The sequence below is a fragment of the Primulina eburnea genome, chromosome 2 (assembly GCF_022965805.1).
Source record: "Primulina eburnea isolate SZY01 chromosome 2, ASM2296580v1, whole genome shotgun sequence".
Classification (NCBI taxonomy): Eukaryota; Viridiplantae; Streptophyta; class Magnoliopsida; order Lamiales; family Gesneriaceae; genus Primulina; species Primulina eburnea.
The window spans coordinates 15,435,973-15,508,061 of record NC_133102.1 but is presented as its reverse complement, the minus strand read 5'-3'; the positions used below and the strand labels follow the sequence as shown (position 1 = coordinate 15,508,061).

General features: G+C 39.8%; 2 protein-coding genes across 2 annotated transcripts; both read right to left on the bottom strand.

The window, feature by feature from the left end:
* Positions 1 to 13,673: 13,673 nt before the first annotated feature.
* Positions 13,674 to 59,876, bottom strand: LOC140824146 (uncharacterized). The gene is given in 10 exon segments (XM_073185745.1): positions 13,674 to 13,711; positions 25,909 to 26,807; positions 33,576 to 34,271; positions 42,906 to 42,912; positions 56,051 to 56,801; positions 56,936 to 56,994; positions 56,997 to 57,872; positions 57,875 to 58,353; positions 58,447 to 58,892; positions 59,232 to 59,876. Coding segments are annotated over 10 exon segments (4,896 nt in total).
* On the bottom strand, positions 52,989 to 53,534 carry LOC140822985 (uncharacterized). Its single transcript, XM_073184033.1, has one exon. The coding sequence runs from the start codon at positions 53,532 to 53,534 to the stop codon at positions 52,989 to 52,991; it is 546 nt and encodes a 181-aa protein (XP_073040134.1).
* Positions 59,877 to 72,089: the final 12,213 nt, after the last annotated feature.

Below are 72,089 nucleotides of genomic sequence, written 5' to 3'. Positions count from 1 at the left end.
GGTCCCCGCCCTTGGTCCCGACATCATCAGTACCTACAACAATCAAGTCTAGTGAGTCTAAAGACTCAACATGCATATATCGTAAATAACAAGTAAATATGTTAGACATGAATTTTGTTGTGGCGATGATAACTAAGACCAGTAGACCAGCAGACCAGAACAATAGTATAACTTATCAGTAGCTGCTGATCTACTATAACTAAACCAGTAGAAAGGGATAACAATACAAAACCAGTAGAGAACGTTTTCTAACGTTGCTATCTTAATTGTTACCGTTAAAGAGTTCCTAGTGCTAGTATTAATTGCAGCATTAAATACTATACGGAGTCATTTAATGCACTTTACCCAATTAAGTATAAACCAAGACTGATTGTTTTATAGCTTTTCTGCAGGAACTTCTTTCGGTAATAAAGCTGATTGTATCAGTTATCTGAAGACATACTCTGATTGTGAACGTTGAACTCAGTCGATTATATATACTTGGATCAAATCCTTGTTCGACACGACACTTCGCTTATTATCATTCTTCAAGGAACAAAGCTTTTCTCTTATCAGACGAATATCAAAATTCCTTGAACATTTAAAGTTCAACACAAAGAAAAGTAGCATACGCTTCATAGCTTATATCTGATCTTTTGAAGATCATCTTGTGCTACTGATTCTTACACTCTTCACGATCTTTACATCATTTATACTTTGTCAGAAGAGTCTGTAATCTGAAAAGAGTCTTTTCAGAACTTTGTGTTTCGCATTTTTGTGAGTTGAGAAACTAAGAGTTTCAGTAGGCTGAGGTGTAAGTCCTTCTGAAGTGGGTGTGTACAAGAGTTGTACTGTAATATCCAAAGTCTTTTAGTTATACCTTCTGGAAACAGAAGAAGGGGAGACGTAGAAGAGTTTATCTTCGAACTTCCATAAACAACTGCTGCCTACTGTTTTACTGTTTTTCAACTACTTCATCAGATTGTTTCCGCACGTTTTATTGTAATCAGGTGAAAGTATTCGCACAAGATCAACTACTATCCTTAACAGGATTTTAGTACCTCATCAGAACGAAAAACGAGTAGAGTTTATTCACCCCCCTCGAAACTCAACTTCGATCCTCAACAATTGGTATCAGAGCAGGTTATTCTTGTTTGTGAAAAACTACAACAAATAGCACACTTCAGCAAGATCCCTATGTTCTCTAAAGAAGATTTTGACGACTGGAAGATAAGGATGCAATCTCATCTTGCGGCACAAGATGATGACATGTGGTATGTCATCACAGATGGTCCACTGAAAATCTTAAAGCCTAACACAGCTGTTGCTGTTACTGACGGTGCACCACAGATGGTCGAAAAATCAAGAAGTGAATGGACCAGTGAAGATAAGAAAAAGGCCAATCTTGACAATGTGGCGAAGGATATATTGTATAAAACTCTCGACAAGAACACTTTCAGCAAGATTAAAATGTGTTCTACTGCAAAGGATATTTGGGAAAAGCTCATCCAGATATGTGAAGGAAATGAGCAAACGAAAGAAAACAAACTGTCTGTAGCAATGCAGAAGTTTGAAAATCTGAAAATGAGAGCTGGTGAAACTCTAAATGAGTTTGATGAAAGATTCAGTAGCCTGGTCAATGAGCTAGCTGCTCTGGGTAAAGAGCATAGCAACAGAGAAATAGCCCTCAAGGTGATGCGAGCCTTACCCAGAGAATGGGATGTTAAAACAATGGCTATGAGAGTATCCAAAGACTTGAACAAATTGGAATTGCACGACTTATTTGCAGATCTGAAAGCCTACGAGTTCGAATTGGAAGTGAGAAGTGGAGAAGAGCCTTCAAGCCTACCCACCAAGGCTCTTGCTGCTACTGCTACTGCTACTGCTTTTACTGCTACTGCCTCTACCTCTTCTACTGCTGCTGCAGTTGTACTTCAGGCATTACCTGCTGTGATCATTGACAATACAATGGAAAAAACTGCTGAACAAATCAGTAGTGATGCTATGTCTTTATTTGTAAAGAAATTCTCCAGGTTCATGAAGAAGAACCATCGAACCTATCAGGGTCCCAATCGCAACTTCAAGAAAGATTCACCATCTGGTGATATGGGATGCTTTAACTGTGGAAAGATAGGTCACTTAATTGTTGATTGTCCTAAACCAAAGAAGGATGACCAAAAGAGAAAGGATCACAAGAGGAATGACAAAAAGTCCAGAAGAGATCGAAAAGCGATGATTGCCGAAGAAAGCAAATCTAAGTGGGAGGACTCTAGTTCTGAGTCATCTGACTCAGAAAGTCATTCCAGTGATACTGATGCAGAAGAAGTCAAATGTCTACTGGCGGACAATGACTCAACCTCGACATCTGGAGAGGTATTTGATTTTGACTCTAATGAATTTACACGAACTGATTTGATTGATGCACTACATGAAATGGTAAAAGAGTATTCCAGACTTTCTCAATCATTTGAAGAAGTTAAGATTGAAAATCAGAACTTAAAGAATCAGAACAGTAAGTTAACTTGCTTGCAAGTAGAAAGCTGCAATGATTTACAAGTTAAGATGAGTAAATTAATAACTGAGAATGAAAGAGCCAAAGCAGATTACCAGAAGGTGCTTTCTGAAAACCAGAAGTTGTCGCTACTGGTGAATGCTTGGAACAAGTCTTCTGTTTCATTGGAAAAGATGCAAGAATTACAAAAATAGTCAGGAGATAGGAGTGGTCTCGGTTTTTGTAATAATGAAGGCACTTCTGAAACGAATATTAAGCCAACACTGGAAACATGCAAAGGAAAATACATTCACTTTGTGAAATCCAGCGTGGTACAGGAACCAGAAGTACCTACTGCTTCAGTTGAAAGGAATGTAAATCTGACGAACAGAAGAATGCACTATGGTCTGGGTTACGTTAAACCTAAGGAAAAAGTTTACCAGTGTTCTAGATTCAGAAAAGAATTCAACTCTGGAAGACAACATCCTATGAAGGTTAAAAACTACCAGTACTACAACTCTAAACCTGTTCAGAAGAGATACAGACTGGAAAACAGAAACAGAAGGGAAGAACAACATTTTGGTATGCATACTGTTAGAAATAACAGACCTTCTGTTGCACACACATCTTTGGATACCCGAAGTACAAAGTCACCAAGAATTGTACAAATGTGGGTTCCCAAAAGACTGTTAAGGCTTGGACCCAAATAGATTTGGGTACTAGATACTGAAATTTGTGTTTGCAGGAACAGCAGAAGGAAGCAGAAATCAGTAACTCTACATGGTTTCTGGACAGTAGATGTTCCAGACACATGACTGGACAGAGAAACCTACTTTCTGAGATAGTGAGTTGTACTGGACCAAAGATAAGTTTTGGAGACAACTCAAAAGGTAGAACCATGGGTAAGGGTAAGATTATCCTTGGTAACATCACTATTAATGACGTATTACTAGTTGACAATCTTTGTTACAATTTAATCAGCATCAGTTAACTATGTGATAATGGTTATTCTGTAGCTTTTCAAAAGCATTCATGTATAGTTAAAGATTCTGCTGAAACTACTGTGTTAACCGGAAAGAGAGAAGGCAATACTTACAGAGTCTCTTGGAACTCAAATCATGTCAATACTCCTACATGCTTAGTTGCTTCTCTTAGCAATAAACACTGGCTATGGCACAAGAAATTGAATCATCTGAATTTCAAGTCAATCAATTATCTCAAGAAGCAGAATATAGTTGAAGGATTACCAGATATTAATTTTGTTAAAAATCATGTTTGTTCTGCTTGTCAGCTTGGGAAACAGATAAGATCCAGTTTCAAGACCAAAGATAGCAAATCAACTACAAGATGTCTGGAACTACTGCATATGGATCTATTTGGTCCTATCCCCATCATGAGCTTAGGGGGAATGAAATATACTCTTGTTGTTATTAATGATTTCTCTAGATTCACTTGGGTAATATTTCTCGTAGGAAAAGATCAAACCAGTAGCCTTTTGATCAAGCTTCTGAAAAAGATTCAAAATGAAAAATCTACTACCATCATCAAAATCAGAAGTGATCGGGGTACTGAGTTCACTAACAAGTATCTTGAGTTATATTTGAATGAGCAGGGGATTCATCATGAATATTCAGCTGCCAGAACACCTTAACAAAACGGAGTAGCTGAGAGGAGAAATAGAACTCTAAAAGAAGTAGCTAGAACAATGCTAGCAGATGCAGACATTTCTCAGCGCTTCTGGGCTGAAGCAATCAATACTGCTTGTTACACGCAAAACAGATCTATGGTCAACAAAAGACACAACCAGACTCCTTATGAAATATGGAAAGGGAAGAAGCCCAATGTATCTTATTTTCATGTGTTTGGTTGCAAATGTTTTGTACTAAATAATGGCAAAAATCATTTGACTGCATTTGATTCTAAATCAGATGCTGGAATATTTCTTGGTTACTCTGCTGTAAGTAGAGCTTTTAGAATCTTCAACAATAGAACTCTTAATGTTGAAGAATCGATTCATGTTGTCTTTGATGAAGACATCAGTGCTGAAATTTCTAACATATCTGATTTAAGTAACATGTTAGACAGGATTCACTTGGAAATTGACAGTGAAGATGATGTAGAAGCAAATACCAAGGATCTTCAAAATCCAGAACCAGACACACCAATAGTGGAACCAGAAGTACAGAACCTAGATCTACCAATACCAGCAGAAGATGTTCAAGAACCTACTACTGGTTCTGTAGAAGACAATCTTAACATATCAAATCAGGAAGATGTCCATTCAAATCCGTTTATCTGGAGAAAATCTCATCCTCCATCATTGGTTATTGGTAATCGAACAGCGCCGTTGAGAACCAAAAGGCAAATGCTTAATGAATACATGCATGTTGCTTTTATATCTCAGGATAAACCAAAGAAAATTGAAGAAGCTCTTCTGGATCCTAGTTGGATTGAAGCCATGCAAGAAGAGCTGAATCAATTCAAACGTAATGAAGTTTGGTTTCTAGTACCTAGACCATCTCACCAAGCTGTCATTGGAACTCGGTGGGTATTCAGAAACAAACTCAATGAAGAAGGCACAGTGGTGAGAATTAAAGCTAGATTGGTAGCTCAAGGCTTCAGACAAGAAGAAGGCATAGACTTTGATGAGACTTATGCACCAGTAGCAAGGCTAGAAGCAATCAGAATATTCTTAGCCTTTGCTGCTTTCAAGAATTTCAAAGTATATCAAATGGATGTGAAAAGTGCTTTTCTAAATGGTCTCTTACAAGAAGAAGTTTACGTTGAACAACCTCCAGGTTTTATCGATCATTTCTCTCCGCATCATGTATTTAAATTACACAAAGCATTATATGGTCTAAAACAGGCACCTAGAGCTTGGTATGACACTCTATCACAATTTCTTATTGATCATGATTTTACCATTGGAGCAGTAGATAAAACTTTATTTACTTTAGTCGAGAATAAGCACATTCTTTTAGTACAGATCTATGTTGATGATATTATTTTTGGGTCAACTAACCCCAAATTATGTGCAAAGTTTGGAAAATTGATGCAGGATAAATTTGAAATGAGTATGATGGGAGAATTAACATTCTTCCTAGGATTACAGATTAAGCAATCAGAGACTGGAATCTTTATAAATCAAGCCAAGTACACCAAGGAGCTTCTGAAAAAGTTTGGAATGGAAGCATGCTCTGCTGCTTCTACTCCAATGAGCTCATCTATTAAGCTTGATAAAGATGAAAGTGGTATTCCAGTAGAGGTAACTCAGTATCGAGGTCTTATTGGTTCATTATTATATTTAACTGCCAGTAGACCAGATATCATGTTTGTTGTTTGCATTTGTGCTAGATTTCAATCTAACCCCAAACAATCTCATTATATTGCTGCTAAACGTATTTTGAAGTACTTGAAAGGAACTCAAAATGTCGGCTTATGGTATCCCAATGATTCATTGTTAAATCTTATTGGATATTCAGATGCTGATTATGCAGGTTGCAAACTAGACCGAAAAAGCACAAGTGGGTTTTGTCAATTTCTTGGTGATAGGCTGATATCCTGGTTTAGCAAGAAACAGACTTCCATAGCCACATCTACTGCAGAAGCAGAATATCTGGCTGCTGGAAGCTGCTGCTCTCAGATACTGTGGATTCAACAACAGTTAAGAGACTATGGGATTCAAGCCTCCGAATCACCTATACTCTGTGACAATACCAGGGCAATTGTGAAACATCTCACTCGTTTTTAAAAAATGCGAAATATTTTTTTTAAATCATACGTAAACATAAACGAGTATAAATCTTAAAATAATCGACGTATGAAAATATTATCTCCTCTCAATTTCATAAATTGTAATGCGGAAAACATGTGGTCCTCGGGTAATGTCACCGCACCAGGTCTGCCTACCAGAGTTCGGCACCTCCAGTCTCCTCATCATTAAGCTCACCTGCATTACACACGCCTAGTGAGTATAAAGACTCAACACACATGCACCGTTAATAACAAGTACATATACATAGCACACAGCAGTGAAAAATATCATACTCAATATATCTTTCATGAACTTAAAAGCATTCGTGTCTGCAGTAAAAATCATATATGTAAACGTGTCCTTTAAAAACATGGTAATAATCATAGCATGTCATCTCATGTCATCATATACGTATACGTGTCGTGTAAAATCATATCGTCTCAAAACATGTCATCTCATGTCATCATATACGTATACATGTCGTGTAAAATCACATCGTGTCAAAACATATCATCTCATGTCATCATATACGTATACGTGTTCTTTTTAATTGAATTCAGTTCATTAGTTGTGACTTTCGTATCAGCTCTATCGATGGATCCATCTATAAAAACCGCGGTATCCGGCGGCGGGGACATCAGCGACAGCATTACCTGTCCACTGAGCCTTGGCCTCAGCTCATCATATCTCATATCATCGTATACATATACATCGTCAGTCACAACCAAATCACATCCTTCAAAAATAGCATCATAATCATCACTTAATAAAAATATGCATATACGTAACTTTTTCCTTTAAACCAAGCATGCACCGTATTTATCATAATTGCGTAAAAATCATAAACGTCATGCATTAACATTTAAATCATGATAAAATGTGCTCAGGGCGCTGCCAGGTCCAAAATCTCACCGCGAGTGCAAAATGACCATTTTGCCCCTGGAAACCCAAATATTATCGTTTCACCCCTAGACGTTAAATTCCACGTTTGTGACCTTTTCTTAATTCCAATGACTCTAGCGTATCCCAAATAATTATTTAAGCCTACAAGAATTTTCCCATATTTTTATTTGGCTTAAATCGATAACCTTTAAATTAATCCTTAATTATAACATAATAATGCGCTTTAATCCCGAATTAAATCCAACCTTAACATAAAATTCCCAAATTAAAAACTTAGACTTCTAATAATTATTTGAGCTTAAATATACTTTTCTATAATTTTATTAAGCTTAAATCTAGGCGTTTCAATTAATTATTTAATTGACGTTTCGTGCGGCGACGAAATCCCGGATAAATCCAAAACTCATTATTTTGATCCAAATCTTACCAAACTCATAAAAATATCCCAAAACATATTTATAAGCATTCCTAGACGTAAACTCGAGCTTATTTTACAACTTAACCGATTCGTTTTAAAACTTGGACCGGGGTCCCGGTTTTAAGCCGAATCAACTCAAAACTTAACCGAATTTTTCCCAACTTTTTGTCATATCTTAAAAACATCTAAAAGGTCCTCAAAACCTCAAAACCAGACCTTTAGACACTCGAATAATAGGCCAGCAAGCTGCTGGAATTTTCAGCATGTGCTAACCCGAAAGCCTTAGCCACCATCTTTCCTTAATTCAACTCTCATGCTTAAACCGACTCGAACCGGACCCGAACCAGGCCCTAGACCCAACCCTTAGGCATAACTTAAGACCATGATACACCCCTTTCAAACTCAGAACTAATGCTTGAGCCCCAAAGCAAACAAGAGCCGTGACTAGCTTAACCCGTCTCCCATTGGTGCAGCTGGTTGCTTGCTGGTCCAGCCACCTTCCCTTTCCAACCTAGCCCTGAACCAACACCACCAGGCCCTCCCTAGGACCATAAGGAACGACCCAAGACACTGCCCCATGCCTTGGCCCCGTCCAGCAGCCACCCCAAACCCCACAGCCGTGACTTGCTCCACGTGAACCCAAATTGCACAGCCGCAGCTTTCTTTGTTCAGCCTCTTGGCTGCCGCTCCAGGCCATGAACCACCATAACGAGACTCATCCTAGGACCCTTAGACACGCACCAGATCATAGCCTCAGGCCCTCAGCCGATCCATACACCAGACCGAGTCCCACAACCAACACAGTGCCTCAAACCTCAACTCTCGGCCTACAACCAGCTCTCAATGTCTCGACTCCAGCTTATAGCCATCTCGATACTCAACATTTTCAGCACCTTAGGACCTTAATTCGACAGCCCCTTGCACCGTAGTAACAAAAACGTGAGATGTATGCAACAAAATACGGTTTTCGTGCCAAACCAAGAGCATAAAAGCTTTGCCGTGCCAATACCGAAAAATGCATAAACATAACACACATGACAACACATATATGACGTGAATGATGCAGAAATAATGATACAATGCGTGCCTTTGATGTATTTGCGTGCGAGGATCGAAGATCGAACTTCGGGAGATCGTCGGTAAATTTTTTTTGCAAGAAGTGGAGATGGCCGAACTTTGCTTGAGTTGCTGCAGGAAAAATCGAGAGAATGGAGAGGGAGGGGAGGTTTGTGAGTGGAGGAAAGTGGAAGATACAAACGTGTCTTGATGATGTTTTATGCGAGAAGATAGAAGAAAGGGAAAATGGAGAAGAGCCGGATGAATTTAATTCTAATGGAGACAAGCAACAACCGAGACTTACAGGTGGGGAAGTTTGGAAAACTGAAATAATTGAGTTGTTGGAGAGGGTTTCGGTTGATTTAATAGGTATGGTAGCTTTAGGTTTAGTTTAATTGTAGTTTAGGTTAATTAAAATGTGTATTAATGAGCCTCAATTAAAATAAAAAAGGTTTCAAGTCCAATAAGCTTAAAAATAGGCCCATTAAATCCAAACACAATCTCGAAAAATATTTCGTGTTGAAAAGTTTTTGAAAATATTAGCCGAACCCTCAAAAAGTCACCCGATTCGATAAATTTTGCGCACCGTTAAAAAAATAAAATCTTGCGGGTAAAAATACCCAATAAATCCCAATTCTTGAAAAATACCTTTAAAACATCTTATATTAATTAATAAAAATTAACCGTGTAATAAAATAATTTTTCCTGAAAATTCTCCGGTCTCCGATCCTCGTTTGAGCGCGAAATGAAATTTAAAAATCTATAATGCATGAACCTTTAAAATTTCATGAAATAAATCCTATTATGCAATAATAATGTATAAAAATAATTTGACACAATTTAATAAAATAAACATGCATTTTATGCTTTAAAATAATTTAATAAATACCAAATAAATTTAATAATTTGCATGCATTTGGTTCACGTGGACTTTTAAATTTTCGGGACGTTACAAATTGCAATCACACAAAATCCAGTACTTCATTCCAGAACGAAGCACATAGACATCAGACTTCACTTTATTAGAGATCATGTGCAGAAGAAGAACATTCGTCTGGAATATGTTTCTACTGATCAACAAACAGCAGATATCTTCACGACATCCTTACCAGAAAATAAGTTTTCTTACTTTCGTAATTCTCTTGGTTTGATAGATTTAACTTGATTATTCTCTGTTAACTTAGTTAACTTTTATTCTTACTCGCTTATTTATCGTATTGAACTAACATTAATATATTTGCAGAAAAGCAGAAGGAAAGTCAGATACTTAAACTGGAACTTTATTAGAAACCATTTCAGTGCATTACACGATGTAAAAACAGTAGATCTTCTATGCTATTTAACCAGTAGCGTTACATTTAGCGTTTGTCTTCAGTAATAGGAGCTCTCTGTTATTTGCTTGCAAATTACTTCAACAGGAACAAGAGAAAGGCCTAGAAAGAATCTAGCAAGCTTAGGTCTTGTCAGCACTAATGTAATTTTTAGATGCCTTACAGGGCATCATAGAGGATTTCAGCATCATCAATCCACCAGCACTCTCTTATTGCATTAGCATGCTTCTGAAAGAAATCGATGCTACATTTCAAACGATGCAACAGATCTGCTTGACTGTGGAAACTACAACTCCATGAGTGTATTTCAAGGATCATTACGAAAATAATGATATTCTCAAACTTCTCTCCGAACAGTTTTGCTTCGACTCCTGAATCAAACTCTAACTCTCTTTTTACTTGAGTTTTCATTTTTGAAGTTCATCTGTTTAACTTCGTTCAAGATATGCAGGCATTTATAAAGGGAACAAAGACTCTTGTGAATCGCAAGATTGCGACTGTTCATTTTCAACGGCTCAAATTGAGAGATGGCCAAGAGTCACTTGTCGCAATTATGACCACTTATTAATTGCATTTACCGAGGGGGAACAGTATTTTAGTCAGACTAAGAGTTTGACACCTTTTCAGAAAACAGAGAGAATGTTTGTCTTTTCGATAAAACTTCAAGTCTACTGGTTTTTGTCAAAGTGTTTAAATATTTCAGCACCCTGAAACTTCTAGCAGACGTTATCATAAAATGACAAATCCTCTTCTGATTTTTTTTTAGTAACCGTCTGGACAGCCCGCTCTTTTTCAAAATTTTCAAATCATTCGTATTTCTGACAGTTTCTGCAAAACTTTTCAAACACTCAACCTAGAACATACTGACACGTGTCTTTATGTTTATTTGACGGCTGTATATCTATTTCAAATTTCACCTTTTCACCTTTACTATTTCATATCTATCGCTATTCAGCTACTGCTTTCTCTCATATCATCTCTAACTACTGCAAAGTTTATCCAATTTTATCTACAAACAGAAATGGCTGGAGCATACACTCTTAACGCTTATCAAGTTAACTTTGCTTCGGTTCTCAATATCAAGGATGAGAATCTCATGAAAATGTTTCAGGATATTGAAAAATCGGGACTCAGGAAATTTCTGGAAGCACCAGCAGTTATTTACAAAAATGCTTTTCTGGAATTTTACGCTAAAACAACATTGCATGAAGGAAGGATTGTTCATACTCAAGGAGATGCATCTATCTCTATTGATGCCGCACACTTAGGAGTAACCTTCCTCCTTCCACTTTCAGGTACGTCTGAACTCTCTGATATTTCCAAGACAGATATGTCTGTTGCACTCAGCTCTTTCTCAGCATCTGGAGAAGAAGTGTCTCCTTCTTGTTACAAGAAATTGCTCAAAATAGAATATCAGATTCTGGCCGATATTGTGGCTAAAGCTATTTTGATCAAAGCTGGCACCTTCGACAAGTTGACGAAGGAGAAGGTTCAAGTAATGACTGCAATCACTAAGGGGATTAAGGTGGACTGGAGTCATTTTATTTTTAGAATTATGAAGGATATGGTTGTCAGGAGGAGTTCTGGTTTTGCTGTTCAGATCAGCGCTTTGCTCAAGGATGTTGGTTTTGCCTCTACCAGTGATCTAGATGCTATTTCAGTCACCATGATTGATGCTGCAAATGTACTGGCTTTAAGGCCTAAGCCAACCGTGACGGAGTTTGTTGCGTTGAAGAAGGAAATTGGGGAAACTGCTTCTGAGGCTTCAAAACCTCAAAAGAAAATTTCAAAGAAATGAGTGGTTATTTCGACGGATTCAGACAAAACAGTATCAGAAGAGTCTGCTGCTGCTGTTCAACCAGTAGTGCCAACCCCAGCCAAGAAGAAACCGCGCACCATTCTTAAGATTAAGAAGACAGCAGCACTGTCTGAAATTGAGAAAGTACCTATTCGACAGGTCTTTCCAGAAGCGGTTCCTTCTGCTCGATCAACTGCTTCTTCGACTGCACACGCTACTGCGTCTGTTTCAGCACCTTCTACTGCTACTGTTTTTCAACCAACATCTGGAATAGTTATTCGAGAACCAGCAAGCGGGTCTTCTGCTTTTCGACCCATCGTGCCTATTTCATCTTCTGTCAAAGGCAAAGGGAAAATGGTTGAAGAACCACCTATTTTTTGTCACAAGACCACTGTCACCACCGGCGTTGATCTTCATCTAGCCGAGATTGAGACCTTTGCAAACGATGACATGCGTTTCTTTGATGAATGGCATACTGTCCGACTATTCCACTCTTTTGCTTACTTCAAAACAAAAGGGAATTATGGCAAGATGATGAATGCAGAAAAGAAGATTTTTCTGCTGGCAAAAACAGAAAATGTCATCGAGGCCTTGCGAAGAAGGAATTTTATCCTCGATCAGCTGAAATGTCAGAAATTAGAATCGGTTCTGAAAGTTCTTCAATCAAATTTTGATCCTGCTGTTCCTACTGCTGTTCAGGATCAAAATGTTATTATGATTATTTCTGATAGATCAAAGCAGATGAGTGAGCAACTTCTTGCTCAAGAACAAGGCTTTGGAGAGCCTATTGTCTATCATGTTGGCCTTGTCCCAATCTTTCAACAGAATCAGACAGTTGAGGAAAGGCCTACAGCCTCCCCAAAGGCTGCTGCTCTTAGTACTCCTGCATCTCCGACTAGGCCCATTCCGTCATCATCACTATTGTCTGTGCATGAACTGGCTTCAGTTGAGGAAGTCATTGAATCAAGTATCCCTTCAGTATTCACTACTCTGGAAGCAGCACCGGCTATTTTATTGCCCCCTTCTGGTTCTCCTAACCCAGGGCAACAAATAGCAGAACCAGATGCTACTTCTTTACTGCCAAATTTAGAGATGTTTTTTGCTGCTCATCAAGCAGAAATGAACATTCTTCTGGAACAGCCTTCTGCACCTTCTACTGAAGCACCTTCAGATTCACAGGCTGTTATTGCACCCATGGAAGAAGCTTTGGCCTCTGACTTGGCCGTTCCTACTGAAGAAATTGCTCTTCCCATGATTGCTGATGAACCTACTGTTTCTGCAATTCCAACAGAAAGCACAGCAGACCCTGCTCCTTCTACTGCCTTGATGGATGCTAATCTTGTTTCTACTTCGTTGACTGTCTCTCTTCCTATTTTGACTGAGATGAACTCTCGTCTTTCTGAGATTAAACAACGCATTCTTGCGTGAACTCCTTCCCCGGAATCAGATGCATTTAACCTGGAACATCAGATTGAGTCTCTACAAACCGAACTCAACAAAATCTCTGCTTTAGTGAAACGTATATCTTGTGAAAACATTTCGGAATTCAGTGGTGCTCAATCTTTCAGAGAACGAATGGGCAAACACATCTATAACACTAAGGAGACCATGGACAAGATGTATGCTGAAACCGTCGTTTTCAGACAAGCTATCTCGAGAACTCACGGCACCATCATGCTTGCTCAAAATGATATACTCACTCGAATCACTGAGCATGATGATCTCTTTCGATCACTCTCTACTTCTGTGGAACTTTTGGATGCCAAGATTGACTCTCAAAATCAATCTATCACTGCATTGGATAATCACATCTCTTCTCAGAACCCGTATCTGGAGATGCTAACCGATGGCATTCAAAATATTTCCGGCAGACTGAACGACCTCTTTACCCATGTGGTTGCCGCTGATGCCAAAAAGGGGGAAGATAGAGGAGATAGAGGAGATCAAGCAGGAGCTAGGCCAACAGAAGATGAGGCTGAACCTTCTAACAGAAGAGATCAAGAACCTCAGAATGAAGAAATCATTTACAGGGATATTGGAACCGATTGATTTTTTTTTATTATTACTTTATTGACATTATCTTTTTGTTGAAATGATTATCTGTTTTACTTAAAGACTTTCTACTGTTTAGGTTTTGGCATCACCACAAAGGGGGAAATTGTTAGACATGAATTTTATTGTGGCGATGATAACTAAGACCAGCAGACCAGAACAATAGTATAACTTATCAGTAGCTGCTGATCTACTATAACTAAACCAGTAGAAAGGGATAACAATACAAAACCAGTAGAGAACGTTTTCTAACGTTGCTATCTTAATTGTTACCGTTAAAGAGTTCCTTGTACTAGTATTAATTGCAGCATTAAATAGTATACGGAGTCATTTAATGCACTTTACCCAATTAAGTATAAAACAAGACTGATTGTTTTATAGCTTTTCTGCAGGAACTTCTTTCGGTAATAAAGCTGATTGTATCAGTTATCTTAAGACATACTATGATTGTGAACGTTGAACTCAGTCGATTATATATACTTGGATCAAATCCTTGTTCGACACGACACTTCGCTTATTATCATTCTTCAAGGAACAAAGCTTTTCTCTTATCAGACGAATATCAAAATTCCTTGAACATTTAAAGTTCAACACAATGAAAAGTAGCACACGCTTCATAGCTTATATCTGATCTTTTGAAGATCATCTTGTGCTACTGATTCTTACACTCTTCACGATCTTTACATCATTTATACTTTGTCAGAAGAGTCTGTAATCTGAAAAGAGTATTTTCAGAACTTTGTGTTTCGTATTTTTGTGAGTTGAGAAACTAAGAGTTTCAGTAGGCTGAGGTGTAAGTCCTTCTGAAGTGGGTGTGTACAAGAGTTGTACTGTAATATCCAAAGTCTTTTAGTTATACCTTCTGGAAACAGAAGAAGGGGAGACGTAGAAGAGTTTATCTTCGAACTTCCATAAACAACTGCTGCCTACTGTTTTACTGTTTTTCAACTACGTCATCAGATTGTTTCCGCACGTTTTATTGTAATCAGGTGAAAGTATTCACACAAGATCAACTACTATCCTTAACAAGAATTTAGTACCTCATCAGAACGAAAAACGAGTAGAGTTTATTCACCCCCCCTCTAAACTCAACTTCGATCCTCAACAAAATAGTATAGTAAAATTTGCATGGGAGTAAAATTATCATGTCATGAGGCATAATCGTGAAAATAATTTATTATGAGCAATTATAATACGTTCATAACTGAATTGAAAATCATAGTAAAAATGTTTGCTCCTTGGAGCCCTGTACTGAAATAGCTTGCAATAAATTTTCTGGTGAGATTATGGTCTACGCAAGTGGTCCCTGAACTGAACTGAGCTGACCGATACTGGGGACCGGACCGATACTGGGGATCGGATTTACGTCTGATCAGACTACTGCCACAGTAATGGGTGAAACAACTGAACTAATCGGTAACTGGTGACCGGACCGATACTGGGGACCGGATTTAATACTGATAGTAAAGTGACCACAAGCAATATCGCATAAATCTCAAAATGAATATTTTGCACGTAATATAATTAACAAACATAATTAAATATGAACAATTTCGATCTTCTTGCATTAAAATCGTATACTTGCGATATTTAAAAATACCTATATGACTTGATTGAAAGAAGATATAAACATGCCTTGGTTTGTTTTGACAGAAAACAAACGAAATAACGACGTGGCGCGGCAGAGACGGAGTGCTCTTCTCTTTCTCACTTTTTCTCTCTTAATTCCTTTAAACCAAGCATGCACCATAATTATTATAATAGCGTAAAAATCATAAACGTGATGCATGAACATTTAAAAATATCATGATTTGTGCTCAAGGCGCTGCTAGGACCTAAATCTCACCCCGGGTGCAAAATGACCATTTTGTCCCTATAAACCAAAAAATTGTCTTTTCATCCCTGGACCTCTAAAATTGACCCGAAGCTTACCAAACTTCTTAAAATGTTCCAAAAAAAAAGTAATGATTAGCATTCTTAGACGTAAACTCGATCCCATAACACAACTTATCTAATTCGTTTTAAAACTTCAACCGGGTCCCGATTTTAATCCGAATCGACCCAAAATATAATCAAATCTTTCCCAACTTTTTTACCCTATCTTTAAAAAAATTAAAATGATCCTAAAATAATCTTGCCCAACCCAAAACTCTCGGCTAAAAGTATATCTCCACCTTACCAACTCTCGGCCCTACCCTCATTTAACACCACATGCATGGTTTCCTCCCAAAACCCACACCTCACGCTACACCGTCACACCAGCCATGTGGCAGCCTAACAAAGATCTAGATCATACCCCAAGCCACATATCAGCTCCATCTCACCGCCCCCATGCAAGCCACAACCTACGAAGAACCGAGAGAATCACACGAGCCTCAGTTGCGGATCCCCTTCTCGCGCTAGGACCCGATCGAACTGCTATGGGGATAACTCCAGCAACTATCAAGCCTCACTAAGCCGTGTCTCCAGCCCACCAGTACCTAGTACGTGGCTCGGTTTAACCCTCGCGCCACTGGTTCCATCACTCTCCCGATCACCAGCCCGTTACGAGACAACCCTGCACTACTACACTCACGGCCCTCTCCCAAATCTGTCCAACCTTACACCAGCTCCGAGACTACACAAACCTGCTATGGACAGTCCCTTAGCACAAAAATATAAAGGATATGAGTTGGGAAAACATATGCAAAGATTTGAACAAAACCCAATGCTTCACCATGCCATATTTTTGGATCGAGATTTCTATGCAACAAAACACACATATCAGTGAGTATTTAGCGTGTATGATGCAAAATGAAAGTTTGAGGCATGCCTTGATGATTGATGAACCACACACGAGGAGGGAGACACCGGGAGAGCTCCTAATGCAAAGAATGGAGGTAGCCGATAATTTCCTTGAGGTTGCTGTTGGGAACTAGAGGAAGTGGTGTCTGAAAGATGGGTGTCGGCTGGTGGGGGGAATTAGTTTAGGTTAAAAGTGGTTTAGGTTAGATTATATAATATAAAAATGGTCAACCAATCACTAATGGGCCCTAAATGTTATTTTAAAGATTTAAAAGATATTTAAGCCCAATAAGCTTAAAAAATAGGCCCATTAAATCCAAACGCATTCCCTAAAAATATTTCGAGTTGAAAAGATTTTGAAAATATTAGCCGAACCCTTTACAAAATCCTCTGATTTGATAAAATTTGCGTACCGTTAAAAATAAAGTCCCGCAGGTAAAAATACCTCAAAAATTCCTATTTTTGTAAAATACACTTAAAAATGCTTTAACTTAATTTATAAAAATAAATCATGTAATAAAATAATTTTTCTGAAAATTCTCCGGTCTCCATTCCTCGCTCGAACGTGAAATGCAACTTAAAAATCTTAATGCACGAACTTTTAAAATTTCATGAAATAAATTCTATCATGCAATAATTATGCCTAAAATGCATAAAAATAATTAAACATAATTTAATGAAATGAACATGCTAAATTACCACTTCTTAAATGAGTCTTTATTAGCTTGTCTCAATACTCCATCTCCAGTCCGGCCACACTTATTTAATTGAAAAGGTAACAATTAAAATACTGCGTAAAATAAATAAATTTAAAGAAAAGAATTTAAATACTCATAAAATAAAAAAAAATCATTTTAATTTTAAATACTAGAATTATGCATGGCTTATACGCAGTCTGATTTAACGGGTTCTACAATCCTTCCCCTCTTAAAAGAAATTTCGTCCTCGAAATTCGCTTATCTTCGATAACAAAAGTTTAGACTCTTAATTCTAGTATCCCAATAATCCACGCTTCTTTTGCTCTACTCTGATAAAATAAGTGTCAACTCGTCCTTACGTCTCCCTAATCCAAATTAAATTTGCCTACCAAAATTCTCGTTTGTGGATCGCGACTTAAAACGATCCATGGTGACCTAGTTCTATTTTTTAATAACCTCGAATTTTGACTGATCTCACCATTCCTCCTTCTAGAAATAGATGTCCAAACTTATCGCACCTTACTTTTCTTATACTATACTCGTAATATTCATCGACCTATTATAATAGCATTTATGCAGTTCGTGTAATAGCCGAGCCCGGTGTACGGTACGGTTTAAGCTTTACTTGTTATTGGGTTTTATGATTTAGATGTTTAGAGTTGTGTTTTGGGCCATAGTATTATTGGTTATTGTTGTCTTGAGGTATTAGATGTTGTTGGTTGTTCGTTTCAGTGTTTCGGTTCGATTTTAGTTGGTTGAGTACTGTTCATTGCCGAAGCTAGAGTGCACCCGCGCTCTTAGAGGAGTGCCCCCGCGGTGTACTGTTCATCATTTTGGATTTGGAAGGCCGTGGCATCACCGCACCCGCGGCAGTGTAAGCACCGCACCCACGGTGAGACCGCACCCGCGGTAATTGCAGCACCGCACCCGCGGTCATCGTGCATGGGATTTATTTTGTTGTACTGTGAGCTTAGCGCACCCGCGGTGCTTGTGTGACCGCACCCGCGGTGTAAGTATGGGCGAGATATTTAGTTGCTTTTTGGGAGTTGTTGGCCATACCATACCTTATCTCCTTCTTCATTTCCGATTTTTTCTCTCCATTGCAATGGTTTTCATCCATTTCTTTTGTTCCCTATCTTCAATCCAAGCTTCTTTTCGACGATTCGACTTGAGATCGATGTTCTCCGTGGTATAAGGAAGCTTAGGTAAGTTTTTGGTGCGATTCTATCATGGTTTTTGGAGATGTGATGCTATAGGTTGATGTATTGGTTGGTTCTATGGATTATTTAACTTGTATTTTTGGATATAGAGATGATATTGGTGTTGTTTATGGATTATTGTTGTAGGTGGTGTGCCAAGAGTTAGTTTGGAGGTGTTCTATTGGTTTGTAAGTGGAATTTCATCCCTTTGCTCACATGATATTATATGTATTGTGTTTTAAAGGTTTCAAAGTGTTATTCCCTTCCATTGATCCATTGTTATGTATTGATTTCATTGATTATCTATTGGAGGCATTGATGTCTCACTATTGTTAAAAGGGAATACAAGAGATAATATGAGATTGCGAAACGACGGCTTTAAATGATATTCAGAGTTCAAATGTTTTATTGGATTGATTAATCATAGTCAGAGCATTGCATGCAATTAGATGATCATCGACCATAGGCTTATATCACTCAGAGTTATCGGTTTATATCGATAGGGATACGAGCACCCCAGAGCAGAGATACTATTGATATCAATCCAACCAGAGAAAAGAGAATACCATCTTATTGCTATGCTATTGCTACAGTTATTGCTACAGTTATTGCTACGTTATTCATGTTTCAGAGTTGATGGTATTTATGATTTCAAAGCCATGTTTTACAGAGTATACTATGTATCATTGCTATGTTAGAGTTCCACTTGCTGAGATTTATTCTCATTTCAGTTTATTCTTGTGATGCAGATCAGAGTGGAGGCCCTGGACGTTGACTGTGGATAGGGGTCATATGCATACACCGTTGGAAGGAAGATTTTGGCATGATCATAGGAATGATATTTTGTATTTTGTTATGTCATTTAAATGATCATGTATTGCTATTTTGTAAACATTTTTATAAAATGTATTTTGAAACTCCTTCCATTTGAAAGAAAATTTTAACTTCCGCTGTATTTTTAATTGTAACGGGTCAGGGTGTCACAGTTCGACTTAAGAAACCTGTGGGGACCCGGACGCTAATCATGTTCTTAATCATTATTGGGACTAAATCAATTATAATAATCAGGGTCTAAATTTTTTTTTTTAAATGCGGAAGGTAATGGAATCAAACTCCTATACATATCAGTATAAAAGTATAAGGCTCAAACATAATACAATAATTTACAACTCAGGTTTAACACCTAACTATCAAGTGTTTAAACCCTATCTCTAGTCTAAGTCCGGAATCACCACTCTAATCTCGATCTGTCTTCATCTCTGTGACCCTGTACCTGTCCCACCTGTTGCCATGCACACATACAGACAAGACAACAGCCGGATAACTCCGGTGAGATATAAATATCGCAGTATAAACAATGTATTACATGCAATCATATAAAACCTATATAAAAGCATAAACAAACATCAAAACATGTATCCAATCTGACTACATGAATCAATGACTCGTGATCTAATCTTATCTTATCTCAAATCTAGGGATCCCAATCTAATTTAGACTTTGGTATGCTGTATCGAGTGTGTCTGAGATAGACGTCGATCTACATCTGAAGCTCGTCGATACACCGTAAGTCTAGAGTCTTATCGGTTCTGAGAAAGACTCGGCGGTTCTCCCCTAGCTAGGCTGTCTGCCCTAGACTCGGACTCTGACTCTGTTCTAAGTCAATACAATAACATATCAATCTGATAATCTGCAAATATCAATGCAATAAAATAAAGTATGTGATTTAGGGAAACTCAAGTCAACCTAACTCGAGTTGTGCAATCCCGAATCAACATTTATTTATACCTTTCTTGTTGTCGATCTGATACAATCAAAGTCTTGATTCAAAGTCTTGTCACTGTTCAATCTGGCAATGACAATACCAATATTCTGTATCAATATTCTAATCAAATCACAACATCTCTGTTTTATCAAATTCTGACAGTACAACAGTACAATCTGGCGATACTGATAATACCATATTAGTCTATATCAATTCCAAACATTTACAATCAACCACTCTACCAATCTGATATCAATTCTAGTCAATTTCATTCTGAAATTCATAACAATTCCATATTCAGTCCGTTTCTTAATCTGACTTCGATTCTACACTGTCTAACATGTCAAGAATAACATATATGACGTGTATTCAATTCTAACAACATCATAATTTCAAAACATGTCAAAACGTAATAAAACTTACATCCAGTTGTAGCCTGCGTTGATAGGAACCCAGTACCGAAGTCGGATTTAAAATCTAACGGACGGATTTCTCACAAATCATGTCAATCTCGCGCATATGCGCGACATTTCTGGCGCATATGCGCGAGACCTACTGGTCTCGATCTTGGCAGCTCGCGCATATGCGTGAGGCCTACTGGTACTCAACTGCATAAACTTGCGCATATGCGCGACATCTTTCGCGCATATGCGCGAGGTCTTTGGCCTTTTTGGCGCATGTGCGCGCATCCGTTCGCGCATGTGCGCCGATGCTACTGTCCTCGCACATCAATTTTCACACGCGATCTAATTTTGTGTCTCGGTTAGCCCTTTCATAATCGTCTCGATTAAAAATCTATAATCGTCATTTAACACGATATAAAATCTTGGGCATTACATTTCTCCCCCCCTAAGATACGATTTCGTCCTCGAAATCATAGGCATTCAATCATATCATCAAGGAGTATATACAAAACTGTATATAAAAACATGTACATCATCGAAATAACTCTGGGAATTCTTGTCTCATATCTGATTCTGTTTCCCAGGTTGCTTCTTCAGTACCATGACGAGTCCATTGCACTTTCACCAACGGAATCATCTTCGTTCTGAGTTGCTTTTCTTTACGATCGATAATCTGGATCGGCTTTTCAACATAACTCAGAGATTCATCAAGTTCGGCCTCGTCTGGCTGTATAGCATGTGAAGCATCAGGAAGATACTTCCTCAATAGTGATACATGAAAAACATCATGTATTCTGGATAATGAAGGCGGTAAGGCAAGTCGATAGGCATCTCCTATCTTTTCGAGTATCTCATAAGGCCCAATGTATCGTGGAGATAATTTCCCATTCTTGCCAAATCTGACAACTCCTCTGAAAGGTGAAATCTTTAGGAACACTCTGTCCCCGATCTCGAATACCAATGGTCGTCGTCTGACATTGGCATATTTGGCCTGTCTATCTTGTGCTGCCTTCATTTTCTTCCGAATTAGCTTCACTTTTTCTGTCATATCTCTGATCATGTCTGGTCCAATTTCAGAAACTTCAGAGATATCATCCCAATTGAGAGGGGATCGACATTTCTTACCGTACAACGCTTCAAAAGGTGCCATCTCAATACTCGTCTGATAACTGTTGTTGTACAAAAACTCACAAAGTGGCAATGCATCTTGCCAATTAGTGCCAAAATCTAGCACTACTGCTCTCAGCATATCTTCCAGTGTCTGGATAGTCCGCTCTGACTGTCCGTCGGTCTGTGGATGATATGCGGTACTCAGATGTAACTTCGTACCGAGAGCCTGCTGCAAACTCTGCCAGAAGTGCGAAGTAAATCGAGGATCACGATCTGATACAATCGACTTCGGCACTCCGTGCAATCTGACCACTTCTCTGACATAGATCTCTGCCATCTGGTCGAATCTGTACGTCATCTTGTACGGTATAAAACATGCAGATTTAGTCAATCTGTCAATCACGACCCAAATCGCATCACAACCTTTGGAGGAACGCGGCAATTGCGTCACAAAGTCCATGGAAATGTGATCCCATTTCCACTCAGGAATGGACAAACTCTGTAATAAACCTCCTGGTTTCTTTCTTTCTGCTTTCACCTGCTGGCAGTTCAGACATTTGGAGACAAACTCGGCAATGTCAGTCTTCATTTGTTTCCACCAGAACTGTCTTTTCAAATCATTGTACATCTTTCTGCCACCAGGATGAATACTGAATCGACTGTTGTGCGCTTCTGACAACATCTGTCGTCTCAAATCTGAAACATTCGGCACAACTAGACGATTATTCACATACAAGACGTTGTCACGTACCTGATATTCTGATCGATGTCCTGCTCTAACCATCGATACTGATTTCTGTATATTCTGATCACCTTGCTGAGCTGCCTTAATTCTCATAATCAGCTCTGGTTCTACTTGCACCGTATAAAGTCTCAACGGTCTATAATCTGTTTCAAATTCTAATCCAGATAAACAGCAGTCTTCTATCAAATTTGAAACACCGATCGTCGACAAGGATAAAGAGCATACCTTTCGACTTAGTGCATCAGCTGCTGCATTAGACTTTCCTGGATAGTATTTGATTTCACAATCAAAATCTTTAAGCAAATCAAGCCATCTTCGTTGCCTCATATTCAATTCAGATTGTGAAAACAGATATTTCAAACTCTTATGATCAGAATATATCTCAAACTTCTCCCCGTATAGGTAATGTCGCCATATCTTTAATGCAAAGACAATGTAGTGACCCGTTCCAGAATCACCTACTAATCAGAACTTAAGCATGCAAAATTAACATTTAAAACTGAATCAGGTAAACAGCGGAAAAATAGTAATACAACCCAATCGAATCTGTAAGTACAAAATACTTAAACAACCAGATCGAACTAAATACCAAGAACAAATACCAACAACTACAGGTCAACCTCTGCCAGCTCCCTGTCCACTCCCTCCTGGACCGTCCAACCTGAGACCTGCCCCATCGAATAGGGTGTCCAAAACAGAGATAAACCGAGGACGTGAGCATAAAACACTCAGCACCGAAAGCATGAGTATACAAGACTATGACATGCATGTATGCAAAATGTACTGGATACCAGGATCTGGGTATATCGAAATACTGCTCAGGTAAATGACGTCAAGGTATGTAGCACTCTGCGCCGTCGCACCAGGAGGTGGCTCCCATACCAAAATAAACCTGTGGATATACCGGTGACCTGACCACCGTCGGCCAACGGGGTCCAACCATCCACAACAAACGAGGGCTGAGCACCCTCTCAACAGGCTATCTCAAAAATAGTCAGGCTCAACATGATTATGCAAATGCCGCATAATAAACCATGCATCATATGACAGATAATAATGCAACATATAAACATGCAACACATAGTAAAGCATACTCAATCCTGCTATCTCGGATAGTACTTTCGTACCTCAAACCAGTAGATCCTAGCAATCAGTCCTAGAATCAAGTCTGCGTCCGTAGTCAGCCCACTGATGCCGCTAGCTCCCAACTAGAGCACAGCTCCGCTACAAAACCAGTAGCTCCCCGCTAGTGCCTAAACCTCGGGAAAAGACTAGAAACCCATCAGAAACGACTAAAACGCTCTGGAACACTCGGAATTGGCGAGTAACAAATGAAGCCTCGCGCCTCTATTTATAGACAACGATCGGACGATCCGATCCACTTCGGACGATCCGATCCACTGTACACTTCGGACCTTCCGAACCCTTATCGGACGATCCGAACCCTGCATGTCTTCCACGTGTCCAGACACCTGTCTTCGGACGATCCGAACCCTGATCGGACGATCCGAACTCTGCATGTCTTCCGCGTGTCCAGCCACCTGTCTTCGGACGATTCGAACCCTCTTCGGACGATCCGAACCCGCTTCGGACGATCCGAACTCTGTTCGGTCCTTCCGATCCACCGAAATATAATTAATCCAGTAATGAACTCAAATTAGGCATCGGGATACTACATTCTCCCCCCCAAAAAAAGAATTTCGTCCGCGAAATCGAGTCTGAAGAATGACAATTCTGAACAACAATACATTCAACTTAAGAATGAATTACAACTGAAATTACAATCATTACTGAAAATACTACAACTAGAACAACTCTGGATGCTCTGACCGCATGCGACTCTCTAGTTCCCAAGTAGCTTCTTCAGTACCTCGGCGTTGCCACTGCACTAAGACAAGAGGAATAGTCTTATTCCGCAGTACCTTATCCTTCCGGTCTAAGATCGAAACCGGTCTTTCCACAAAAGACAAATCCGGATTCAGCTGAACTTCTGTCGGATGCAAAACATGAGACTCATCCGCTACGTATCGTCTCAACAAGGACACATGAAACACATTGTGAGCACTAGACAGATACGGTGGCAAAGCTAATCTGTAGGCCAAATCTCCCACACATTCTAAGATCTCAAAAGGACCAATGAATCTCGGAGATAGCTTACCCTTGAGTCCAAATCTCAGAATCCTCCGAAAAGGTGATACCTTGAGAAACACTTTCTCGCCTGCATCAAAATGAAGAGGTCTGCGCTTGGAGTTCGCATAACTCGCTTGTCGATCCTGAGCAGTCTTAATCCGCTGTTTGATCACAAGAACTTTGTCCATGGCCTGCTGAATCAATTCTGGACCCTCGACCTGTCGTTCTCCGACTTCTTCCCAGAACAGAGGAGTACGACAACGTCGACCATACAATGCTTCAAACGGAGACATACCAATACTCCTATGAAAACTGTTGTTGTATGCAAACTCTATCAGCGGCAGATGATCCTGCCAAGCTGGCCCGAAATCCATCACACAAGATCTCAACATATCCTCAAGAGTACGAATAGTCCTCTCTGACTGACCGTCAGTCTCTGGGTGATATGCAGTACTCAAACTCAAGGTAGTGCCCAAAGCTTGCTGAAAGCTGCCCCAAAATCTAGATGTAAATCGAGGATCTCTGTCACTAACGATACTCACGGGCACACCATGAAACCGTACAATCTCCTGAATGTACAACCGCGCCATCCGATCGAAAGTGAAATCTCTGTTATACGGAAGAAAATGGGCAGACTTAGTAAGCCGATCCACTACCACCCAGATAGCATCTCTATTCCCCACAGACATAGGCAAGTGAGTCACGAAGTCCATCGTGATATGCTCCCACTTCCACTCCGGAATAGGAAGATTCTGCAACAAACCTCCAGGTCGTCGATACTCAGCCTTCACCTGCTGACAGACAAGGCACTTGGAGACATACTGATAAACATTACGTTTCATACCTTTCCACCAAAATCGAGTCCTCAAATCCTTATACATCTTGTTGCTCCCTGGATGAACACTCAACTTGCTACGATGAGCCTGGGACAAAATCTCTTCCCTCAAAGTGTCATCTTCCGGTACAACAACACGACCAGATAAGCACAAAAGACCCTCGGACTGATAGTGGAAACCAGAAGTATTATCTCCATCAGCCAACTGAGCTAATTTCTGAATCTTAGAATCAGACATCTGAGCATCTCTAATCCGAGAATACAAAACTGGCTCGGACAAAATAGTAGCTATACGGATACTCTCTGTTCCCTTCCGATGCTTACAATTGAATCCCATCGAACAGAAATCCTGAATAATCCCAGATACAGCACAAGTCTGAAGAGCAGATAACCTCACCTTGCGACTAAGAGCATCGGCCGTGAGATTCGCAGATCCTGGATGATACTTGATCTCACAATCGTAATCTTTGAGTAGATCCATCCAACGACGCTGACGCATGTTCAACTCAGCCTGAGTGAACAGATACTTCAAACTCTTATGATCGGTGAAAATCTCAAATCGCTCACCATACAGATAATGGCGCCAGATTTTCAAAGCAAAAACGATCGCTGCTAATTCCAGATCATGAACAGGATAGTTTTCCTCATGAGACTTTAACTGTCTCGACGCATAAGCAATCACATGCTCATTCTGCATCAGAACACACCCTAGTCCCTGTAAAGAGGCATCGGTGTAAACACTGAAACCACCAGATCCAGACGGTAAAGCCAAAACTGGCGCAGATGTCAAACGTCTGCGAAGTTCCAAGAAACTCTCTTCGCACTCTGATGTCCATTCAAATGAAACATCTTTCCGAGTGAGCTGAGTGAGTGGCTTAGCAATCTGAGAAAAGTTGACAATGAAACGGCGATAATACCCAGCCAATCCCAGAAAACTGCGGATCTCGGCTACTGTCGTCGGACGCGACCAGTCCAATACCGCTTCCACCTTACTTGGGTCAACTGAAACTCCCTTGCTAGAAATGACATGACCAAGGAAAACAACCCTGTCACTCCAAAACTCACATTTACTCAACTTCGCATAAAGCTGATTCTCGCGAAGTGTCTGTAAAATAATCCTTAAGTGTTGTGCGTGTTCTTGCTGATCATGCGAATAGATTAAGATATCATCTATAAACACCACAACAAACTTATCCAAGAATTCCCGAAAAACCCGATTCATCAGATCCATAAAAACTGCTGGTGCATTCGTCACCCCAAAAGGCATAACCAGAAACTCATAATGCCCATACCGGGTCCTGAATGCAGTCTTCGATATATCTCCCTGATGAATCCGAAGCTGATGATAACCAGACCTTAAATCAATCTTGGAATACACAGAGGTACCTTGCAGTTGATCAAATAAATCATCAATCCGTGGCAACGGATACTTATTCTTTATCGTCGCACGATTCAACTGCCGATAATCTATGCAGAGCCGCATAGAACCATCCTTCTTTTTGACAAAAAGAACTGGTGCTCCCCACGGGGACACACTGGGTCGAATATACCCCTTGTCAAGAAGATCCTGCAACTGCTGTTTCAATTCTTGCATCTCCGATGGAGCTAAACGATAAGGAGCTCTAGAGATTGGTGCCGTGCCTGGCACTAAATCAATGCCGAAATCCACATCCCGAACGGGAGGAAAACCAGGAATCTCCTCGGGAAAAACATCCGGAAAATCGCAAACCACTGGAATGTCACTGATACCGACACTATCTGCGGACGAATCAATAGCATAGATAAGGTAGCCTTCCCCGCCCGACTCTAAAGCACGACAGGCTTTCAGAGCAGAAACCACAGGCATCGGGGGTCGCGCTCCCTCTCCATAGAAAAACCAACTGTCGCCCTCCACTGGACGAAACTGCACAAACTTCTGATAACAGTCCACAGTAGCTCTAAACATAGTCAGCACATCTATTCCCAGGATGCAATCAAAATCCTCCATCACAAGAATCATCAAATTAGCAGTTAAAACATTACCCTCAAACTCTAGAGGACAACCCAAAACTAGACGTTTAGCTAGCACCGAATGACCCATCGGTGTGGAAACAGATACCACAACGTCCAAAGAAGTGAAAGGTAATGCATGACGCTTAGCAAATCTCGCAGATATGAATGAATGAGATGCACCAGTGTCAATGAGAACGTAAGCAGGTAATCCACATAATAAAAATAAACCTGCGATAACTCTCTCGTTCTCCTCAGCAGCCTGATCCTGGTTAAGAGCAAAGACCTGCCCTTGAGTACGCGGTCGGAGGTTAGAACCCTGAGTAGACTGTCCCTGCTGTGGCCTCTGATGAACTGAAGCCTGAGAACCAGATCCTGATCCTCCGCCCGTCTGTGGACAATCTCTCTTCATGTGGCCCATCTCACCGCACTTGTAACAAGCACCCGCAACCTTGCGACAACGCTCCGTCGGATGATCCTTCCCGCAGTGCTGACACGGGCCCCTCTTCTTCCCAAAATGGTGAACTCCTCCAGATCCAGAGGAAGAAGAAGTAGATCCAGCCTTCTTAAATGCTTGGACGCGGGGACCCAAAGAACTAGTAGGACGAGCAGACTGCATGGCTCGACCTCTCAACAAACTGCCCTCAGCCTGGCGACAACGATTTACAAGGCCCTCATACGATGTCGGATCATCGCAGACAACAACCCGATCATAAATCTCCTGATTGAGGCCCTGAAGAAAATGGTTATACTTGGCCATAGCATTGTCACTGACATGCGGAACATATGGAAGCAACTCAAAGAAATTCTGCTGATACTCATCAACAGACAAACTTCCCTGCTTCAGATTGATCAACTCAATCGCCTTGGTCTGCAGAAGAGCTGGCGGAAAGTAAAGCAGCATGAAAGCGGCTCGGAAATCGGCCCAAAGAACTCGACCCTGTCGCTGAACTATCGGTGCAGAGGTAGACCTCCACCACTTGCGCGCACCACCCTCCAGCAAGAAATCAAGGGTATCAATCTGCTGCTCCGCCGAGCACTGAAAAGTCTTGAAGCAGCTCTCCATCCTCTCAAGCCAGTTCTCCGCAACATCCGGGGTCTCACCGCCTGAAAGAGGTTTCGGCCCCATCTGCAAGAACCGATGCATACTAAAACTCCGAGGCTCATCACGACGGTGCTGACGACGTTCTCGATGCTCTCGTTGACGCTCCCGATCGTCGCGGTCTCCCCAGCGTCCAACGCTGCCATGACTACTAGCATCGTCGTCAAAACCAGACATCTCTTAGCTACAAAAGTTACCAGAGATTAAACCCAAAAGAACAATTCTAAATCCCAAAATCTTAATGCATGCTCTGATACCATAAATGTAGTGACCCGTTCCAGAATCACCTACTAATCAGAACTTAAGCATGCAAAATTAACATTTAAAACTGAATCAGGTAAACAGCGGAAAAATAGTAATACAACCCAATCGAATCTGTAAGTACAAAATACTTAAACAACCAGATCGAACTAAATACCAAGAACAAATACCAACAACTACAGGTCAACCTCTGCCAGCTCCCTGTCCACTCCCTCCTGGACCGTCCAACCTGAGACCTGCCCCATCGAATAGGGTGTCCAAAACAGAGATAAACCGAGGACGTGAGCATAAAACGCTCAGCACCGAAAGCATGAGTATACAAGACTATGACATGCATGTATGCAAAATGTACTGGATACCAGGATCTGGGTATATCGAAATACTGCTCAGGTAAATGACGTCAAGGTATGTAGCACTCTGCGCCGTCGCACCAGGAGGTGGCTCCCATACCAAAATAAACCTGTGGATATACCGGTGACCTGACCACCGTCGGCCAACGGGGTCCAACCATCCACAACAAACGAGGGCTGAGCACCCTCTCAACAGGCTATCTCAAAAATAGTCAGGCTCAACATGATTATGCAAATGCCGCATAATAAACCATGCATCATATGACAGATAATAATGCAACATATAAACATGCAACACATAGTAAAGCATACTCAATCCTGCTATCTCGGATAGTACTTTCGTACCTCAAACCAGTAGATCCTAGCAATCAGTCCTAGAATCAAGTCTGCGTCCGTAGTCAGCCCACTGATGCCGCTAGCTCCCAACTAGAGCACAGCTCCGCTACAAAACCAGTAGCTCCCCGCTAATGCCTAAACCTCAGGAAAAGACTAGAAACCCATCAGAAACGACTAAAACGCTCTGGAACACTCGGAATTGGCGAGTAACAAATGAAGCCTCGCGCCTCTATTTATAGACAACGATCGGACGATCCGATCCACTTCGGACGATCCGATCCACTGTACACTTCGGACCTTCCGAACCCTTATCGGACGATCCGAACCCTGCATGTCTTCCACGTGTCCAGACACCTGTCTTCGGACGATCCGAACCCTGATCGGACGATCCGAACTCTGCATGTCTTCCGCGTGTCCAGCCACCTGTCTTCGGACGATTCGAACCCTCTTCGGACGATCCGAACCCGCTTCGGACGATCCGAACTCTGTTCGGTCCTTCCGATCCACCGAAATATAATTAATCCAGTAATGAACTCAAATTAGGCATCGGGATACTACAGACAATGGCTGCCAATTCAAGGTCATGAATTGGATAACGGGTCTCATGTGGTTTAAGCTGTCTTGAGGCATAAGCAATAACATGCCCTCGTTGCATCAGTACACATTCCAACCCTCTGTGAGAAGCGTCGCAATAAACAACAAAACCACCAGTACCGGATGGAATAGTCAACACCGGTCCACTGGTCAACCTCTTCTTCAACTCCAGAAAACTGGTCTCACATTCTTCAGACCAAATAAATGGAGCATTCTTCTGAGTTAGCTGAGTAATTGGTTTAGCTATGCTCGAGAAATCTTTAATGAAACGACGGTAATATCCCGCTAATGTAGTGACCCGTTCCAGAATCACCTACTAATCAGAACTTAAGCATGCAAAATTAACATTTAAGACTGAATCAGGTAAACAGCGGAAAAACAGTAATACAACCCAATCGAATCTGTAAGTACAAAATACTTAAACAACCAGATCGAACTAAAAACCAAGAACAAATACCAACATCTACAGGTCAACCTCTGCCAGCTCCCTGTCCACTCCCTCCTGGACCGTCCAACCTGAGACCTGCCCCATCGAATAGGGTGTCCAAAACAGAGATAAACCGAGGACGTGAGCATAAAACGCTCAGCACCGAAAGTATGAGTATACAAGACTATGATATGCATGTATGCAAAATGTACTGGATACCAGGATCTGGGTATATCGAAATACTGCTCAGGTAAATGACGTCAAGGTATGTAGCACTCTGCGCCGTCGCACCAGGAGGTGGCTCCCATACCAAAATAAACCTGTGGATATACCGGTGACCTGACCACCGTCGGCCAACGGGGTCCAACCATCCACAACAAACGAGGGCTGAGCACCCTCTCAACAGGCTATCTCAAAAATAGTCAGGCTCAACATGATTATGCAAATGCCGCATAATAAACCATGCATCATATGACAGATAACAATGCAACATATAAACATGCAACACATAGTAAAGCATACTCAATCCTGCTATCTCGGATAGTACTTTCGTACCTCAAACCAGTAGATCCTAGCAATCAGTCCTAGAATCAAGTCTGCGTCCGTAGTCAGCCCACTGATGCCGCTAGCTCCCAACTAGAGCACAGCTCCGCTACAAAACCAGTAGCTCCCCGCTAGTGCCTAAACCTCGGGAAAAGACTAGAAACCCATCAGAAACGACTAAAACGCTCTGGAACACTCGGAATTGGCGAGTAACAAATGAAGCCTCGCGCCTCTATTTATAGACAACGATCGGACGATCCGATCCACTTCGGACGATCCGATCCACTGTACACTTCGGACCTTCCGAACCTTTATCGGACGATCCGAACCCTGCATGTCTTCCACGTGTCCAGACACCTGTCTTCGGACGATCCGAACCCTGATCGGACGATCCGAACTTTGCATGTCTTCCACGTGTCCAGCCACCTGTCTTCGGACGATTCGAACCCTCTTCGGACGATCCGAACCCGTTTCGGACGATCCGAACTCTGTTCGGTCCTTCCGATCCCACCGAAATATAATTAATCCGATAATTAACTCAAATTAGGCATCGGGATACTACATTCTCCCCCCCTAAAAAGGATTTCGTCCGCGAAATCGAGTCTGAAGAATGACAATTCTGAACAACAATACATTCAACTTAAGAATGAATTACAACTGAAAGTACAACTGAAATTACAATCATTACTGAAATTACTACAACTAGAACAACTCTGGATGCTCTGACCGCATGCAACTCTCTAGTTCCCAAGTTGCTTCTTCAGTACCTCGGCGCTGCCACTGCACTAAGACAAGAGGAATAGTCTTATTCCGCAGTACCTTATCCTTCCGGTCTAAGATCGAAACCGGTCTTTCCACAAAAGACAAATCCGGATTCAGCTGAACTTCTGTCGGATGCAAAACATGAGAATCATCCGCTACGTATCGTCTCAACAAGGACACATGAAACACATTGTGAACACTAGACAGATACGGTGGCAAAGCTAATCTGTAGGCCAAATCTCCCACACATTCTAAGATCTCAAAAGGACCAATGAATCTCGGAGATAGCTTACCCTTGAGTCCAAATCTCAGAATCCTCCGAAAAGGTGATACCTTGAGAAACACTTTCTCGCCTGCATCAAAATGAAGAGGTCTGCGCTTGGAGTTCGCATAACTCGCTTGTCGATCCTGAGCAGTCTTAATCCGCTGTTTGATCACAAGAACTTTGTCCATGGCCTGCTGAATCAATTCTGGGCCCTCGACCTGTCGTTCTCCGACTTCTTCCCAGAACAGAGGAGTACGACAACGTCGACCATACAATGCTTCAAACGGAGACATACCAATACTCCTATGAAAACTGTTGTTGTATGCAAACTCTATCAGCGGCAGATGATCCTGCCAAGCTGGCCCGAAATCCATCACACAAGATCTCAACATATCCTCAAGAGTACGAATAGTCCTCTCTGACTGACCGTCAGTCTTTGGGTGATATGCAGTACTCAAACTCAAGGTAGTGCCCAAAGCTTGCTGAAAACTGCCCCAAAATCTAGATGTAAATCGAGGATCTCTGTCACTAACGATACTCACGGGCACACCATGAAACCGTACAATCTCCTGAATGTACAACCGTGCCATCCGATCGAAAGTGAAATCTCTGTTATACGGAAGAAAATGGGCAGACTTAGTAAGCCGATCCACTACCACCCAGATAGCATCTCTATTCCCCACAGACATAGGCAAGTGAGTCACGAAGTCCATCGTGATATGCTCCCACTTCCACTCCAGAATAGGTAGATTCTGTAACAAACCTCCGGGTCGTCGATACTCAGCCTTCACCTGCTGACAGACTAGGCACTTGGAGACATACTGATAAACATTACGTTTCATACCCTTCCACCAAAATCGAGTCCTCAAATCTTTATACATCTTGTTGCTCCCCGGATGAACACTCAACTTGCTACGATGAGCCTGGGACAAAATCTCCTCCCTCAAAGTGTCATCTTCCGGTACAACAACACGACCAGATAAGCACAAAAGACCCTCGGACTGATAGTGGAATCCAGAAGTATTATCTCTATCAGCCAACCGAGCTAATTTCTGAATCTTAGAATCAGACATCTGAGCATCTCTAATCCGAGAATACAAAACTGGCTCGGACAAAATGGTAGCTATACGGATACTCTCTGTTCCCTTCCGATGCTTACAATTGAATCCCATCGAACAGAAATCCTGAATAATCCCAGATACAGCACAAGTCTGAAGAGCAGATAACCTCACCTTGCGACTAAGAGCATCGGCCGTGAGATTCGCAGATCCTGGATGATACTTGATCTCACAATCGTAATCTTTGAGTAGATCCATCCAACGACGCTGACGCATGTTCAACTCAGCCTGAGTGAACAGATACTTCAAACTCTTATGATCAGTGAAAATCTCAAATCGCTCACCATACAGATAATGGCGCCAGATTTTCAAAGCAAAAACGATCGCTGCTAATTCCAGATCATGGACAGGATAGTTTTCCTCATGAGGCTTCAACTGTCTCGATGCATAAGCAATCACATGCTCATTCTGCATCAGAACACACCCTAGTCCCTGCAAGGAGGCATCAGTGTAAACACTGAAACCACCAGATCCAGACGGTAAAGCCAAAACAGGCGCAGATGTCAAACGTCTGCGAAGTTCCAAGAAACTCTCTTCGCACTCTGATGTCCACTCAAATGAAACATCTTTCCGAGTGAGCTGAGTGAGTGGCTTAGCAATCTGAGAGAAGTTGACAATGAAACGGCGATAATACCCAGCCAATCCCAGAAAACTGCGGATCTCGGCTACTGTCGTCGGACGCGACCAGTTCAATACCGCTTCCACCTTGCTTGGGTCAACTGAAACTCCCTCGCTAGAAATGACATGACCAAGGAATACAACCCTGTCAATCCAAAAATCACATTTACTCAACTTCGCATAAAGCTGATTCTCGCGAAGTGTCTGTAAAATAATCCTTAAGTGTTGTGCGTGTTCTTGCTGATCATGCGAATAGATTAAGATATCATCTATAAACACCACAACAAACTTATCCAAGAATTCCCGAAAAACCCGATTCATCAGATCCATAAAAACTGCTGGTGCATTCGTCACCCCAAAAGGCATAACCAGAAACTCATAATGCCCATACCGGGTCCTGAATGCAGTCTTCGATATATCTCCCTGATGAACCCGAAGCTGATGATAACCAGACCTTAAATCAATCTTGGAATACACAGAGGTACCTTGCAGTTGATCAAATAAATCATCAATCCGTGGCAACGGATACTTATTCTTTATCGTCGCACGATTCAACTGCCGATAATCTATGCAGAGCCGCATAGAACCATCCTTCTTTTTGACAAAAAGAACTGGTGCTCCCCACGGGGACACACTGGGTCGAATATACCCCTTGTCAAGAAGATCCTGCAACTGCTGTTTCAATTCTTGCATCTCCGATGGAGCTAAACGATAAGGAGCTCTAGAGATTGGTGCCGTGCCTGGCACTAAATCAATGCCGAAATCCACTTCCCGAACGGGAGGAAAACCAGGAATCTCCTCGGGAAAAACATCCGGAAAATCGCAAACCACTGGAATGTCACTGATACCGACACTATCTGCGGACGAATCAATAGCATAGATAAGGTAGCCTTCCCCGCCCGACTCTAAAGCACGACAGGCTTTCAGAGCAGAAACCACAGGCATCAGGGGTCGCGCTCCCTCTCCATAGAAAAACCAACTGTCGCCCTCAACTGGACGAAACTGCACAAACTTCTGATAACAGTCCACAGTAGCTCTAAACACAGTCAGCACATCTATTCCCAGAATGCAATCAAAATCCTCCATCACAAGAATCATCAAATTAGCAGTTAAAACATTACCCTCAAACTCTAGAGGACAACCCAAAACTAGACGTTTAGCTAGCACCGAATGACCCATCGGCGTGGAAACAGATACCATAACGTCCAAAAAAGTGAAAGGTAACTTATGACGCTTAGCAAATCTCGCAGATATGAATGAATGAGATGCACCAGTGTCAATGAGAACGTAAGCAGGTAATCCACATAATAAAAACACACCTGCGATAACTCTCTCATTCTCCTCAGCCGCCTGATCCTGATTAAGAGCAAAGACCTGCCCTTGAGTACGCGGTCGGAGGTTAGAACCCTGAGTAGACTGTCCCTGCTGTGGCCTCTGATGAACTGAAGCCTGAGAACCAGATCCTGATCCTCTGCCCGTCTGTAGACAATCTCTCTTCATGTGGCCCATCTCACCGCACTTGTAACAAGCACCCGCAACCTTGCGACAACGCTCCGTCGGATGATCCTTCCCGCAATGCTGACACGGGCCCTTCTTCTTCCCAAAATGGTAAATTCCTCCAGATCCAGAGGAAGAAGAAGTAGATCCAGCTGTAGTATCCCGATGCCTAATTTGAGTTAAATATTGGATTAATTTTGTGTCGGTGAGATCGGAAAGACCGAACTGGGTTCGGAACGTCCGAAGTGGGTTCGGATGGACCGATCAGGGTTCGGATCGTCCGAAGACAGGTGTCTGGACACGTGGAAGACATGCAGAGTCCGGATCGTCCGATCAGGGTTCGGATCGTCCGAAGACAGGTGTCTGGACACGTGGAAGACATGCAGAGTTCGGATCGTCCGATCAGGGTTCGGATCGTCCGAAGACAGGTGTCTGGACACGTGGAAGACATGCAGAGTTCGGATCGTCCGATCAGGGTTCGGATCGTCCGAAGACAGGTGTCTGGACACGTGGAAGACATGCAGAGTTCGGATCGTCCGGTAGGGTTCGGAAGGTCCGAAGTAGCCAGGGTTCGGAAGGTCCGAAGTGGTTCGGATCGTCCGATCATTGTCTATAAATAGAGGCGCGAGGCTTCACTATTCCCTCGCCAATTCCGAGTGTTCCAGAGCGTTTTAGTCGTTTCTGATAGATTTCTAGTCTTTTCCCGAGGTTTAGGCACTAGCGAGGAACTACTGGTTCTGTAGCGGAGCTGTGCTCTAGTTGGGAGCTAGCGGCATCAGTGGGGCTGACTGTGGACACAGACTTGAGTCTAGGGCTGATTGCTAGGATCTACTGATTTGAGGTACGAAAGTACTATCCGAGATAGCAGGATTGAGTATGCTTTACTATGTGTTGCATGTTTATATGTTGCATTATTATCTGTCATATGATGCATGGTTTATTATGCGGCATTTGCATAATCATGTTGAGCCTGATTATCTTTGAGATAGCCTGTTGAGAGGGTGCTCAGCCCTCGTTTGTTGTGGATGGTTGGACCCCGTTGGCCGACGGTGGTCAGGTCACCGGTATATCCACAGGTTTATTTTGGTATGGGAGCCACCTCCTGGTGCGACGGCGCAGAGTGCTACATACCTTGACGTCATTTGTCTGAGCAGTATTTCGTTATACCCAGATCCTGGTATCCAGTACATTTTTGCATACATGCATGGCATAGTCTTGTATACTCATGCTTTCGGTGCTGAGCGTTTTATGCTCACGTCCTCGGTTTATCTCTGTTTTGGGCACCCTATTTGATGGGGCAGGTCTCAGGTTGGACGGTCCAGGAGGGAGTGGACAGAGAGCTAGCAGAGGTTGACCTGTAGTGGTTGGTATTTATTATTGGATTTTAGTTCGATCTGGTTGTTTAAGTATTTTTGTACTTACAGATTCGATTGGGTTGTATTATTGTTTTTCCGCTGTATTACCTGATTCAGTTTAAATGTTAATTTTGCATGCTTAAGTTATGATTAGTAGGTGACTCTGGAACGGGTCACTACATTTATGGTATCAGAGCATGCATTAAGATTTTGGGATTTAGAACTGTTCTTTTTGGGATTAATCTTTGGTAACTTTTGTAGCTAAGAGATGTCTGGTTATGACGATGATGCTAGTAGTCATGGCAGCGTTGGACGCTGGGGAGACCGCGACGATCGGGAGCGTCGCCGAGAGCATCGAGAACGCCGTCATCACCGTCGTGATGAGCCCCGGAGTTTTAGCATGCATCGGTTCTTGCAGATGGGGCCGAAACCTCTTTCGGGCGGTGAGACTCCGGATGTTGCGGAGAACTGGCTTGAGAGGATGGAGAGCTGTTTCAAGACTTTTCAGTGCTCGGCGGAGCAGCAGATGGATACCCTTGATTTCTTGCTGGAGGGTGGTGCGCGTAAGTGGTGGAGGTCTACCTCTGCACCGATAGTCCAGCGACAGGGTCGAGTTCTTTGGGCCGATTTCCGAGCCGCTTTCATGCTGCTTTACTTTTCACCAGCTCTTCTGCAGACCAAAGCGATTGAGTTGATCAATCTGAAGCAAGGAAGCTTGTCTGTTGATGAGTATCAGCAGAAGTTCTTTGAGTTGCTTCCGTATGTACCGCATGTCAGTGACAATGCTAGTGCCAAGTATAACCATTTTCTCCAGGGCCTCAATCAGGAGATTTATGATCGAGTTCTTGTCTGCGATGATCCGACATCGTATGAGGGCCTTGTGAACCGTTGTCGCCAAGCTGAGGGCAGTTTGCTGAGGGGTCGAGCCATGCAGTCTGCTCGTCCTACTAGTTCTTTGGGTCCCCGAGCCCAAACATTTAAGAAGGCTGGATCTACTTCTTCTTCCTCTGGATCTGGGGGAGTTCATCATTTTGGGAGGAAGAAAGGCCCGTGTCAGCATTGCGGGAAGGATCATCCGACGGAGCGTTGTCGCAAGGTTGCGGGTGCTTGTTACAGGTGCGGTGAGATGGGCCACATGAAGAGAGATTGTCCACAGACGGGCGGAGGATCAGGATCGGGTTCTCAGGCTTCCGTTCATCAGAGGCCAATGCAGGGACAGTCTACTCAGGGTTCGAACCTCCGACCGCGTACTCAAGGGCAAGTCTTTGCTCTTAACCAGGATCAGGCCGCTGAGGAGAACGAGAGAGTTATCGCAGGTGTGTTTTTATTATGTGGATTACCTGCTTACGTTCTCATTGATACTGGTGCATCGCATTCATTCATATCTGCGAGATTTGCTAAGCGTCATGCGTTGCCTTTCACTTCTTTAGACGTTGTGGTATCTGTTTCCACGCCGATGGGTCAATCGGTGTTAGCTAGACGTCTAGTTATGGGATGTCCTCTAGAGTTTGAGGGAAATATTTTAACTGCTAATTTGATGATTCTTGCGATGGAGGATTTTGATTGCATTCTGGGAATAGATGTGCTGACTGTGTTTAGAGCTACTGTGGACTGTTATCAGAAGTTTGTGCAGTTTCGTCCAATTGAGGGCGACAGTTGGTTTTTCTATGGAGAGGGAGCGCGACCCCCGATGCCTGTGGTTTCTGCTCTGAAAGCCTGTCGTGCTTTAGAGTCGGGCGGGGAAGGCTACCTTATCTATACTATTGATTTGTCCGCAGATAGTGTCGGTATCAGTGACATTCCAGTGGTTCGCGAGTTTCCGGATGTTTTTCCCGACGAGATTCCTGGTTTTCCTCCCGTTCGGGAAGTGGATTTCGGCATCGATTTAGTGCCAGGCACGGCACCAATCTCTAGAGCTCCTTATCGTTTAGCTCCATCGGAGATGCAAGAATTGAAACAGCAGTTGCAAGATCTTCTTGACAAGGGGTATATTCGACCCAGTGTGTCCCCGTGGGGAGCACCAGTTCTTTTTGTCAAAAAGAAGGATGGTTCTATGCGGCTCTGCATAGATTATCGACAGTTGAATCGTGCTACGATCAAGAATAAGTATCCGTTGCCACGGATTGATGATTTATTTGATCAACTGCAAGGCACCTCTGTGTATTCCAAGATTGATTTAAGGTCTGGTTATCATCAGCTTCGAGTTCATCAGAGAGATATATCGAAGACTGCATTCAGGACCCGGTATGGGCATTATGAGTTTTTGGTTATGCCTTTTGGGGTGACGAATGCACCAGCAGTTTTTATGGATCTGATGAATCGAGTATTTCGGGATTTCTTGGATAAGTTTGTTGTGGTGTTTATAGATGATATCTTAATCTATTCGCATGATCAGCAAGAACACCTACAACACTTGAGGATTATTTTACAAACACTTCGCGAGAATCAGCTTTATGCGAAGTTGAGTAAATGCGAGTTTTGGATTGACAGGGTTGTATTCCTTGGTCATGTCATTTCTAGCCAGGGAGTTTCAGTTGACCCGAGCAAGGTGGAGGCGGTATTGAACTGGTCACGTCCGACGACAGTAGCCGAGATCCGCAGTTTTCTGGGATTGGCTGGGTATTATCGTCGTTTCATTGTCAACTTCTCTCAGATTGCTAAGCCACTCACTCAGCTCACTCGGAAAGATGTTTCATTTGAGTGGACATCAGAGTGCGAAGAGAGTTTTCTGGAACTTCGCAGACGTTTGACATCTGCGCCTGTTTTGGCTTTACCGTCTGGATCTGGTGGTTTCAGTGTTTACACCGATGCTTCTTTGCAGGGACTAGGGTGTGTTCTGATGCAGAATGAGCATGTGATTGCTTATGCGTCGAGGCAGTTGAAGCCTCATGAGGAAAATTATCCTGTTCATGATCTGGAATTAGCAGCGATCGTTTTTGCTTTGAAAATCTGGCGCCATTATCTGTATGGTGAGCGATTTGAGATTTTCACTGATCATAAGAGTTTGAAGTATCTGTTCACTCAGGCTGAGTTGAACATGCGTCAGCGTCGTTGGATGGATCTACTCAAGGATTATGATTGTGAAATCAAGTATCATCCAGGATCTGCGAATCTCACGGCCGATGCTCTTAGTCGCAAGGTGAGATTGTCTGCTCTTCAGACTGGTGCTGTATCTGGGATTATTCAGGATTTCTGCTCGATGGGATTCAATTGTAAGCATCGGAAGGGAGCAGAGAGTATCCGTGTAGCTACTATTTTGTCTGAACCAGTTTTGTATTCTCGGATTAGAGATGCTCAGATGTCTGATTCTAAGGTTCAGAAATTAGCTCGGTTGGCTGATGGAGATAATACTTCTGGATTCCACTATCAGTCCGAGGGTCTTTTGTGCTTATCTGGTCGTGTTGTTGTACCGGAAGATGACACTTTGAGGGAGGAGATTTTGTCCCAGGCTCATCGTAGCAAGTTGAGTGTTCATCCGGGGAGCAACAAGATGTATAAGGATTTGAGGACTCGATTTTGGTGGAAAGGTATGAAGCGTGATGTTTATCAGTATGTCTCCAAGTGCCTAGTCTGTCAGCAAGTAAAGGCTGAGTATCGACGACCTGGAGGTTTGTTGCAGAATCTTCCTATTCCGGAGTGGAAGTGGGAGCATATCACGATGGACTTCGTGACACACTTGCCTATGTCTGTGAGAAATAGAGATGCTATCTGGGTGGTAGTGGATCGGCTTACTAAGTCTGCCCATTTTCTTCCGTATAACAGAGATTTCACTTTCGATCGGATGGCACGGTTGTACATTCAGGAGATTGTACGGTTTCATGGTGTGCCCGTGAGTATCGTTAGTGACAGAGATCCTCGATTTACCTCTAGATTTTGGGGCAGCTTTCAGCAAGCTTTGGGTACTACCTTGAGTTTGAGTACTGCATATCACCCAGAGACTGACGGTCAGTCAGAGAGGACTATTCGTACTCTTGAGGATATGTTGAGATCTTGTGTGATGGATTTCGGGCCAGCTTGGCATGATCATCTGCCACTGATAGAGTTTGCATACAACAACAGTTTTCATAGGAGTATTGGTATGTCTCCGTTTGAAGCATTGTATGGTCGACGTTGTCGTACTCCTTTGTTCTGGGAGGAAGTCGGAGAACGACAGGTCGAGGGTCCAGAATTGATTCAGCAGGCCATGGACAAAGTTCTTGTGATCAAACAGCGGATTAAGACTGCTCAGGATCGACAAGCAAGTTATGCGAACACCAAGCGCAGACCTCTTCATTTTGATGCAGGCGAGAAAGTGTTTCTCAAGGTATCACCTTTTCGGAGGATTCTGAGATTTGGACTCAAGGGTAAGCTATCTCCGAGATTCATTGGTCCTTTTGAGATCTTAGAATGTGTGGGAGATTTGGCCTACAGATTAGCTTTGCCACCGTATCTGTCTAGTGTTCACAATGTGTTTCATGTGTCCTTGTTGAGACGATACATAGCGGATGAGTCTCATGTTTTGCATCCGACAGAAGTTCAGTTGAATCCGGATTTGTCTTTTGTGGAAAGACCGGTTTCGATCTTAGACCGGAAGGATAAGGTACTGCGGAATAAGACTATTCCTCTTGTCTTAGTGCAGTGGCAGCGCCGAGGTACTGAAGAAGCTACTTGGGAACTAGAGAGTCGCATGCGGTCAGAGCATCCAGAGTTGTTCTAGTTGTAGTACTTCAGTTATGATTGTAATCTCAGTTGTATTTTCAGTTGTATTTCATTCTTAAGTTGAATGTATTGTTGTTCAGATTGTCATTTTTCAGACTCGATTTCGCGGACGAAATCCTTTTTAGAGGGGGAGAATGTAGTATCCCGATGCCTAATTTGAGTTAAATATTGGATTAATTTTGTGTCGGTGAGATCGGAAAGACCGAACTGGGTTCGGAACGTCCGAAGTGGGTTCGGATGGACCGATCAGGGTTCGGATCGTCCGAAGACAGGTGTCTGGACACGTGGAAGACATGCAGAGTCCGGATCGTCCGATCAGGGTTCGGATCGTCCGAAGACAGGTGTCTGGACACGTGGAAGACATGCAGAGTTCGGATCGTCCGATCAGGGTTCGGATCGTCCGAAGACAGGTGTCTGGACACGTGGAAGACATGCAGAGTTCGGATCGTCCGATCAGGGTTCGGATCGTCCGAAGACAGGTGTCTGGACACGTGGAAGACATGCAGAGTTCGGATCGTCCGGTAGGGTTCGGAAGGTCCGAAGTAGCCAGGGTTCGGAAGGTCCGAAGTGGTTCGGATCGTCCGAAGTGGATCGGATCGTCCGATCATTGTCTATAAATAGAGGCGCGAGGCTTCACTATTCCCTCGCCAATTCCGAGTGTTCCAGAGCGTTTTAGTCGTTTCTGATAGATTTCTAGTCTTTTCCCGAGGTTTAGGCACTAGCGAGGAACTACTGGTTCTGTAGCGGAGCTGTGCTCTAGTTGGGAGCTAGCGGCATCAGTGGGGCTGACTGTGGACACAGACTTGAGTCTAGGGCTGATTGCTAGGATCTACTGATTTGAGGTACGAAAGTACTATCCGAGATAGCAGGATTGAGTATGCTTTACTATGTGTTGCATGTTTATATGTTGCATTATTATCTGTCATATGATGCATGGTTTATTATGCGGCATTTGCATAATCATGTTGAGCCTGATTATCTTTGAGATAGCCTGTTGAGAGGGTGCTCAGCCCTCGTTTGTTGTGGATGGTTGGACCCCGTTGGCCGACGGTGGTCAGGTCACCGGTATATCCACAGGTTTATTTTGGTATGGGAGCCACCTCCTGGTGCGACGGCGCAGAGTGCTACATACCTTGACGTCATTTGTCTGAGCAGTATTTCGTTATACCCAGATCCTGGTATCCAGTACATTTTTGCATACATGCATGTCATAGTCTTGTATACTCATGCTTTCGGTGCTGAGCGTTTTATGCTCACGTCCTCGGTTTATCTCTGTTTTGGGCACCCTATTTGATGGGGCAGGTCTCAGGTTGGACGGTCCAGGAGGGAGTGGACAGAGAGCTAGCAGAGGTTGACCTGTAGTGGTTGGTATTTATTATTGGATTTTAGTTCGATCTGGTTGTTTAAGTATTTTTGTACTTACAGATTCGATTGGGTTGTATTATTGTTTTTCCGCTGTATTACCTGATTCAGTTTAAATGTTAATTTTGCATGCTTAAGTTATGATTAGTAGGTGACTCTGGAACGGGTCACTACACCAGCCTTCTTGAATGCTTGGACGCGGGGACCCAAAGAACTAGTAGGACGAGCAGACTGCATGGCTCGACCTCTCAGCAAACTTACCTCAGCCTGGCGACAACGATTCACAAGGCCCTCATACGATGTCGGATCATCACAGACAACAACCCGATCATAAATCTCCTGATTGAGGCCCTGAAGAAAATGGTTATACTTGGCACTAGCATTGTCACTGACATGCGGAACATACGGAAGCAACTCAAAGAACTTCTGCTGATACTCATCAACAGACAAACTTCCCTGCCTCAGATTGATCAACTCAATCGCCTTGGTCTGCAGAAGAGCTGGCGGAAAGTAAAGCAGCATGAAAGCGGCTCGGAAATCGGCCCAAAGAACTCGACCCTGTCGCTGAACTATCGGTGCAGAGGTAGACCTCCACCACTTGCGCGCACCACCCTCCAGCAAGAAATCAAGGGTATCAATCTGCTGCTCCGCCGAGCACTGAAAAGTCTTGAAGCAGCTCTCCATCCTCTCAAGCCAGTTCTCCGCAACATCCGGGGTCTCACCGCCTGAAAGAGGTTTCGGCCCCATCTGCAAGAACCGATGCATACTAAAACTCCGAGGCTCATCACGATGGTGTTGACGACGTTCTCGATGCTCTCGACGACGCTCCCGATCGTCGCGGTCTCCCCAGCGTCCAACGCTGCCATGACTACTAGCATCGTCGTCAAAACCAGAAATCTCTTAAATCTACAAAAGTTACCAGAGATTAAACTCAAAAGAACAGTTCTAAATCCCAAAATCTTAATGCATGCTCTGATACCATAAATGTAGTGACCCGTTCCAGAATCACCTACTAATCAGAACTTAAGCATGCAAAATTAACATTTAAGACTGAATCAGGTAAACAGCGGAAAAACAGTAATACAACCCAATCGAATCTGTAAGTACAAAATACTTAAACAACTAGATCGAACTAAAAACCAAGAACAAATACCAACATCTACAGGTCAACCTCTGCCAGCTCCCTGTCCACTCCCTCCTGGACCGTCCAACCTGAGACCTGCCCCATCGAATAGGGTGTCCAAAACAGAGATAAACCGAGGACGTGAGCATAAAACGCTCAGCACCGAAAGTATGAGTATACAAGACTATGATATGCATGTATGCAAAATGTACTGGATACCAGGATCTGGGTATATCGAAATACTGCTCAGGTAAATGACGTCAAGGTATGTAGCACTCTGCGCCGTCGCACCAGGAGGTGGCTCCCATACCAAAATAAACCTGTGGATATACCGGTGACCTGACCACCGTCGGCCAACGGGGTCCAACCATCCACAACAAACGAGGGCTGAGCACCCTCTCAACAGGCTATCTCAAAAATAGTCAGGCTAAACATGATTATGCAAATGCCGCATAATAAACCATGCATCATATGACAGATAACAATGCAACATATAAACATGCAACACATAGTAAAGCATACTCAATCCTGCTATCTCGGATAGTACTTTCGTACCTCAAACCAGTAGATCCTAGCAATCAGTCCTAGAATCAAGTCTGCGTCCGTAGTCAGCCCACTGATGCCGCTAGCTCCCAACTAGAGCACAGCTCCGCTACAAAACCAGTAGCTCCCCGCTAGTGCCTAAACCTCGGGAAAAGACTAGAAACCCATCAGAAACGACTAAAACGCTCTGGAACACTCGGAATTGGCGAGTAACAAATGAAGCCTCGCGCCTCTATTTATAGACAACGATCGGACGATCCGATCCACTTCGGACGATCCGATCCACTGTACACTTCGGACCCTCCGAACCCTTATCGGACGATCCGAACCCTGCATGTCTTCCACGTGTCCAGACACCTGTCTTCGGACGATCCGAACCCTGATCGGACGATCCGAACTTTGCATGTCTTCCACGTGTCCAGCCACCTGTCTTCGGACGATTCGAACCCTCTTCGGACGATCCGAACCCGTTTCGGACGATCCGAACTCTGTTCGGTCCTTCCGATCCCACCGAAATATAATTAATCCGATAATTAACTCAAATTAGGCATCGGGATACTACAGCTAAACCCATGAAACTGCGAATTTCAGGCACTGATGTCGGTCTTGGCCAAGAAATCACGGCTTCCACTTTACTGGGATCAACTGATATACCATCTCCAGATATAATATGACCCAGAAATACTACTTGTCTTAGACAAAACTCACATTTCGACAGTTTAGCATATAATTTCTCAGCTCTTAAAATTCGCAACACAGTTCTTAAATGCTCAGCATGCTCACTCATATTCTTTGAATAAATCAATATATCATCGATGAAAATAATCACAAAATCATCGAGATATTTCTGGAATACACGGTTCATCAATCCCATGAATACAGCTGGAGCATTCGTCAGACCAAACGGCATAACAATAAATTCATAGTGTCCATACCTGGTTCTAAATGCCGTCTTTGAGATATCAGAATCTCTGACTCTCAGCTGATGATATCCCGATCTTAAATCAATCTTGGAATATACTGAAGAACCCTGCAACTTATCGAATAAATCGTCAATACGAGGCAAAGGATATTTATTCTTTACCGTTGCCTTGTTCAGTTGCCGATAGTCGATGCAGAGTCTCATCGAACCATCTTTCTTTCTTACAAACAGTACTGGAGCACCCCAAGGAGAAACACTCGGTCTGATGTACCCCTTGGCCAGTAAATCTTCCAGTTGATCCTTCAATTCTTTCAATTCAACTGGTGCCATTCTGTACGGAGCTCTAGAGATCGGCACTGTACCTGGCATCAGTTCAATGCTGAAGTCTATCTCTCTGACTGGAGGTAATCCCGGGATCTCATCTGGGAAGACGTCAGCAAATTCACGTACCACTGGCAGATCTGCCAATGCTGGACTCGACTTCAGTAAATCTACTGAATATACAAGGAATCCTTCTGCTCCTTTCTGTAACAATCGAGTCATAGATAATACGGATACTAAAGGAATTCTCGATCTAGAACCCTTACCGTAAAATTTCCACTCTTCAGCCATATCTGGTCTGAATCTCACTATCTTGTGGAAACAATCCACTGTCGCTCTGTACTTGGTTAGCAGGTCAATACCGACAATACAATCAAAATCTGACAACCCAAGTACGATGCAATCCAATTCAATCTCTTGCCCGTCATACTGTAGTATACAATTGTTAACCGAATTTACGGATATCAAACCCATCCCTAACGGAGAAGAAACAGACACTACAGTAGCTAAAGACTCTACAGGCAATGCATGACTCAATGCAAATCGTTCAGAAATAAATGTGTTTGAAGCACCGGTATCGATCAGTACATAAGCAGAGTAACCACATAAAGAACAGTTACCTGCTACAACGTCATCTGGTGCTTCCTGGGCCTGCTCCTCTGTCAATGCGAAGACTCTGGCCTGCTGTCTCGGAGACTGACCAACTGTCTGGCTTCCTCCTGGCCTCTGCTGTGACTGAGCTGGCGCTGGCTGGAATGTATGAACAGCAGCTGATCGTCTCCCAGTCTGTGCTACTGATCCCGATGACTCGGCCCCTTGAGTTCTCTGCGAACCTCTCTGTGGACACACTTTAGCAAAGTGTCCCGGCTGTTTACAGAAATTTCAACTACCAGTCACTCCCTGTCATTGCTCGGTTGCATGTCTTCCTCCGCAAGTCCTGCAGTAAACTCCAGTGTAGCTCTGGCTCTGTCTAGAACCACCGGAGATGGAAGAACTACTCCCCGATTTCTTGAATTGCTTTCCCCTGGCTTTCAAAAATTCTTTCTTCCCTCCACTGCTGCTGCCACTCTCAAATCTGGGAGGTGGTTGCTGTAGTCTCGGTGCTGGAGGCACAAATGAAGCCCCTTTCTGTCTCATCAGACCGGCTTCTGCTCCCTTGGCTCTATTCAGGGCATCAGTAAAATTATCCGGTCGCCCTGTGTTCACCAATGTGAAAATGTCGGGGTTCAGGCCATTGATGAACTGGTCAGCAGTAGCTTCTTCGCTGTCAGCCACATGTGGAGCAAATTTCAGCAAGGAGGAGAACTTTGACACGTACTCCTCTATGTTCATCGGTCCTTGCTTTAGATTGGAAAACTCCGCTCCCTTGTCCTTCTGGTATGACACTGGAAAGAATCGTTGATAAAATTCAGTTCTAAATATATTCCAGGTAATATTTGTACCTCTATGCTCCATGGCTCTCTTTCTCGTGATCCACCAGTCCTTGGCCACGTCGTGCAGCTGGTGTCCAATTAATTTCACCCTCTTCTCATCTGTATACTCCAAGGATTCGAACAGCATCTCAATATCATCAAGCCAACTCTCACACTCTACAGCGTTCTCTATGCCTTTCAAGGTTGGAGGATGAAATGACTGAAATCGTTTCAGTAACGTTTCCATTGGAGTCGGAGTGACATCCATTGGAGGATTAGATGTACTTCCCTGTTCTGGTACTCGTCTCGGAGGCATATCTAATAATCAAATAGATTAGTAACAAGTACAACAATTCTGTTTCAATCCTCCTTTGATCATCTTACTGCTGATCTAGAATCAGTACTGATCTAATCTCAATAAAACATATTACTATATCACATCAGATAAACAAGTAACATGTAATAAAGCAGTAAGACATGCTAGCATTCAAAAGCAGGAAAGAAAACCTCAATCTACCCCGCTCACTAGCCTCTTCTATCTCAATCTAAAGGATCTATCGCTCTGATACCACATGTTGTGGGGACCCGGACGCTAATCATGTTCTTAATCATTATTGGGACTAAATCAATTATAATAATTAGGGTCTAAATTTTCTTTTTTAAAATGCGGAAGGTAATGGAATCAAACTCCTATACATATCAGTATAAAAGTATAAGGCTCAAACATAATAATAATTTACAACTCAGGTTTAACACCTAACTATCAAGTGTTTAAACCCTATCTCTAGTCCAAGTCCGGAATCACCACTCTAATCTCAATCTGTCTTCATCTCTGTGACCCTGTACCTGTCCCACCTGTTGCCATGCACACATACAGACAAGACAACAGCCGGATAACTCCGGTGAGATATAAATATCCCAGTATAAACAATGTATTACATGCAATCATATAAAACCTATATAAAAGCATAAACAAACATCAAAACATGTATCCAATCTGACTACATGAATCAATGACTCGTGATCTAATCTTATCTTATCTCAAATCTAGGGATCCCAATCTAATTTAGACTTTGGTATGCTGTATCGAGTGTGTCTGAGATAGACGTCGATCTACATCTGAAGCTCGTCGATACACCGTAAGTCTAGAGTCTTATCGGTTCTGAGAAAGACTCGGTGGTTCTGCCCTAGCTAGGCTGTCTGCCCTAGACTCGGACTCTGACTCTGTTCTAAGTCAATACAATAACATATCAATCTGATAATCTGCAAATATCAATGCAATAAAATAAAGTATGTGATTTAGGGAAACTCAAGTCAACCTAACTCGAGTTGTGCAATCCCGAATTAACATTTATTTATACCTTTCTTGTTGTCGATCTGATACAATCAAAGTCTAGATTCAAAGTCCTGTCACTGTTCAATCTGGCAATGACAATACCAATATTCTGTATCAATATTCTAATCAAATCACAACATCTCTGTTTTATCAAATTCTGACAGTACAACAGTACAATCTGGCGATACTGATAATGCCATATTAGTCTATATCAATTCCAAACATTTACAATCAACCACTCTACCAATCTGATATCAATTCTAGTCAATTTCATTCTGAAATTCATAACAATTCCATATTCAGTCCGTTTCTTAATCTGACTTCGATTCTACACTGTCTAACATGTCAAGAATAACATATATGACGTGTATTCATCATAATTTCAAAACATGTCAAAACGTAATAAAACTTACGTCCAGTTGTAGCCTGGTCTCGATCTTGGCAGCTCGCGCATATGCACGACATTACTGGCGCATATGCGCGAGGCCTACTGGTACGCAACTGCATAGGCTCGCGCATATGCGCGACATCTTTCGCGCAGATGCGCGAGGTCTTCGGCCTTTTTGGCGCATGTGCGCTCATCCGTTCGCGCATGTGCGCCGATGCTACTGTCCTCGCACATCAATTTTCACACGCGATCTAATTTTGTGTCTCGGTTAGCCCTTTCATAATCGTCTCGATTAAAAATCTATAATCGTCATTTAACACGATATAAAATCTTGGGCATTACAAAACCTTTGTACCAAAATTTACTGATCGACTTCTATTCTCAGTAGGACGCTTAAAGGTTAAACCTTATTTCATCCTCGGAGTAGTATTAGCCTAGAATCTTTGAACCGAATATTTATCTTACGACACCAAACTTACGTAACTTATTATTTACAAGTGCATCCCTGATGTGAAATGGTTGTAAATCTTAAACCTCGAATAACGTTAATCCATAAGAGCTCAATTATATAACTGTTGCGACTTTGATTGTTGCACTCCCAAGAGCAGGTTGTCCACAAGTAATATAATTCGGTGAGTCCGAATATCGTATCCACAGGGAAGCTAAGGTAATTACAAGTCCACTACAATGTCTTTTTGTTTTTGTTTCTTTTTAATTTTAATTGTTTGAAAATTTAATGGGTAAATTTTAATTGTTCAAATTTTAATTTAAGTAGTTGAGATTAAAGGATCCACTCTTGGTATTTTAATAAAGTTAACATTAACGAACAATATTGAAATCCACTTAATAAAATGGTTACAATATATTAAATAATCATATTTATATTATGTTATAAATTATTATCTCATAAATATATAATATATACAAAAACTTATAAATGTGGTCAAGTATTTATTGTGCTATATATATATATTTGTAAACACTAAATCAAGGTTACCACTTTAAATGGTTGGTAAAACCAAACTAACATTTAAATGGTACCAAGAAAATATTATTATGATATATTTATATATAGTAAATCAATGAATCCAAGTTAAATGGTTGGTAAAACCAAACTAACATTTAAATGGTTCCAAGAATTTAATATTATAATATATTTATATATAATAAATCAAGGCATCCACTTTAAATGGTTGGTAATACCAAACTAACATTTAAATGGTTCCAAGAATTTAGTGTAATATATAGCAACAATAAATCAAAACTCCCACTTATAAGTAGGGTATAAAAATGCTTAAAGAAATAAATATAACATAAACAATAAATAATGATTAAATAATATAAAACATAGATTCTTACTTTTTAATAATAACCTTATTATCATGTCAAGAGTTTCACCTTATCATCTCAACTTTAGGAAGTTAGCTATTCATTATTCAAAGTGTAAAACTTTGAATATGAAATTAACATGCTAATTATATTTAAATGAAGAAATAAAAGAAAAATATAGAGAGAAATATTATGAACTCAAAGGTTTGTTCATAGAATTAGGGATATCTCAATACATTACAATGCACCCCTATTTATAGCCAAATTTGGGGAGACAACCACAAATAAAATATTATTTTTTACACATAAGTCTTCATTGGTGTTCCAAGAAATTAATATTTTAATACACATCACTTTTGAAAATCTTCTTCTCCGAATTTACTTCTTCACATAAAAAGAAACATGTGGATAATTGAGTTGTCTAGTTGTGGTAATTTTTTCAAACCATTTGACCAAGTAATTTGAGAGATATGGTCAAAATACTAGAGCATGGTAAAACTGCCACTCCTTTGGTAACTTTATTTGTTGCATAATTTGATCCCACTTGTGAAAAGATTTTTATCTCATACTTTCATCAATATTGTACATATTAACATCAACTTTTTACAGGTCTAAGAATCATCTTAATCCCATTTGCAACGCCAAGTTTATTCGTGTTTTATCGAACCTGTAAAAATAGTAAAAACTTATAATTACACAACAACTTATATTTTATACAATTTATTATAAAACATATAATATTCAAACATTTAATAAAACAAAAACTATATATTTATATAATAAAACATTTAATTAATATACAATATTTTATCTTTATCACACTCCCCAACCAGCTTATTGCTAGTCCCTAGCAATTTAAGCGTTAATAGCAATACAAAACATATTGATTAATTTAAATAGAAATGTAATCAAAACTATCTAAGTGTTAAAATTAAATTTGAAAACTGTCAAAGTTATATCAAGATCATCATAATTATAATTTGTGAAATAATTTGAGATGATCAATTCAAAGCTTATTTCAGGTAGTTAAATGTATACGGCCTTTAGAAATTCCTAGTAAGAGTCTCAACTCCAAATCCTCACAGGTTAATAAATGTTTCAAATTTATGGCAACGATTTCTCTCATGGAGTTGGAATACAGATAAATGCTCAAGGAAATGGTTTACAGAATGCAGATAGACAAACGAGCCAAACTAATCAAAAGATAGAAAATCCATTGATTCAAAATTTAGTTGTTCTTATTATATATTTTTTTTTCCTGATAATTTTTATTATTTTTTTTTCATAACATCATGGAATCAGACTAAGTTTATGCTTCTTGACCACATATTTATTTAATTTGTACAATAATTTTCTCTCTCTCTTTTTTTATGAGAGATATATGGGTCGTAGCATATAACTTAAAAATTACATAGATCTTCAATATTTTTCTTTTTTCTTTCTCCTCTTTTTTTTTTCAGGAAATATTTTTTTTTTCAAAATAAGAACTCAAGATCTAAACAATAGATAGTCTCTCTCATGATCAATAAAGGCTCGAAAGCTGTTTTCTCAGTCCTCTCCACTCACTCACAAAATATGTGTGAGTTTAAAATTTTAGGTACTCTTATAAGGTATATCTTGGGCCATATACTTTAATACCTAATTTTATCACAATGGTTAATCACTCAAAAAGATTTCATAAATCATATTTTTATATTGATCAGAATATTAAAAATGACCTTTTTTCAAATAAAAATTTAAACATTCTTAAATAGATTAATACATGTTCTAATTTAAATCTTTCAAATATGTAAAGTATGACATTTTTTGCAAAAATTACTAAGGTACAAACAATAAACATATTTTTATTTTAAAATAATATTTAATTTTTTTTTAAATTTGTTTTTTTTTTAAATTTGTTCTCCCCCAATCCGAATATGACATTGTCCCTAATGTCAAAATAGCTATTAATAAAGAGTACATAATGAAAGAGATATCACCTGGAATTTTATTGAAGAAAACAAACTGAAACAAACGCAAACCAATCCACGACGTTTGAATCAATGATCCAACTTCCTTTTCTTACTGCTTGATTGCGACCAATTGATATTTTCTATCATCGGATCAGGCTTATGAACAAAAACTTCCAAATCATCAATTAATTGGTCGGCAGTCGAAGCACAGATGAGCATCCGTCGTGAATTTTCTGAAATGAAATTCTGTTCCACAGCTATATCAAGAAATGTCAACAAACTGTCATAATAATTATTGATATTCAACAAGCCCACAGGTTTATTATGGATATTAAGTTGTGCCCAAGAAACAGTGTGAAAAATTTCTTCTAATGTACCAAAACCACCTGGTAGTGCGATAAAAGCATCAGAATTTTCAATCATTTTGGTGATTCTTTCATACATAGAAGAAACTTTTAATTCTTCCCCAATCGTAACACCTGTAATATTTCCTTCAGCTAAAGCTATAGGAATAATACCCAAAACCTGACTACCTCCAAGATGAGCAGATGTTCAAACAGATCCCATTAACCCAATATTACCTCCCCCATATACCAAGTGAATTTTTCTCTCAGCCAATATCTTTCCAAGATTATTCGCTGCTTCTACAAACACTTCATTTTTTCCAGGACTCGACCCACAAAATACACAAATATTTTTCAATGTTTGTGCAGAGGATCCAGCCATGTTTTTACCTTTTTTTTTTCTGCGAAAATAGAGAGAAAGATGAGAGATTTTATAGGGGTAATATGTTATCATAACAAAACTATGAGTCACAGCTGTAAACAGAATAAATAGTAAAAACAATAATGACACACATGCATATAAACAGTAGTGTGATTGTGGCTCACAATTTTCCTCTGGTTTTACGACCAAAAACGGCTTCAACGCCTTCTATGAGTCGAGGATATGCTTCCCATCCAATTTTCTTATAAATTGGCAAACAGGGTCTTTTTTAGTCAGATTCCCAAGACTATGACACTCATCTTGAAATTGTTTCCATAAACTGAAAAGTTCAATATGCATATGTCCACTAGAATGCGTCTCAAGAGTCAATAAGATGTTATCTAAAGACTCCTTACTCAGCCCATTCTTAATGAAATCAATTTTATCTTCTCTGTTATTGGAAACACATCCCAAAGATCTGCATCGTTTGTCACAAGTCCATCTTGCACACTTATGACAAACCCCTAAACTTTTGGCCATTCGTTTTTTCGCATAAGTGCTATTTCCTAATCCAGGCAAATACCGAATGAGCAATGATTGTGGAACTTCTCCTCCTAATCGAACCTTAGCTTCAATTACAAAACGAATATCTTCTGGAATTCCTTTTTGCATTAGCAATCTCAATCTTTCACACCTTCCTGTATAAATTTTTCTTAGAACACTTTCAGAAACAGAGGGAAAATATTTACAAATTTTTGAGAGAATTTCATCCATTTTGAAAAGAAAAGAAATGATTTTTTTTTATTTTTGTATCAGCAATTTTGGGAAACTGATTTAACCGACTATGAGAGTCACGGAGTGTGGGGACCCGAACTTAATTCAATTCTTAATCACTTTCTGGGACTAATCAATCAATTATAATAAACAGGGTCTAATTTTTTTTTTAAATACAAAGCGGAAACGTAATGTAATTTACTCAAATTACATATTACACATAAACATACAAATCTTGTGTTATCTACAGGAATTCAACTAGGTTCAACTATATATCAGTGCTGAATCCTAAGTTGCTTCGAAGCCCGGATCTCCACGCTATCTATCTTCTCTCATCCTCTTCTTGACCCTGATCCAGCCCCATCTGTTGTCATGCACACATACAAAACAAGACAACAGCCGGATAACTCCGGTGAGAAATACATCCCAGTATAAACAATGTATACATGCAATCATATAAAAACATATATAAAAGCATAATAACAAATATTCATAACATGTATCAAATCAGAAACATAACTCAATATCAAACAATGAATCACACTCAGACTCAAACTCGACTCAACTCTATCCTAGGGATCCCGATGTCCGGATAATGATATATATACCGAATCTCAGTCGATAGGAATGAATCAATCCCTAAACGGCATCGATATAATTAATATATCCAGTGTCTGGGCGAAACAGACGTAGAATTGACGACTCAGTCAAGAATTAAGCGAATCAGCCAATAACTAGACGAATCAGCCAGTAATTAAGCGATCAGCCAAAGTTTAGACGAATCAGTCGATAATTAGACGAATCAGTCAATAAACCAGACGAATCAGCCGGTGACTAGGCGAATCAGCCAATGACTAAACGAATCAGTAGTAATACATGCAGTTGCTATAAATCAATAGACTACAACATCAATCTCATCAATTAAAAATATCAATGCAATATACTAAGTATGTGATTTAGGGAAACTCGAGTCAAACCTCACTCGAGTTGTGCAATCCCAACTCAACATTAATTTATACCTTTCTTTCTGGTACTCTGACTTTGTCGAAGTCTCGAACCCCAAGCCTGTCAATACTCAATCTGATAATCACGATATCGAGGGTATAATGTCAATACACCACTCAATCAATACTGGATATAATCAGAATTCAATCAAATTCTGTTTCGACGGCATAACATCATAATCTCAATATATCCAGGAATACCATATCAGTCAGATATCAATTCTAACGTATTATACTCGATAATCACTCAATCTTGATATCAATTCTTACTCAATTCAACTCTAAAAATCATAACACTTTCATATGGTATCTGTTCCTCAGTCCAGTTTCGATTATACGATGTCTAACATGCCAAGAACATCATATATGAATCATATCAGATTCTGACAATACCATAATTTTAGAATATATCAAAACGTAGCAAAACTTACGTCCAGTTGTAGCCTACGTCGATAGGAACACAATACCGCAGTCAGATTCAAAATCAGATGTACGGATTTCTCACAAAAGGCGTAAGGATTTTTCAATTCTTTTCCCGAACCTTTTCTCGATTTCTTCTTTTCTGATATCTGAAGAATTCGTGCCTATATATATATATATATATATATATATATATATATATATATATACACAAACGTATGTAAGGCAAGTGGCTCGCCCCTTTATGCTGCACGTCTCGCGCATATGCGCGACCACCATCGGCGCATATCCGCGAGACACAATCTCTCAGCACGTGTCTCGGCAGCTTCCGTGCATATGCGCGCCTCCAGTCCGCGCATGTGCGCCAATTATTCTGCCATGCTCGCGCATGTGCGCCGTTCACGTCGCGCATATGCGCCGAGCACTTCCTTAGGCTACTGGACTACTCGCGCATATGCGCGCACTGACATCGCGCATATGCGCGAGACCTACTGTCTCCGCATACATCAACTCGCGCATATGCGCGCCTTCTGCCACGCATATGCGCCAACCTTTCTGCCTACTCTGCGCATGATTCGCGCATCTCGTCGCGCATGTGCGCGAATGCACACTCTCGCACATATATATTTCGCGTCTTTTCCCATCTTTTCCGATCTAATCCGTTCCGTCTATAATTATCTAGATTAATCAATAAATCATTTCAGATTAATCTCGGGTTACGATAATTATACTCAAATCATTTCAGATTACAGTAATCAAATTCTCGGGTCTTACACGGAGTACTGTTATCCGCCATTTAACAGGGAAAATAAAAAGATTAAGGAAACCTGAAATAAAAAAAAAACAAAAATAAATGCAACATAAAAATTTAAGGATCAGAAAGAGAAATAAACTCTTCTTGAAAGATTTCATTTTCCAAAAATGGTTTAAGCCTTTGTCCATTCACTTTAAAAACATCACCATTTTTAGGATTTTCAATATCCACAGCTCCATAAGGATACACATTCTTTACAACATATGGGCATGTCCATCTTGATCGTAATTTTTCTGGGAATATGTGAAGTCGAGAATTATAAAGAAAAACTTTTTTACCAATCTCAAAAGATTTTCTAAGAATAGTTTTATCATGAAATGATTTGATTTTTGCTTTATAAATCCTTGAATTCTCATACGCATCATTTCTGAGTTCATCAAGTTCATTAAGTTGCAATTTACACAATTTTTTGGCATCATCCATGCTTGAATTTAAAGTTTTGATCGTCCAATAAGCTTTATGTTCCAATTCTACAGGCAAATGACAATGTTTTCCATAAACCAACCTATAGGAAGGCATATTCAATGATGTTTTAAAAGCTGTTCGATATGCTTAAAGTGCATCATTAAGTCGCAGAGACCAATCTTTTCTATTTGAGTTAACAGTTTTTTCCAAAATTTGTTTTATCTCCCTATTAGCTAATTCAACTTGTCCATTTGTTTGAGGATGATAAGGAGTAGTTACTTTGTGAGTAATACCATATTTTTTCATTAATGAAGCAAATGGTTTATTAACAAAGTGAGTTCCCCCATCACTTATCATAGCTCGAGGAATTCCGAATCTACTAAAAATATTTTCTTTCAAAAATTTGACGACGATTTTATGATCATTTGTTCGACATAGAATTGCCTCTATCCATTTGGAAACATAATCAACTGCAACTAAAATATACAAGTATCCAAACGACGGTGGAAAAGGTTCCATAAAATCAATTCCCCAACAGTCAAAGATTTCAATTTCAATGATAGGATTTAAAGGCATCATGTTTCTTTTTGAAATTGCACCCAATTTTTGACAATTTTCACAGATCTTGCAGATTTCGTGGGTGTCTTTAAACAAAGTGGGCCAATAAAATCCACACTGCAAGTTTTTGCAGCTGTTTTCTTTGAAGAAAAATGTCCTCCGCATGCTTCTGAATGACAAAATTTAATGACACTACTTACCTCATTGTCGGGTATGCAACGTCGAAAAATTTGATCTGGACAGTACTTGAACAGATACGATCATCCCAATAAAAGTTTTTTACCTCATTCAAAAATTTTCTCTTATCTTGGGAACTCCATTGCGGTGGCATTTTTCCTGTCACAAGAAAATTTACTATATTAGCAAACCAAGGTGTAGTAGTAACTGAAAATAGATGTTCATCAGGAAAATTATCGTTAATTGGTGTCATTTCACAAGATGATCCTATTACTAGTCTCGATAAATGATCGGCTACGACATTCTCGGTTCCTTTTTTATCTTTGATCACAATGTCAAATTCTTGGAGCAACAAAATCCATCGTATCAGTCGTGGCTTTGCATCTTGTTTCGTCAACAAATATCTAATAGCAGAATGATCAGTAAACACAATAGTCGTTGATCCAATCAAATAAGAACGAAATTTATTTAATGCAAATATTACAGCAAGTAGTTCTTTTTCAGTTGTGGAGTAATTCATTTGAGCATTGTTTAAAGTTCTACTTGCATAATATATCACATAAGGCTTACCGTTTCTTCTTTGACCCAGTACTGCACCGACTGCATAATCACTCGCGTCGCACATGATTTCAAATGGTAAAGACCAATCAGGAGGTTGCATGATAGGAGCTGATGTTAAATGTCGAATGATTTTATCAAAAGCATTTTGACATTCTTGAGTCCACTCAAATGCATTGTCTTTTGTTAAGAGGTTACAAATGGGTTTAGAGATTAAACTAAAGTCCTTTATAAACCTCCTATAAAATCCAGCATGTCCCAAAAATGAGCGAATTTCTTTAATGGTTTTTGGAGGGGGTAAATTGGCAATGACATCAAATTTTGCTTTATCAACTTCAATTCCATGAGATGACACGACATGTCCCAGAACAATCCCAGAAGTAATCATGTAATGACATTTTCACAATTTAAAATAAGACCTTTTTCCTCGCATCTTCTTAAAACTTTTTCCAAATTTTCAACACAATTATCAAATGTATTCCCAAAGACAGTTAAATCATCCATGAAAATTTCCAAACAATTTTCAACCATGTCGCAAAAAATGCTTAGCATACATCTTTGAAATGTTGCTGGGGCATTGCATAATCCAAATGGCATCCTTCTAAATGCAAATGTTCTAAAAGGACATGTGAATGTAGTTTTATCTTGATCTTCGAGTGCAATGGGAATTTGATAATAACCTGAATATCCATCAAGAAAACAGTAGTGTGGATGACCTGCTACTCTTTCTAAAATTTGATCCAAAAATGGTAGTGGAAAATGATCTTTTCTAGTGGCGTCATTTAATTTTCTATAATCAATACACATCCACCAACTAGATGGGACTCGACTTGTTAACAATTCACCTTTTTCATTTTTTATCACTGTGATGCCAGATTTTTTCGGAACTACTTGTGTTGGGCTTACCCACTTACTATCAGAAATAGGGTAGATAATCCCAACATCAAGTAGTTTGAGAACTTCAGTTTTCACAACATCTTTCATGTGTGGATTTAATCTCCTTTGTGGTTGTTGAGATGTTTTAGCATTTTCTTCTAAATGAATTTTGTGTGTGTAAATTAGTGGATTAATGCCCTTGAGATCTTTTAGTGTCCAACCAATTGCATTTTTATGTCTTTTAAGCATATAAACTAATTTACCTTCTTGATCACTTTCTAGTTTGGAAGAAATTACCATCGGATATGTTTCATCTTCTCCAAGAAATGCATACTTCAATTCTTCTGGCAAGGGTTTTAACTCCAATATGGGTGGTTCGTCTTTGTTCTCATATTTTGCATCAAATTCTTTCTCTGATCCTGGTAACGAGTGATACCTGATAAAATCATCAAGATCAATTTCAATATTTTCTTTAACAGTTTCAATTGAACAAATATCTAATTGATCACGAGTACTCTCTTCTTGAATGTTTTCTTCCACAAGAGTTTCAATAAGATTTTCATCTTCACTTTCATCTCCTTTGTCATGTGGTTGCTTACAAATATGAAAAACATTGAGCTCCAAGGTCATGTTACCAAATGACAACTTCATTATTCCATTCCTGCAATTTATAAGAGCATTAGAAGTTGCTAAAAACGGACGACCCAGAATTACAGGAATTGCATTACAAGCTTCGATAGGTTGTGTATCTAAAACTATGAAATCGACAGGATATAAAAAGTTATCAACTTGGACCAACACGTCTTCTACCATACCTCTTGGCACTTTAACAGATCTATCAGCAAGTAAAAGTGTTACCGAAGTAGATTTTAACTCGCCTAGATTTAGTTCTTGATAAAGTGAATATGGAAGTAAATTAACACTAGCTCCAAGATCAAGCAAGGCTTTTTTAATCTTTCGTTCTCCAATAATACATGAAATAGTAGGACAACCAGGGTCTTTGTATTTCAAAGTATTATTATTTTGAATGATTGCACTTACTTGTTTGGCTAAAAATGCTTTCTTTTTCACATTCAATTTTCTTTTCACAGTGCACAAGTTTTTCAAAAATTTAGCATATGATGGTACCTGTTTTATTGCATCTAATAAATGAATATTAATTTTTACTTGTTTAAAAATATCATATATATCAGAATTCAAATTTGATTTTTTTGTATTTTTCAATGCATGAGGGAATGGTGGTGACACTTTTTGTTGAACCTCCTCTTCGGAAGTTATGGGTTCCACTTCCTTACCCTTTGAAGTTGATTTATCATCATCTTCACAAGGTTCAAGAATGGATTTTTCCACAACCTTACCACTTCGAAGGGTAATAACAGATTTTACCTGATCCAGCGGTTGAGTTCCAGAAGTTCCAGTTTGTGAATGATGATCCTTGGGATTAGGCATAGGTTGTGAAGGAAATTTACCTTTCTCATGAACATTAAGTGCAGATGCAAATTTAGCAAGAGTATCTTTCAAATCTGTCATGGTTTGAGCAGTTTCAGTATTGATAGACTCTTGCTTTGCAATGAAAGAATTCAATAAATCTTCCAAATTCCTTTTAGGTGGAGGAACATAAGTGCATAATTTTGAAAATTTTGTTGATTTTGAAAATTTGGTTGCGGAAATTGTGCAACATTATCATTACTCCAACTAAAATTTGGATGATTTCGCCAACCAGAATTGTAATTTTGAGAAAATGGTTCAAAATTTGGCCTTTTGAAATTGTTCAAAACATTGACTTGTTCATGGAGACATTCTTTAAAAGAGGGTAAAGTGGGACAATCTTTTGTAAAATGATCACTTGTATCACATATGTGACACGCAATTTCTTGAACAGATTTTAATTGACCATTCTTTTTCAATTCAAGTGCCTCAACTTTTCTTGCCAAAGAGGTAAATCTAGCTTGAAGATCATGTTCATCTTTGAGAGTGTACATACCTCCACCAGATGTAGGAGATTGAATCTTGTTTGATGGTTCAATTGTACCTATAGTATCCCAATTTTGAGCATTTTCAGCTAATGAATCGAGATACTCAATTGCTTCGTTTGGATCTTTATCTTCAAATGTTCCATTACACATAAATTCAACCATTTGCCTATCTTTAGGTGTTAAGCCTTCATAAAATTGAGAAACAACTCTCCAAATTTCAAAACCATGATGTGGACAAAGATTAAGCAATTCTTTGTATCTATCCCAACACTGATAAAAAGTTTCTCCTTGTTTTTGATTGAAAGTGATGATTTGCCTTTTGAAAGAATTTGTTCTATGAGATGGAAAAAACTTTTTCAAAAATTGTTGTTGCAATTCATCCCAAGTTCGAATGGATCCCTATCTAAGATTTTGTAGCCAAGTTTTAGCTTTATCTTTTAAAGAAAAAGGAAAAAGCTTAAGTCGAATGGTGTTCATGCTACAATTTAGATCATTATATGTGTTGCACACTTCTTCAAACTCTCGTAAATGCATGTATGGATTTTCAGAATCTAAGCCATGAAAGTTGGGTAAAAGTTGGATAATACCAGGCTTAAAATTGAAATGAGATGCATCAGGGGGAAAAACTAGACATGAAGGTGCACTAGTACGTGTAGGATTCATGTGATCTCTAAGTGTTCTTCGTCTATCATGATCATGTTGAGATTGAATTTCATCTTCATTTTCTTGGATGGGTTCTTCCGCCATGTTTTGTAAAAATAAAGGGTTGTTTCGAATGAGTCGACCACTAAGTGTACGTGACCAAATGCTCTTGCAAATGTAAAAGAAAAAGAAAAAAAAAACACACAAAAGCAATAAAAATTCAAATAAAGAAAAATAAACTATAAACAATATTAAACAGACTTGAAATTAAATTATACTTCCCCGGCAACAGCGCCAAAAACTTGTTGCGACTTTGATTGTTGCACTCCCAAGAGCAGGTTGTCCACAAGTAATATAATTCGGTGAGTCCGAATATCGTATCCACAGTGAAGCTAAGGTAATTATAAGTCCACTACAATGTCTTTTTGTTTTGTTTTTGTTTTTGTTTCTTTATAATTTTAATTGTTTGAATATTTAATGGGTAAATTTTAATTGTTCAAATTTTAATTTAAGTAGTTGAGATTAAAGGATCCACTCTTGGTATTTTAATAAAGTTAACATTAACGAACAATATTGAAATCCACTTAATAAAATGGTTCCAATATATTAAATAATCATATTTATATTATGTTATAATTTATTATCTCATAAATATATAATATATACCAAAACTTATAAATGTGGTCAAGTATTTATTGTGCTATATATATATTTGTAAACACTAAATCAAGGTTCCCACTTTAAATGGTTGGTAAAACCAAACTAACATTTAAATGGTACCAAGAAAATATTATTATGATATATTTATACATAATAAATCAAGGAATCCAAGTTAAATGGTTGGTAAAACCAAACTAACATTTAAATGGTTCCAAGAATTTAATATTATAATATATTTATATATAATAAATCAAGGCATCCACTTTAAATGGTTGGTAATACCAAACTAACATTTAAATGGTTCCAAGAATTTAGTGTAACATATAGCAACAATAAATCAAAACTCCCACTTATAAGTAGGGTATAAAAATGCTTAAAGAAATAAATATAACATAAACAATAAATAATGATTAAATAATATAAAACATAGATTCTTACCTTTTAATAACCTTATTATCATGCCAAGAGTTTCACCTTATCATCTCAACTTTAGGAAGTTATTCATTATTCAAAGTGTAAAACTTTGAATATGAAATTAACATGCTAATTATATTTAAATGAAGAAATAAAAGAAAAATATAGAGAGAAATATTATGAACTCAAAGGTTTGTTCATAGAATGAGGGATATTTCAATACATTACAATGCACCCCTATTTATAGAAAAATTTGGGGAGACAACCACAAATAAAATATTATTTTTTACACATAAGTCTTCATTGGTGTTCCAAGAAATTAATATTTTAATACACATAACTTTTGAAAATCTTCTTCTCCGAATTTTCTTCTTCACATAAAAAGAAACATGTGGATAATTGAGTTGTCTAGTTGTGGTAATTTTTTTAAACCATTTGACAAGGTAATTTGAGAGATATGGTCAAAATACTAGAGTATGGTAAAACTGCCACTCTTTTGGTAACTTTATTTGTTGCATAATTTGATCCCACTTGTGAGAAGATTTTTATCTCATACTTTCCATCAATATTGTAGATATTAACATCAACTTTCTACAGGTCCAAGAATCATCTTAATCCCATTTGCAACACCAAGTTTATTCGTGTTTTATCGAACTTGTAAAAATAGTAAAAACTTATAATTACACAACTTATATTTTATACAATTTATTATAAAACATATAATATTTAAACATTTAATAAAACAAAAACTATATATTTATATAATAAAACATTTAATTAATATATAATATTTTATCTTTATCAATAACATCGACCTATTACCTTAATAATAAAAGCCTTCTAGCATCAATTACCTGCTCAAACTATCATCTTCCCAATTACAATCTAGTTGAGGACTAGGACTCTGAACTTCCTCATTGGAACAAGTGTCGCATTCTTATGTATCCTTAATGCTTACTAGCATATAAACTTAATAATTTATCCCCTGTTAATGATGGACTAACTCTAATAAATCAACTTCACTTATAACCCATAGAATTCTAGAATTCCCATATCAAAAATTTTGATTTCTTAGTCGATAAAAATCTTAATATTCATTCATTGATAACTTATGTTGAACGCAACTAATTCCATTTTGTTTTTTGTTTCACCCAAAAATTTCCGTCTGAACCAATATCTCATAAATTTGAAATTCAAACTTACCTAATCCAAATAGATTTGGATAAATTCCAATACACATATCCGCTTAGCCCCAAGTTTGTTAATGACTTCCAAAATTTCTCAAGACAAGGTGTCTACCTCAACTCTTACGTGTGTCTACCAATTAAACTAACTATCATCGTTCCCAATTTTCTTAAAAATTTTAAATTCTCACAAGGTATAATCTTAACTGTTAAGATCATGACTACAACTTGTGACACATCAAACTTATGTTCCCAAAAATTTACTAACTCAATGTTTATCCTTATAACTTAACTAACCGATCAAATTTTCCTTAAATCGTCGTCACTTTAAATTCTTAATTTGCCACAACATTATTTCACTAACGCTTACATTTTCATGCCTAAGATTGATTCATCCTACAATGTCCTTGGTTACCATTCATTATAACATTATAATCCAAATATCTAAATATTCTATATTTCCTTCGAGCTTAAATAACCGAAAATTCCTACCATTTAAACCGTTCAATTCTCACTTACTACTAAATAAGTTCTCAAATTTCTTAAAATTGTAAAATTAATTCTTACTTTCCTCAAATATCATCCAACTTTTCCCTAAATCTCGAAATTCCACAATTACCCATTAGTCCTCAGTATTCCCAATTTCATTTTATAGGTTTCCCGCATCATAAGGTTCAATAGCCTTAAGTTTATTAAACCCAAAATTAATTCTCATAACACGTCTTACATTTCTATAAATACTTAAAATTCCAAGTGTTTCTCAAAAGCTCGCAATTACATCCTTAAAATTTTGAAACTTGCAATCTGGCCTTTACAGTTCTCCAAATTTACATTTTGGTCCTACAACTCTTCGAAATTTGCATCATTGTCCCCATAAAATTTTCCATCTTTACCTCATTAAACTTTTAAATTCTCGAACTCAAAATTAAATCCCAAAATTTGGTAAATTCGAAAATAGTCCTTAGAATTTTATTTTTGAACCTAGGTCCTCAAATCATTGGTTATTACAATTAGGTCATTAAAATTCTCTATTCCTGCAATTCAATCCTTAAATCCAACTATGTAGAGCATGCATCCTAAATAAATTCTCATAATTAATCTTACATTTCCATAGATACTTAAAATCCTCAAATTTTACATTTATAATCCTAAAGATTGTCGTAATCTTCGAATCGCTATTGCTTATATGAAATCCTCAAAAATTTATTCGACTAGCAACCAAGAACCATCAATAATTTCTTAGAAATTCTACAAGTCTCAAAAGTATTCATAATTTTAAAGATTAACTTATGACCCATAAGGAGGACATCAGTACTACTGACCAAAAATTAATATAGTCAAATCAATTTCAACTTCTCCTAAGGCCCAATATTCGGATTCTTAGACATTTCCAATTCCAAACGTAACCAACATGCATAATTACATTATTTCTTTAAACTTAAATAAATACTGCATAACTAAAATCTGAACGTAAAAGATTTCATGAAAACCTGCTGTTAAAATATTTCATGCTTTGAATAAAATGCGCAAATATAAAACTTACAGACCGAAGACGTGACTTCATGAGCTTCTCGTGGTCAGTAGTAGTACAACCCTTTACAGAATCATTGCTCTGATACAAACTATAGAGGCCCTGTAAATCCTTACTTGAAAATTTGCGGGATATTTAAAAATTTTCTTTTAAACTAAATGAAGTATCAAATTCATAAAATAAACTGTTAAATAATGTTTAATGTTTAAAAATAGCAGCGGAAAATGTTTGCAAAGTAAAAATTTAAAATAATTCAACAAAAGATAAAATGTTTGAGCATTAAAAATAAAATGGCAAGTGTTGAAACTGAGGTCCTCGGGTGCCACTACTGCCGACCCAAGCTAGCTCACTGGTTCCCGCCCTCGGTCCCGACATCATCAGTACCTACAACAATCAAGTCTAGTGAGTCTAAAGACTCAACATGCATATATCGTAAATAACGAGTAAATAGTATAGTAAAATTTGCATGGGAGTAAAATTATCATGTCATGAGGCATAATCGTGAAAATAATTTATCATGAGCAATTATAATACGTGCATAACTGAACTGAAAATCATAGTAAAATGTTTGCTCCTTGGAGCCCTGTACTGAAATAGCTTGCAATAAATTTTCTGGTGAGATTATGGTCTACGCAAGTGGTCCCTGAACTGAACTGAGCAGACCGATACTGGGGACCGGACCGATACTGGGGATCGGATTTACGTCTGATCAGACTACTGCCACAGTACTGTGTGAAACAACTGAACTAACTGGTAACTGGTTACCGGACCCATACTGGGGACCGGATTTAATACTGATAGTAAAGTGACCACAAGCAATATCGCATAAATCTCAAAATGAATATTTTGCACGTAATATAATTAACCAACATAATTAAATATGAACAATTTCGATCTTCTTGCATTAAAATCGTGTACTTGCGATATTTAAAAATACATATATGACCTGATTGAAGAGTGAAAGAAGATATAAATATGCCTTGGTTTGTTTTGACAGAAAACAAACGAAATAACGACGTGGCGCGGCGGAGACGGAGTGCTCTTCACTTTCTCACTTTTTCTCTCTTAATTCCTTTAAACCAAGCATGCACCATAATTATTATAATAGCGTAAAAATCATAAACGTGATGCATGAACATTAAAAAATATCATGATTTGTGCTCAAGGCGCTGCTAGGACCTAAATCTCACCCCGGGAGCAAAATGACCATTTTGCCCCTATAAACCCAAAAATTGTCGTTTCATCCATGGACCTCTAAAATTGACCCGAAACTTACCAAACTTCTTAAAATGTTCCCAAAAAAAAAGTAAGTATAAGCATTCTTAGACGTAAACTCGATCCCATAACACAACTTATCTAATTCGTTTTAAAACTTCAACCGGGGTCCCGATTTTAATCCGAATCGACCCAAAATATAATCAAATCTTTCCCAAGTTTTTATCCTATCTTTAAAAAAATTAAAATGATCCTAAAATAATCTTGCCCAACCCAAAACTCTCGGCTAAAAGTATATCTCCACCTTACCAACTCTCGGCCCTACCCTCATTTAACACCACATGCATGGTTTCCTCCCAAAACCCACACCTCACGCTACACCGTCACACCAGCCATGTGGCAGCCTAACAAAGATCTAGATCATACCCCAAGCCACATATCAGCTCCATCTCACCGCCCCCATGCAAGCCACAACCTACGAAGAACCGAGAGAATCACACGAGCCTCACTTACGGATCCCCTTCTCGCGCTAGGACCCGATCGAATTGCTATGGGGATAACTCCAGCAACTATCAAGCCTCACTAAGCTGTGTCTCCAGCCCACCAGTACCTAGTACGTGGCTCGATTTAACCCTCGCGCCACTAGTTCCATCACTCTCCCGATCACCAGCCCGTTACGAGACAACCCTGCACTACTACACTCACGGCCCTCTCCCAAATCTGTCCAACCTTACACCAGCTCCGAGACTACACGAACCTGCTATGGACAGTCCCTTAGCACAAAAATATAAAGGATATGAGTTGGGAAAACATATGCAAAGATTTGAACAAAACCCAATGCTTCACCATGCCATATTTTTGGATCGAGATTTCTATGCAACAAAACACACATATCAGTGAGTATTTAGCGTGTATGATGCAAAATGAAAGTTTGAGGCATGCCTTGATGATTGATGAACCACACACGAGGAGGGAGACACCGGGAGAGCTCCTAATGCAAAGAACGGAGGTGGCCGATAATTTCCTGGAGGTTGCTGTTGGGAACTCGAGGAAGTGGTGTCTGCAAGATGGGTGTAGGCTGGTGGGGGGAATTAGTTTAGGTTAAAAGTGGTTTAGGTTAGATTATATAATATAAAAATGGTTAACCAATAACTAATGGGCCCTAAATGTTATTTTAAAGATTTAAAAGATATTTAAGCCCAATAAGCTTAAAAAATAGGCCCATTAAATCCAAACGCATTCCCTAATAATATTTCGAGTTGAAAAGATTTTGAAAATATTAGCCGAACCCTTTAAAGAGTCCTCCGATTCGATAAAATTTGCGTACCGTTAAAAATAAAGTCCCGCGGGTAAAAATACCCCAAAAATTCCTATTTTTGTAAAATACACTTAAAAATGCTTTAACTTAATTTATAAAAATAAATCATGTAATAAAATAATTTTTCTGAAAATTCTCCGGTCTCCATTCCTCGCTCGAACGTGAAATGCAACTTAAAAATCTTAATGCACGAACTTTTAAAATTTCATGAAATAAATTCTATCATGCAATAATTATGCCTAAAATTCATAAAAAAAAATTAAACATAATTTAATGAAATGAACATGCTAAATTACCACTTCTTAAATGAGTCTTTATTAGCTTGTCTCAATACTCCATCTCCAGTCCGGCCTCACTTATTTAATTGAAAATGTAACAATTAAATTACTGCGTAAAATAAATAAATTTAAAGAAAAGAATTTAAATACTCATAAAATAAAAAAAAATCATTTTAATTTTAAATACTAGAATTATGCATGGCTTATACGCAGTCTGATTTAACGGGTTCTACAATCCTTCCCCTCTTAAAAGAAATTTCGTCCTCGAAATTCGCTTATCTTCGATAACAAAAGTTTAGACTCTTAATTCTAGTATCCCAATAATCCACGCTTCTGTTGCTCTACTCTGATAAAATAAGTGTCAACTCGTCCTTACGTCTCCCTAATCCAAATTAAATTTGCCTACCAAAATTCTCGTTTGCGGATCACGACTTAAAACGATCCATGGTGACCTAGTTCTATTTTTTAATAATCTCGAATTTTGACTTATCTCACCATTCCTCCTTCTAGAAATAGATGTCCAAACTTATCGCACCTTACTTTTCTTATACTATACTCGTAATATTCATCGACCTATTATAATAGCATTTATGCAGTTCGACTTAAGAAACCTTTGTACCAAAATTTACTGATCGACTACTATTCTCAGTAGGACGCTTAAAGGTTAAATCTTATTTCATCCTCAGAGTAGTATTAGCCTAGAATCTTTGAACCGAATATTTATCTTACGACACCAAACTTACGTAACTTATTATTTACAAGTGCATCCCTGATGTGAAATGGTTGTAAATCTTAAACCTCGAATAACGTTAATCCATAAAAGCTCAATTATATAACATCGACCTATTACCTTAATAATAAAACCCTTCTAGCATCAATTACCTGCTCAAACTATCATCTTCCCAATTACAATCTAGTTGAGGACTAGGACTCTGAACTTCCTCATTGGAACAAGTGTCGCATTCTTATGTATCCTTAATGCTTACTAGCATATAAACTTAATAATTTATCCCCTGTTAATGATGGACTAACTCTAATAAATCAACTTCACTTATAACCCGTAGAATTCTAGAATTCCCATATCAAAAATTTTGATTTCTCAGTCGATAAAAATCTTAATATTCATTCATTGATAACTTATGTTGAACGCAACTAATTCCATTTTGTTTTTTTTTTGTTTCACCCCAAAATTTCCAAATAGATTTGGATAAATTCCAATACACATATCCGCTTAGCCCCAAGTTTGTTAATGACTTCCAAAATTTCTCCAGACAAGGTGTCTACCTTACCTCTTACTTGCGTCTACCAATTAAACTAACCATCATCATTCCCAATTTTCTTAAAAATTTTAAATTCTCACAAGGTATAATCTTAACTGTTAAGATCATGACTACAACTTGTGACACATCAAACTTATGTTCCCAAAAATTTACTAACTCAATGTTTATCCTTATAACTTAACTAACCGATCAAATTTTCCTTAAATCGTCGTCACTTTAAATTCTTAATTTGCCACAACATTATTTCACTAACGCTTACATTTTCATGCCTAAGATTGATTCATCCTACAATGTCCTTGGTTACCATTCATTATAACATTATAATCCAAATATCTAAATATTCTATATTTCCTTCGAGCCAAAATAACCGAAAATTCCTACCATTTAAACCGTTCAATTCTCACTTACTACTAAATAAGTTCTCAAAACGCTTAAATTCAAATAATAACTCAATGCTTAAAGGTACCTGTCAACAACATAGTCTCCGGGTTTGTTTCCGCCGCATGGAGAGCAAAAACTCTGCCTTGAGTAGGCAGATGTCTCTGAGGGCACTGCAGCAACACGTGGTCTGGACTGCCACACTTAAAACACTTTCTTGAGCCGGCCATACACGCTCCAGGATGGCGGCGTGAGCACCCGGGACAGACTGGGTGCTCAAAAGTCCTCGGGGCTGGGCGCCCCTGCTGCTGCTGCGGCTGCTGGCCTCTGATTCTAGGCGGCCCATGAAATGGCCTCTTATTCTGCTGCTGATGCTAATGAGGAGGAGGGCGGTGTGGTACTTGGACGGGGCGCTTGCCCTGGCGATCCCTCTCGATGTCCCGCAGATCCTGCTCTGTGGCTAGGGCCTTGGAGACGACAATCTCATAAGTAGCAGGGTCGGACACCCTAACATCCCGGCGCAAGATCGGCAGTAAACCCACCAGGAAGTGCATCAATTTGGCTCTGGCATCATTCGCTATCAGGGGCACAAAGTAACAGCCCCTCTCGAACTTACGGATGAACTCCGTAACCGTCATATCACCCTGTCGCAGGCTCATGAACTCGGTGGTCAGCCTGGTGCGAACCTCCTCAGCAAAATTCTAGGAGTAGAAAACCTCCGTCAAGCGTGTCCATGAAAGTGTAGCCAAGGTCAGGGCTACCGACGCTCCTTCCCACCATAAGCGGGCGTCTCCAGTGAACAGATAGGTGGCGCATCTGACTCTGTCGGCATCTCCCAGCTCCATAAACTCGAAGATGACCTCGAGGGATTTGATCCATCCCTCAGCAATCATGGGGTCGGACGTCCCAGAAAACTCCTTCGGACGCATCTTCATAAACCTCTCATAAACAGCCCCGGGCCCTGTCGGCCTGGCTGCGGCTGCGGCTACGGCTACGGCTGCGGCATTTTTCCCCGCAAACTGTGCGAAGAAGTGCGTCATCCCAGCTATCATCTGGGCATTCATGTCAGGTGGAGGTGGAGGAGGAGGAGGAGGAGGTGCCTGACTCTCTTGTCTCTGAGCAAACCCGTTCTCATGACGGCGCCCACCACCGCCTCTAGGGCGTCCAACCTGGCGTCTAGGGCGCATACTGTTCCACACATAATCCATACGTAACTAACATGCAAAATTCCATAATTTATTTTAAATGAACACTGAAATACTGAAAATCTGATCGTAAACTATTTCATGGAAGCATGCTGTCAAAATAATTCATGCTTGAAATAAAATACTGAAATGTAAAACTTACAGACCGAAGACGTGGCTTCGTGAGCTTCTCGCGGTCAGTAGTAGTGTAACCCTATACAGAACCACCGCTACGAAAATCCTTGCTTTGAAAATTTGCGGAAAATTAAAAATTTTCTTTTTAAAAGAACTTAAATGGCCTCATTCATAAAATCAACTGATAAATCCAGTTCAAAGTTTAAAATATCGCAGCGGAGGAAAATAAAGTTTGCCAAAAATCACAATTTAAAAATATCCAACGACTGATAAAATGTTTGCGGAATAAAATAACAACTGCTGCACTGAGGTCCTCGGGTGCCACTACTGCCGACCCAAGCTAGCTCACTGGTCCCCGCCCTCGGCCCTAGCCTCATCAGTACCTACAACAATCAAGTCTAGTGAGCCTAAAGACTCAGCATGCAAATATCGCAGGTAAAGAGTAAAATCTGAAGTAAAATATGCATGGGATAAAATATCATGTCATGAGGCATGCTGGAAATAATCTGTACTGCACAATTATATTACGTGCATAACTGAACTGAAAATCACAGTAAAAATATTTGCTCCTTGGAGCCCTGCACTAAAATAACTGGTAAAATTTTCTGTTGAGATTATGTTTTACGCCTGTGGCCACTGCACTAAGCTGAACTGATCGGTAACTGGGTACCGCGGAGTCTTAAACTGAACTGAGCTGGCCGGTCACTGGCGACCGGGTGGTACCAAACTGAACTGAGCGGTCACTGGCGACCGTATAAAATAATACTCCCACATAGTGAATGAACCACAAGCCATATCGCATAAATCTAAAAAATAATCATTTTCTATTTAATGCACGTAAAATAATTAACTGGCATAATGCAAATTCCTGTATATTTTACCAACTGGATTGGATGGGATCGTCCCCAGGCTCGTTGCAACCTAACTGTGCTATGAAAAATATGCAATAGCTTAAACATGACCAACTACGCAATTTACGTTCAAAAGATGCGACTATGATGCCTAATGACTTCGCATTTAATCATGACTCCGAACCAACCTGAACCGACACTGAACCGGCCTAAAGTCATGATTAAAATACGCTTAAAATACCGAAATAATGCACCTATAATGATGATGGTCGAAATCTAGGTGAAATGGAGGCCAAAACATGAAACGCTCTTTCGAGAGTCAATTTGGCACATCGCACCGTAAATTCTCGTACGACCTCAAAAATGATCCGAATCACAAACGGTCAAAAACATGAACTTCATAACTCAATGGGGCACTGTCCAGTCCAAGGCCATAGGCTAAAAGCCGACCTAGAACTCGAACGAGCCTCTGAACCGACACAGCAACTTGCTGTAAATTCCAGCAGCTGCGCAACCACAAGACTTGCGTTGGTTTCGAGACTATCGGCCATTAGGGGCGTGAACCACCAACCAGAGACTCTTACCAACATCCCAAGGAATGATTTGAACCATGGCTAAGGGCACGAGACCAGCCACAATTCGCACCACACCAGAAACGAGACTACACACCTAGCCGAGAAGGAAATCATGCTAGACA

Bases quoted from the DNA above. Each gene is read 5' to 3' on its own strand.
- LOC140822985 (XM_073184033.1), bottom strand. From the start codon at position 53,534: ATGGATGAAATTCTCTCAAAAATTTGTAAATATTTTCCCTCTGTTTCT.